Source organism: Pan troglodytes, chromosome 11 (genome assembly GCF_028858775.2).
Source record: "Pan troglodytes isolate AG18354 chromosome 11, NHGRI_mPanTro3-v2.0_pri, whole genome shotgun sequence".
Taxonomy (NCBI): domain Eukaryota; kingdom Metazoa; phylum Chordata; class Mammalia; order Primates; family Hominidae; genus Pan; species Pan troglodytes.
Genome location: NC_072409.2, coordinates 8,927,671 through 8,997,912, shown reverse-complemented (window position 1 = coordinate 8,997,912; position 70,242 = coordinate 8,927,671). Strand labels below are relative to the sequence as shown.

General features: G+C 53.9%; 1 protein-coding gene across 10 annotated transcripts; it reads left to right on the top strand.

The window, feature by feature from the left end:
- The first annotated feature begins 30,079 nt into the window (after positions 1–30,079).
- Positions 30,080–55,197, top strand: LOC101059273 (uncharacterized). Of its 10 annotated transcripts, none has more exons than XM_054658452.1 (5): positions 30,799–35,082; positions 43,818–44,554; positions 44,738–45,087; positions 46,322–46,473; positions 47,553–50,720. In XM_054658452.1, the coding sequence occupies exon 1, from the start codon at positions 31,992–31,994 to the stop codon at positions 32,592–32,594; it is 603 nt and encodes a 200-aa protein (XP_054514427.1). In that variant the 5' UTR covers positions 30,799–31,991; the 3' UTR covers positions 32,595–35,082; positions 43,818–44,554; positions 44,738–45,087; positions 46,322–46,473; positions 47,553–50,720. The 10 variants fall into 10 exon arrangements, 8 of the variants coding, with proteins under 8 accessions (XP_054514427.1, XP_063643567.1, XP_054514428.1 ...); XM_063787497.1 differs by having other exon boundaries at positions 47,393–50,720; XR_008537186.2 differs by adding an exon at positions 30,080–30,791 and having other exon boundaries at positions 34,906–35,082; positions 44,738–50,720.
- Positions 55,198–70,242: the final 15,045 nt, after the last annotated feature.

The window sequence follows — 70,242 nt, the reverse complement described above, 5'->3', positions numbered from 1 at the left end:
GAGGCTGAGGTGGGAGGGTTGTGTAAACCTGGGAGGTTGAGGCTGCAGTGAGCCGTGATCACGCCACTGCACTCCAGCCTGGGTGACAGAGCCCGGCCCTGTTTCAAAACAAAACAAAACAAAACAAAAACCACATGTGAGGCCCAGAGCAGGGCTTTGCGGGTGCTCAGGGAGGCAGAGTGGCTCTTGCTATCACCTCGATCCCTTGATCCAAACCACTCCTGCTTGTACAAACAAGTGTCACTTGTCCAAAAGCCTGGGTGCACAAAGGTTTCCCACATAGGGAAGCTTCCAGAGAGTCAAGAACCCTGGGGAACAGGCAGGCTCACAGCCACGGCTGCTGCCTCCAGTGCGGTCGTTCTGTGGCCTGAGAGCGTCACGTGCTCCTCATCCTGGACCATCAGGGGCTGGCGCACCCATCACCAGCTGGGTGACCCTGGACCAGTGGCTTCACCCCCCTGGTCTTGGTGTCCTCACCTGTGAAACACGGGCCTGAGAGTTACCGAGGAGCTATGCAGTTTGTCTCCATATCACCATCTGGCTTGCCCCTAACCCCCCTTTCGCCCACTACCCCCACAGGGGCGAGGTCAGCACCCTCTGCAGCTGGAGCTTTGAATGTGGAAGCCTGGGGGAGGTTCTGGGGCTGACATGGGTGCTCAGCTGGGATGAAAGACAGAACGCCTGGGGGGAGCCCCTCTCCCTCTCCCAGACTTTGCTCCCAACCAGTCCTGAGCTCCCCTGCTGGAGCCTCGAGGCAGGCCGAACTTTGCAGCCCTGTCTGCCCACGGTCCCTCCTGCTGCGACTCCCTGCAGCCTGCATTTCATAGTCAGTAGTGGGGGTGGGGGATCCTTGCTGTGGGCTGGAGAAGTCATGGGGCCCTCCTCACAGTGGAGCCTTAAGAGATTGCCCCTATAGCCCCTGCCCCCGGGGGACCCCGGATGCTTCGCTGATCCAAGGGGCACCCACAGAGTCCATGGAAGATTAGGCAGCCCCAGTGACGAGGTTGTTGGATCTGTGCCACTCAGACCTGAGCTCAGGAGAGGTGCCCGTGCGGAGGGGGTAGGATGGAGGTGCCCCAGGGGCAGCAACAACAGAAGGTCCCAGCTCCCTCCAGCCCTGGGCTACTTCCTCTCCTTCCCCAACGGCTGCAGACTCTGGTTAAAATGGCACCTCCGCCATCTGTCGTCCCTCCCCCACCCCGTGGGCACGGCTGTGACGGGGGGGGGGGGGGGGGCTGGCTGGCCTCGTAAACAGGCGGCTGGCGGGTCCCCAGGGCCGGCGGGTGATAGGGCTTGTGCTGGCACCGAGGCCCAGCCAAGGGCTGGAGCCGGAGAGGCCCCAGGGCGGCCGAGCTGGGGGGGTAGGCAGGATAGCAGGTAGCAGGAAGGTTTCCGCCCCTGAGGGGGCCTGGGTGGTGCCCCAGCTACCTGGCCGCTCCGGGACCTGTGGGGCCCCTTCTCCGAAGTATGCCCACCCCATCCCCAGCACCTCCAGTCCCGGCCCTCTCACATTCGCCTCACCGCGCTTCTGCTGCGCTTAGAGAATCTTAAATCAACACTGGGGTGTGAGAAGCTCCATGGAGCCCCCCCCAACTCCCCCGCCACTGCAGCGTACACCATGCCGTGGGGATCCTTGCTTTACAACCAGGGAAACTGAGGCCAGAGATCAGGGAGGTGGGAAGGCTGGGCGTGGACCAGAACTTTCCTCCACCTGGTTGCCAGCTAGTGGCGGTTGTGGGGTGAGGGGCTGTCCCAGGGGCCAAGCTCGGGGCCCTGACACTGTAAACAAGCCTCCCAGCCTCAGTTTTTCCATCTGGGGAATGGTGGAATCAAGGCGGCTGCGGAGGCAGGAGGGCTGTCCTGTGAGCCAGAGAGCACTGGGGACCTGCCGTTCTCTCACGATCCCCTCACCTCTCCACGAGGGAGGACTCGGGGGAGCATCCCGGGAGGGGCTAGGGGTGGGCGCCAGGGGTGCCTGGGAGGGAATCTGTCCAGGTCAGTTCCCTGGCTACCCCTCCCTCCCCCTACCACTGTGCTGCCGGCCGCCCCCTCCTCTCTCCCGCCTTCTGACTGCCAGCTCCTCCCCGCAAAGCCCCCAGACCCCAGCTGCAGGGATTTACAGCTTTGACCAGCAGCTCAGCCTCCCCCTGCTCCTCCTCCCTCCTCCCCCGCCTGCATCTCCCCCCTCCAGCCTCCCTCCCTCCTCCTCTCCATCTTTCCCCTCCATTCTCCTCCTCCCTCCTCCTCCCCCCTCTCTCCTCCCCTCCCTTCCTCCCTCCGCCCTCCCGCTCCCTCCCTCCCGCTCTCCGGGGGAAGAAAGGTCACCGTGCAGCTGATTACTCAGAGCTCAGTTGCTGTAGCAACCGGCGGGGGAAGTGGGACAGGCTGGCTTTGAGGACGCGCGAGGTCGGCCGCGGGCGGCTGGAGCCGGCGCGGGCCTCTGTGCGCCGCGAGAGGGAGGCCGCCTGCAGCCCGGCTGCTCGGCCGCCGCGGGCCCGGCTCCGGGGGTTCAGTTTTAATGAAGAATCCCTGCTCCCTTCTCGCGCCCCTCCCGCTTTCTGCCCACCTCCCTGGGGTCTGGAAGGAGAGGGTCGCCCCTCCCCGCTTTGGCTGCTAAACTCTTGGCTCTCCCCCCGGCCGCTGCCTGGGTTCTGGTGGCTTCCTTCCTCCTCCTTGTCTGTCGGAGCTCAAGGGACAAGCCCTTTCCCTGGCGCGTGCCCGGTGAAACCCTCGCACCCTTCCCCACCCCCACAAGCCTTTGGCATGGCCTGGGAGACTCCGGGCATCTTCAACCCAGCCAGGGACAAGGGTCCGCGGAGGGTCTGGAGCCCCTCGTGGGCCTGGTGCCCACGGAGTGCCCACCCCTGCCCTCCAGGAGCCCCTGGGCCCCTGGGAAGGCAGCACTCTGTTCAAGGAGGAAGCCAGACCCAGCTACAGGGAGGGACCCTCGGCTGATGCAAAGAGGCCGGAGCCCGCATCCCAGCACCGCCCCCGCCGGCTGTCTGCTGGTTCCTTCTCCAAGGCCAGTGGAGAGAGGATTCCTGAAGCTTGGCAGGGACAGACACAGGTTCTGGAGTGGGCTGGGCCTGAGTTCAAATCCCACACCCCAGTGGGACCCTCATCCACCGCTGATAGGAATGAGAAGTGGTTCGACTACTTTTGGAAAACATGTGGCACTTTTTAAAAAGTTGAACATACTCTTACCACGGATCTGACCATGGCACTCCGAGGCTTTTATCTCCAAGAAATGAAATCTCCACCGGCGCGGTGGCTCACGCCTGTAATCCCAGCACTTTGGGAGGCTGAGGCGGGCGGATCTCTTGAACCCAGGGGTCCAAGACCAGTCTAGGCAACATAGTGAGACCCTGTCTTTACAAAATATTTAAAGACTGGCCGGGCGCGGTGGCTCATGCCTGTAATCCCAGCACTTTGGGAGGCCGAGACGGGCGGATCACGAGGTCAGGAAATCGAGACCATCCTGGCTACCACGGTGAAACCCCGTCTCTACTAAAAATACAAAAAATTAGCTGGGCATGGTGGTGGGTGCCTGTAGTCCCAGCTACTCTGGAGGCTGAGGCAGGAGAATGGCCTGAACCCGGGAGGTGGAGCTTGCAGTGAACAGAGATCATGCCACTGCACTCCAACCTGGGCAAAAGAGCGAGAGTCTAAAAAAAAACTATATATATATATATATATATATATATATATATATATATATATATATATATATATATATATGCCGGGTGTGGTGGCTCACGGCTGTAACCTCAGCACTTTGGGAGGCCAAGGCAGGTGAATCACCTGAGGTCGGGAGTTCAAGACCAGCCTGGCCAACATGGTGAAACGCCATCTCTACAAAAAATACAAAAATTAGCCAGGCATGGTGGTGCATGCCTGTAATCCCAGCTACTTGGGAGGCAGAGACAGGAGAATCGCTTGAATCTGGGAGGCGGAGGTTGCAGTGAACCGAGATCATGCCACTGCACTCCAGCCTGGGCAGCAAGGGCGAAACTCCGTCTCAATTAAAAAAAAAAAAAAAAAAAAAAGAATTAGCCAGGCATGGTGGTGCACGCCTGTAGTCCCAGCTACTCAGGAGGCCGAGGTGAGAGGATCGCTTGAGCCAGGGATCGCTTGAGGCCGCAGTGAGCCAAAATTACGCCACTGCACTCCAGCCTGGGCGACAGAGCGAGACCATGTCTCAAAAAAAAAAAAGAAAGAAAAGAAAAGAAAGAAAAAGAAAACAATGAAACTCACCTCCACACAAAGCCTTGCACATGAATGTTCACAGCAGCTTTATTTGTAAAAGGCGGAAACTGGAGACAGCACAGTGTTGCTCCGTCCCGCAGGCGAAGGGAGCAACAGGTTGTGGCACATCCGTCCCATGGAAGGCGACTCACCAACAGGAACGACCGTGCACACAGCACCACAGCACCATGACCAGGAGAGGAGCCGGAACAACCGTGCACACAGCACCACAGCACCATGACTGGGAGAGGAGCCGGCAGCCACCAGCAAGGCGTGGGGGATTGTGTCGGTGTGAAGTCCCAGAAGATGCATGTGAGTCGGTAATGACAGAAAGCAGCTCTGTGGTTGCCTGCGGATGCTGGGGGCCAGGAAGGACTACAAATTGGCAATGGGAAACTTTTTCTTTCTTTTCTTTTCTTTTTTTTTTTTTTTTTTAAGACAGGGTATCACTGTCGCCCATGCTGGAGTGCAGTAGAGCAGTCATAGCTCACTGTGCCACCTCCATCTCCTGGCTTCAGGTCTCAGCCTCCCAAGTAGCTGGGATCATAGACACATGCCACCATGCTTGGCTAATTTTTGTATGTATGTATGTATGTATGTATGTATGTATGTATGTATTTATTTATTGTAGAGACAGGGTCTCTCTATGTTGCCCAGGCTGGTCTCAAACTCCTGGCCTCAGATGATCCTCCTGCCTTGGCCTCCCAAAGCACTGAGATTACAGGTGTGAGCCACTGTGCCCAGCCAGCATGAGGAAACTTTTGTTGGGACAGGAGGCAGTGGGGTGGGGTGGGGGTGGGGGTGTTCACCGTCTTGATGGTAGTGATGGTTTTAGGGGTGTGCTGCACCTGTGCCAAAGCTCATCAAGCTGTGCGATTTAACTATGTGCAGGTGTCCAGTGTCCATTATGCCTCAATACATTGAAAAAGCAAATTCCTGCTCTACCACGTTGATGTTGGGTGGGTCACCTCGTTTCTCACTCATGACAATGGAAGAAGGATGGTACCAGCCTCCTGGGTTGGTTCTGAGAATTCAGTTACACAGTGTTGGTAAATTGTTCGGCTCCATCCTGGGCAAATCATGGGTGCCTGATCCAGGGCAGATAACAGGAATGTAGGACTGCAGGACTGCAAGACAAAGCCGCTTCAGCTCGGCCTCCACCACTCCTTCGTGGCCTCCCGTCAGAAGGGGAGCCCCTGCTCCGTGCCAGGCCTGGCCACTCCCTGGGTTAATAGGGGGGGAACAAGCCCTAACTCCGTCCTCGTGGGCTGGCTGTGGTGACAGAGACAAACAGTGACAATTACAACCTAGGGAAGAGCGTTCCAGGCACGTGCAAAGGGCCTGTGCTGGTGGGACTACGGCACATTCCCGAATCCACAGGAAGGGCCTTTGTGGCTGAAGTGGGGGCAGCACGCAGGGCACAGACTGGCCCTGCCGTGCAGCTTCTTGTGGGACCTGTTCAGGGGTGAGCGCAGGGCCTTGTGAGGGTGCCAAGCCCCTGAATGCGGCTTGGAGGAGGCTGTGGCATTGGCTCTGTGTTGGTGGAAATTCCAGCTTCCCTCTTCACTGCCATTTACTTCCTGTAAGCCTCAGATTCCCTGTCTGGTGAGTGGGGGTAAGGACCCCCAATGAGATCTGACACAGAGCTCGGTGCTTGGAGGTCTGGGTTATGTCCAACTCCCTTGCGTCTGTCACACTGTGTTATAGTTTTCAGCCTCTGGGTAACTTTCCCAGCCCAACTGTGGGTTCCCGGGGGCAGCGCCTGCAGCCTCTCCTCTCTGAGCCCCTGCACTTGGCACAGAGGCACAGCCCAGGGACCCAGTGACTATCTCAGGAGGTGAACGGAGTCCCCTGTGTAGCAGGAACAAAGCCCCTGCCTCCACAGGGTTCACTGTCTGGTTGGAAGACAAAGAGATGACTTCTTCCATGGTGGGCAGGTGCGGATCCCAGGAGCTCTCCAGAGGTGTTGAGACCTTCATAACCTCCACCCTCAGCTCCTGGCTGGGGCCTTCTCTCAAGTTTAGAGCCAGCGTGGGCTATTTTCTTGGTTTTCTGAGCTGTAATTATGAACAGCTTTGACCAGCTGGTTTTCATCCTTTGCTCATTAGAGAATGAAGCCTCAGTCGGGCATTGTAGCTCACGCCTGTAATCTCAGCACTTTGGGAGGCCGAGGTGGGAAGATCACCTGAGGCCAGGAGTTCGAAACCAGCCTGGCCAACATGGTGAGACCCTGTTTCTACTTAAAAAAAAAAAATTAGCCAGGCATGGTGGCACATCCCTGTAATCCCAACTACTTGGGAGGCTGAGGGAGGAGAATTGCTTGAACCCTGGAGGCAGAGGTTGCAGTGAGCAGAGATCGCACCACCACACTCCAGCCTGGGCAACAGAGCAAGACTCCATCTCAAAAAAAAAAAAAAGAAAAAGAGAGAGAGAATGAAGCCTTGAAGAGGAGGGGATTTTCTGAAGCCCCAGAACCAGCTGCCCTTATTGCCTTACAGACAATCCCATCCCCCACCAGAGCCAGCAAGGTGGGATGGGGTTGAACTAAGATTCCCACAGGGACCAGGCCAGGAGGGGCTTGGCCAGCTCCCACTCCATGCCAGAGAGGGGCATGACTGGGCCAGGTGACATGGCAGGACCAGCCCAGAGCCCACCTTGGGGTCCCATCCCAGCTCATCTCACAGGGCTGGGCCAGGCTGCAGACGCTCTGGATTCGTTCCCTGCAGCTGAGGCTCACACCAGCGCCTCCCAGATTTGTGCCAGGGGAGGAGGATAAAGCGCTAGGTTGAGACCCAGTAGCGTTTGCCAAGAAGGAGGGTTCTGGTCTCGGAGTGGCTGGGGTCTCCATGGCCCCCTTCCAAGCTCCCTTCACCAGCAGAGTGGCCATGCACCCTCCCCTCCCGCCAAAGCCACAGCCCTGACACCACTGAGCCTCTTGGACTCTCTCCAATGACATGGCTGAACCGGCCCACCCACGTGGCCAGCCCCACTCCTGTGATTTCAGAGAGAAGCTTAACAGAGATCTCACCAAATTCCACCCCCTCAGAGGTTGACCCAAATGCCCATGCTCTGTGACCATGGCCATCTCGCTGCCCCTCTCTGAGCCTCCTCTTCTGAAAACTGCCTGCCATCACACTAACCTGCCAGGCACCTTTGAGCAGCTGATTTCACAAATCTTAATTATTATTCAGATGTCTGCTTTACAGAATAACAACTGAGGCCGGAGAGTCTAGGTGGAGCGCCCAAAGCCAGCCAGGTGGTGGGCAGTGACGTGGGCAGCCAGAGGCCTGGGCTAGTGCCTGAATTCCCATCCCAGCCGCACTGTGACTCAGCGGCCTGGGGCGAGTCACCCACCTGCAGAGCCTCGGTTTTCTCCTCTGTAAAGTGGGGGTGATAAGGGCACAGAATGAGCCTGAGCAGGTGCAGCTCTCAGCACAGGGCGTGGGGTTCTGTGGGCAGTGCCCTCCAGGCACCTCCTCCCTTGGTGGTGATGGATCAAGATCTTTCATGGAGCTGTGTTGGGAACATATAGATGAGGAATTCCATTTGCTATGACAATTATTATTCAATGGCTTCCCGAGTCAGGAATGTAGGTCCTGCCCACGCAGGAGCTGTGTCTCTGGTGTGAGCTCCAGGGCCCCTCCTTCTCTGCCCTCCACATGTAGCCGGGAGGTCTGAGCAGGTCTTGTTTTTCAGCAATCCCCCCGCCCTTCCCTGGAGGCTTCTCCGATATCCACAATTCCTTCCTGAGCACCTACTGTGTGCCAGGCATGGAGAGGCACCAGAGGCGAAGACGGGCCCAGTGTGGTCAGGGGTATAATGGGGGCACCAGGGTCTATGGGAGGCTGGAGGCAGCTCCTGACCTTGCCTATTGTTAGGGGGAGGGAGCCCAAAAGGCTTCTAGAAGAGCAGGTCTAACCTGAGACCCAAAGCTTGAATAGGAGTCAGCCAGGCTGAGGGTGTGGGATGCTCTGGCAAGGGGCACACAGTGTGCGCAAAGGCCTGGGGCGAGAAGAACAGGACTCATTAGAACACGGCTTGCAGGCATGTTAGTTTCAATATCCCACGGGGTGGGAGGGGTCATGGGGAGCCATGGAAAGTTTTAGGCAGGAAGTAACATATTCAGAAGCACCTTCCAGAAAGACTGCTCTGGCTATCCTTAGGAAGAAGGATTGCAGGGCAAAGCAGAAGCAGGGAGACCACCAAGGTGGCTGCTGCAGACATCTGGGTGATAATGGGGGTCTGGACCAGGGCGGCAAAAGTCGGGGAAGGGAAGTGATGAAAAAGGTGTAGGCCAGACGCAGTGGCTCACGCCTGTAATCCCAGCATTTTGGGAGGCTGAGGCAGGAGGATTGCTTGAGCCCAGGAGTTCAAGACCAGCCTGGGCAACATAGCAAAACCCTGTCTCTACAAAAAATACAAAAATTAACCAGATATGGTGATGTGGTCCTGTAGTCCCAGCTACCTGGGAGGCTGAGATGGGAGGAACGCTTGAGCCCAGGGGGTTGAGGCTGTAGGGACCTGTGATGGTGCCACTGCACTCACTCCAGCCTGGGTGACAGAGTGAAACCCTGTCTCAAAAAAAAAATAAAAATAAAAATAAAAAGAAGGTATAGAGGGTAGATCTGACAGGACAAGGAAGTGAGGGTCAAAGAGGGTGGGCCATGGGCTGGATGGGGGGCCATCTCTGAGGCAGCCCATAGAAGAGAAGTGGGTAGGGGGACTCTCCATGGCCCTGAGTCCCCACAGCTCTGCTGGGTTCCTCAGTACAGTCCTGCCCCTAGAACTGCCCTTCTTAGGCTGCAGCGGGGAGCTGCACTGGATGGAAACCCACAGGTCTGTGGCAGGTGGAGGCCTCATGGGTAGACAGCTGGCAGTCCTGGGGCCAAGTCCCAGGACATGGGGTCCCTGCCTGCAGCCAGCAGAGGACAGAAGCCTCGGCCTGGACTTCCCACTTCCCGGATGAGGCATCCCAAGCTCCACAGAGGAGGAGGGCCTTGCCCCAGGTGGTGGGGGTTTCTCTCGGCCCCCCATTCTTGTTCCTTAGGTTTCCTCGTCTCTGAGACGGGTAGATGCAGATGGACAGACTCAGCCACCCGCCCCAGAGGGCCTGGCAGCTGAGCAAACACTGCACGGGGCCTTGATCGGTCACAGGAGAATGAGGGGGTGGGGGGTGGCAGCGGTCAGAGCCCACAGGCCCCAGGAGAGTTTGTAGAAGAGAAGCGGAACAGCAGTCCTGGGGGTGCCCAGCCTATGGCTGGTTCCTCACCCCAACCCCCTGCCCTCCTCACCTCCCCTGCTCCTTGGTTCCAAGTGCTGAAAAGTTAAGCTCCCAAAATGTGGGGTCCTCCATGACTCCCTCCCCCCATACTCAGTCATAATCAAGTCCTGCTCCCTCTGCCACCAAATCTGTCCCCCCCTCTCCCCCCAGCCACCCCCAAGTACAGCTGGACCATCTCTCCCAGGACACCAGCCTCCCTGGGCTTCCTGCCTCCTTCTTCCCTCCCACCTCCTCAGTGCAGCCCCAGGGAAGCCTAGGGACCCTTTAAAGATGCACTGGGCTTGCGTCAGGCCCCGCGTGTCCTGGCACCGGCCCCACCCAAGGCTCCACCGAGGTCATCTCCCAGCACTGACCTGCTCCTCCTCGCAGCCCCTGGTCTCCTTCTATTTCCCACAGTTCCGCCCCTTCCTCTCCTCCAGCCTTGCACTTGCCACTCCTGCCACTTAGGTGTCCCCAGCTCTTCCCAGGGCTGCCCCTACCTTCAGATCTCAGCTTGGACGTCACCTCTCCCAGGAAGGATCTGGCCCAGGCCGAATGCTCTGCCTTCCCTCCATCATTGCAGCCTTCAAAACGCTTCTGAAACCTGAACTACTTGGGGCTGCCCTACAGGAAGCTCCCTGAGGGCAGGTGCTGGCCTCTCTTGCTCGCCTGTGTGCATTGTTGTCAGGTGCCTGAGTGAAGGAGCACATAAATTGGCAGCCGCTGCCTTAGGGTCGGAGAAGGCTCTGACTTTGCAGCCAGTGGGTGGTCACAGAATGCAACACCAGTGGCACATGTGCAGGTGTGGGTGTGTGCATGTGTGAACATATGTGTGCATGTGTGTGTGCAGTGTGCATCATGTGTGCAGGTGGGGAGTGCATATGTGTGCAAGTGTGCATGTGTGTCTCGTGTAGGTGTGTGCACAGTGTACAACTGTGTGCAAGTGTGCACAGTGTTTCTGCATGTGTGCAGAGTGTACCTGTGTGTGTGCGTGTGGACAGTGTGCACTGGCGTGACACTGTGTCGAATGTGTGTGCACAGTGTACCTGTGTGTGTGCATGTGGACAGTGTGCACCGGCGTGACACTGTGTCTAGTGTGCACAGTGTACCTGTGTGTGTGTGTGTGGACAGTGTGCACCGGCATGACACTGTGTCGAATGTATGTGCACACGTGCACACATGTCTAGACTGCCTGAGTGCAGCCATGTGTCCTTTCCTGTCACTAAGGAAGAGGAACCAGGGGACAGATCCTGGCATGGGGACAGAGCCACTGGCTGTTGAGATGTGCCAAGCCCTCCAGCCTGGAGGCCAAGGTCCTAGCCCTGGCCCTTCCCTGCTGAGGGACCCTGGCCCTGGCCCTTTCTTCTCTGTGCCTCCACAGACCACAGGTTACATGAAACTCCCGTGAGCAGTGCACCTGAGGAAAACTGCAGCTTCCCAGCCCGTCCAGAGACTCGTTCTGCTGATGGGGAGGGGCCCAGGAATGCCAGGAATGGGCATTTAGCAACCCCTCCCCCTTTCCCATGCAATTGTGACGTGCTCCTGGGAGCTGTGACACTTGGTGACCTGGCCCCTCTGAGCCTGTTTTCCCACCCATCAAGTGGGGATAAAAACAGGACTGCCCCAGGAGGTCACTGTTAGGGTCAGTGAGCTGGGGCTCCAGGAAGGCCTGATACACGGTAGGTGCTTCATCCCTGGGCACTGGGGTTGCTCCTGCTGTGCCCAGGGGTGGTGAGGCTGCCAAAGATGCTGGAAGGGTCTGCAACCAGAGTAGGGTGGGCGGGGCTCTGGGACTTCTGGATGGCAGGGACTCTTTTCCAACACAAGCTGCACCCAGGCGGGGATGCGTAGCTCGGTACCTACAGGGAGGGTGTGAGGTCGCGAGGCCCAGTGCCACTCTCCTCCCCTGAGAACGTGGTCTCAGCCTCGCCGCAGTGTGTGTGAAGCACCCCCTGCTCCTCCCAGGAACTGGAGGTCCTCCCACCCCACGGCTTGCTCCTTGGTCTGAGCATCACAAGAGAGAGAAGATGTGGTTTGGGCAGGGACTCCTGCACAGAAGAAGAAAAGAAACCCAGAGATGTTGCTTCCTCTGACCAAGGTCACACAGCGAGTCCAGGCTGAGGCGAGGCAGGGCTTCTGGTCTCTGCCACTCAGTGGGACCCAAATCCGTGGGGAGATGTGCGGGGAAAGGGGAGCAGTGGAGCTGCATGGTCTGGGGCGGGACAAGTCAGCCACAAGCACCTTGGAGAAAATTGACTTCTCATTCATTTATTCATTCAACAATTATTCATGGGGAGGCTGAGGCGGGCGGGTCACTGGAGGTCAGAAGCTTGAGACCAGCCTGGCCAATGTGGTGAAACCCCATCTCTACTAAAAATACAAAAATTATCCAGGTGTGGCGGTGCGCACCTGTAGTCCCAGCTACTCAGGAGGCTGAGCAGCATGAGAATCGCTTGAACCCGGGAGGCAGAGATTGCAGTGAGGTGAGATTGCGCCACTGCACTCCAGCCTGGCAACAGAGCGAGACTCCATCTCAAACAAAACAAAACAAAACAAAACAAAACAATTGTTCCTAAAGGGCCTCTTGTGAGGCAGTAAAACCCAGGAGGCCGGAAGGCAGACACTAAGGATGGGGTTAGAAATGCAGGCATGGCCAGGACAAGCACTCCCTGCAGGTGGTCCCTGGGTCACAGTTTTGTATTTTGTTTTGTTTTGTTTTGTTTTTTTGTCTCACTCTGTCTCCCAGGCTGGAGTGCAGTGACGCAATCACAGTTTACGGCAGCCTTGACCTCCCCAGGCTTAGGTGATCTTCCTACCTCAGCCTCCCTAGGAGCTGAGTCTACAGGCATGCGCCACCACTCCCAGCTAATTTTTGTATTTTTCATAGAGATGGGGTTTCGCCATGTTGCCCAGGCTGGTTTTAAACTCCTAGGTGAAAGCAATTGGCCCTTGTCAGCCTCCCAAAGTGCTGGGATTACAGGTGTGAGCCACAGTGCCTGGCCTCCCTGGATCACTGGATAAGACACCTAAGTGTTTTCTGTGCCTTAACTTGCTTATCTGTAAAGTGGAGGTAAGAACAGTCCCAGGTGCTGGTGAGGGTTGTGCACATGGCATGGGGCCTGGCACAGAAAGAATGCTGGCTGAAGAGGCTGGTATTGCTGTACTATCAACAACGAGCACACGTTTGCAGGTTTCCACAGTACAAGTCGCAGTGTGTATAGGAAAGGGTATCAGATGCAGAGGAGGGCATTGAGAGAGGAGGGATCGAGTCATCCTAGGGAGGTTGAGGGGCACCTGAGCAGGGTGTTGAGAGCTCTATAGGAGTCCATCACACCAAGAACTAGGAGAAGCTCAGCCACTGGCAATTCCTAAAATGGCTTGAGGGAGCTGGTGCCAGCCTTGCTGGGACTCCAGGAGCCCTGGAGGGTGGGTGGAGAAGCCATTCTAGGAGTCCCTACTGCTGTCCTCTGAAGGACTTCCTGTGGCAGGTGGGCCTCCTGCTGTCTTCTCTGACTGTTTTCCACCCTCTGAGGGAAAGGGGGTGAACCACCCAGCCACCCGACTGGAACTACTGAGGCAGACCCCAGAAAGGGCAGGTCTGCTACCTTGTGTAGCCCAGCGTCCTGATGCCTGGAGGTCCCCCCATTCAGTCACCAGGGGACAGAACAGTGTGGGGGCTGAAGCCAGGCAAACAGGGTTCAAAACCCAGCTGTGGCATCTGCAAGCTGTGGGACTCTGGGCAATCTTCATCTCTCCGTGCCTCCCTGTTCTCATCTGTAAAATGGGAAGAATGATTGCACCTGCTTCATAGGGCCAGAGTGGGGATTCCATGGATTCATTCCTGACATGAAGAGCTCAGCCCAGCATCCCTAGCACATAGTAAGTGCTCAATAAATGGTAGCCCCTTCCCAGCATGGACTGAACTCCTGTCCTGAGCCGGTTGTGGAGGCCCCATACAAGATAAAGAGAAGAGGCTTGTTGTCTTTGGGGATAAGGCTCTATTCATTTTCTGATCAACAATGTGTATTCTTACTGTTGCATCAACAGTATTAAATAAAAAAGAAAAAAATCAAAATGACAATGTGTATTCCATCTCCCGTCAAACTGGGCCCCCTATACTTCTGGCCTCCTCACCCTGCCTCTCTGCTGGGCCCAGAGCCCCCTTCCTGCATCCAGGAAGCTCACTCTAGCAGTGTCCTGGCCACACCGCATCTTCTCACAGTTTTTGAGCTTGGAAGGCCTTAGGGAATATGGGGTCCAGTCCCTCCGCAAGTACCCACGTATGGAACTGGGGCTCAAGAGTAAAGACACTCGCCAGAGGCTGGGACTTGAATTCCAGTGCCCCTGCCCAGGTCCTTTAGATCGCTACTGCTGTGGGAATTTTGAGAGAAGCCCCTTGGCATGGGATGAGCCGCCGTTCCTTGGGCTGGAGTTCCATGAGGGCAGGGTCCATGGCTGTCTTGCTTACTTTGTGGCCCCTGGGCCCAGCATAGAGCCTGGAACCTGTGAATGAATAAGTGAATGAGCGAATGAACAAATGTGGTCAGAATCCATCTGCCTCCCAGAGCAGGATTCCAAGAGAAGCCCACTTTGGGCACAGCCCCTGTAGGGTCACCAGCCCCAGCCCAGCAGACGGGGTTGCCAACGGCTCAGAGGCTTCCAAGAGTCTTCCAACAAAAGGATCAAAGGAAGCAGATGACAGGAGGGCAGGAAATGGCTGCAGGGAGGGGTGGGGGTGCCGAGCCCCCTGCCCAGGCCAGGATGAAAGAGGTTCAGGAAAAGGACACAGATGGACCAGCCGATGGGGGGATGGGGGTGACAGGATGCGGGCAGAGGGCTCAGCTACTTCCCTTTGCACAGAGGATAAACTGATGGCTTCCCCTCAGTCCAGGACCCTCCTATATGCCTGCAACCACCAGCACCTAGTCTTGGGCCCAGCCCCTGGGGGGCACTCGGAAAATGTGGATTCACTGTGTGCATGCATGCATGAATGAATGACTCAGTGGCTCATGCTGAATCCCAGCACTTTGGGAGGATTGCCTGAGGCCAGGATTTCAAGGCCAGGCTGGGCAACATAGCAAGACCCCTGCCTCTACAAAACATTTAAAAAAAAATATTAGCTTGGCTGGGCACAGTGGCTCACGCCTGTAATCCCAGCATTTTCAGAGGCCAAGGCGCATGGATCACCTGAGGTCAGGAGTTCAAGACTAGCCTGACCTACATGGTGAAACCCCATCTCTACTAAATACAAAAAAGTAGCTGGGTATTGTGGCGAATGCCTGTAATCCCAGCTACTTGGGAGGCTGAGGCAGGAGAATTGCTTGAACCTGAGAGGCGGAGGTTGCAGTGAGCCGGATCACACCATTGCACTCCAGCCTGGGCGACAGAGTGAAACTCTGTCTCAAAAAAAAAAAAAAGAAAGAAAGAAAAAGGAGGAAGGGAGGAAGGAAAGAACTTTTATCAGCCATTCCTGGCCTTTCCAGTAGTCAGGCAGTGTGGGTCAGTCCAGTGGATTTTGACATGAAAGGGCAGAGCAAACTCCTGTTGTAGTTTCAGGGAGAACAATAACAGTAACAATTGCCCAAATAAGACTCTTACTACAGCCAGTGGCTATTGAACAACTGCTAGATGCCAGGTGCTCAAAATATCTGTGTGTCATAGCCCCATTATCTCAATGACTCCTTGCCATTCTCTGTGAGGGCCACGCTAGCCCCATTTTACAGATGAGGCAACTGAGGCTAAGAGAAGAAGGATGCTTCTCTAGGTCACCCAGAAAGTAAATGACGGAGGTGGAGAGTCAAATTCATCTAGCCCTGGGTAAACGAATGAATGGCTAAGCGAATGAAGGACCCATTCTGCAGCATTCACCGTGAATCCTCACCACACCACGCCGCCCTTCACCGGGCACGAGTTCTATGGCAACGAATGAAAGAATCACAGTCCCTGCTGTCACGAGATTCCTTGCCTGGAGGGCAGCACTCCAGCCAAATAATGACTTCATCATGATTTTGGAAAGTGTTGGGAAGGAGAAAGCCAGAGTGCGTAGGGCGTGCAGGGGACCCGCCCAGTCTTAGGGGCTCAGAAAAGGCCTAGAGTGTAAACTGCCAGACGGGAGGGCGTTGCCTGCTGGGAGGTGTGCGTGGGAGGCAGAAAGTCAAGGTCTGTGGCATGGATTAGAAAAACAATAGTCATAGTCGTGATTGGAGCAGGCACTGTCCTTTGAGCCATTTCTCCCCACAAGTACCTTGCACGGGTTATTTTATAAATCTTTACAATAAGATGGAGACGTGGTTCCCCATATCATTCCCACTATAAAGGAGACTCACACAGCTGCTAAGAGGAAGAGCCACGGTCTTGGTCTATCTGATCTGGGGTCTCAGCTCCTGATCCTGAACCCAGTGTCTACAGAGCAGAGAGACCCTCCCTCTCAGCTCCTGGGTGAGCTGGCCCTGCTGGGATACTGTGTGCACTGGAGGTCATGCTTCCCCTTCCTGTCACCCACCAGTTCTCCTTGGGCTGTGGGAGCTTCAGGTGCAGAGGGGAAAATTTAGAGAGGGGACATTTCTGAGCCCAAATTGGCTGGCACTGCCTTAGGAAGGGGTGGAACACAGACGCCTGCCTGAGCCTCCAGGCAGAACCCCACCACTCCCCACGGGAGGCAGACGTTGCCATGGTCCCTGGAGGCAGCCGTGGGGTGGGGGTGCAAGGCCCCCAATGTCACTCTTGTCTCTTCCTGGGCTACAAGCCCTGAAGACAAGGCTGCTTTCCTGTTCTTTCTTTGAAAGGAGGGCAGAACTCTGAGGTCTTCGCTACACTGGGCTGTGAGGCCCCGAGGGGACGGGCTGGGAGTTGCTGTTTCTTGGTGCTTCTCCTCATCACCTAGAGGGTGTGGGGCGTGGGGTGGAGACCCCCAAAAAAGCAGCCAGAGCAGTTCCAGGGCTTGGCTTGCAGCCTCCCTTGGGAAAGTGCAGGCACTCACCTGCAACATCAACACCAGCTCCTGTTCGCTGAGCACCCTCCACGCACCTGGCCTGTGCTAGGTGCTTCCCGAAAGATCCCCATGAATCCTGTGGGACACATGCTGTGCTGCTGGCTGTTGCCCAGTACCCATTTTGCCACCTCCCCTTTGGTAACAGAATGGCCCTCTCCCAGGTTGTAATGAGGCACATGACTGCCAGGCTAAGTACTACCTTTCCCAGCCTCCCTTGCAGCTAGGTGTGGTCATATGATCAGCTCTGGCCAATGAAACACAAGCAATGAGCTATGCACCTTCCTGCCAGCCAGTAAAAGAAATTGGTAGCTTCCACCCCTTTGGTTCCCCAAACACACACTCACAGAGAATGGGGAGGGAGAGGGGCAGCCATCTTCAAGCTTGTGGACAGAAGCAATCCTCCAGGGACGAGAGAGATAGAAGGAGCCTGGGCCCTGGACCGGCTCCCAGGGCAGCCTCCTATCCCCTAGACTGAAAGGAGGAAAACCTCTGAAATGAGAGAAATCAGCTCCTGTCTCCTGTAGCCACTGTTACTCAGGTTCTGCTACAGCAGCTGGGCCAGCATCCTAACCCACACCCCGAGCCTTCGAGAAGGAAGACTATGGTTAGCTGGGAAGTGGTAAAGCCAAGACTTGAACCCAACCCAGAGAGGGCTCGGTCCAGAACCTACACTCAAAGCCTCGGGGCTGAGCTGCTGCACATAGCAGGTGCTGTACGCAGGATTTTCAGGTGGACCATGAGCAAATGAGTAAATGGCCCTATGTGCTTTCCCAGGGAGGATCTAACCTGGAAGAACTGATTGTTTCTGGGCCCTAAATGTCACCTGGTTTCCCTGGTAGGAGCTTACTTCTAGCTTCTATGCCCAGGATTCAAAGCTAACCACGGGGCTGGGCAAGGTGGCTCATGCCTGTCGTCCGAGCACTTTGGGAGGCCAAGCCAGATTGCTTGAGTTCAAGACCAGCCTGAGCAACATACTTGAGACCCTGTCTTTTTTTTTTTTGAGACAGAGTTTCACTCTTGTTGCCCAGGGTGGAGTGCAGAGGTGCGATCTCGGCTGCAACCTCAGCCTCCAGGGTTCAAGCGATTATCCTGCCTCAGCCTCTCAAGTAGCTGGGATTACAGGCGCCCGCCACCATGCCCAGCTAATTTTTGTATTTTTAGTAGAGACGGGGTTTCACCATGTTGGTCAGGCTGGCTCGAACTCCTGACGTCAGGTGATCCACCCGCCTCAGCCTCCCAAAGTGCTGGGATTACAGGCATGAATCACCACGCCCGGCTGAGACCGTCTTCACAAAAAATTTTTTTCAGTTAACTAGGTAATTTATTTATTTATTTATTTATTTTATTTTTTGTTTTGGAGACAGGGTCCCGCTCTGTCACCCAGGCTGGAGTGCAGTGGGGCAATCTCGACCCACTGCAACCTCTGCCTCCCAAGTTCAAGCAATTCTTGTGTCTCAGCCTCTCTAGCAGCTGAGATTACAGGCATGTGCCACCATGCCCAGCTAATTTTTGTATTTTCAGTAGAGACGGGGTTGGCCAGGCTGGTCTTGAACTCCTGACCTCAAGTGATCCACCTGCCTCAGCCTCCCAAAGTGTTGGGATTACAGGTGTGAGCCACTGTGCCCGACCATAGCCAGGTAATTTAATAGCAAGGTGGCACACACCTATAGTCCCACCTACTCAGGAGGCTGAGTGGAGGATTGCTTGAGCCCAGGATTTGAGCCTGCAGAGAGCCATGATTGCGCCACTGCACTGCAGCCTGGGTAACAGAGTGAGACCCTGCTCTCAAAAAATAAAAATTAAAAAATTAAAAAATAAATAATAAAAACCAAAGATAGCCATGGTGACAATGTCTTGTGGTTTATAAAATGCTGATTCATGTCCACTGTCACCTTTGATCTTAACCTCTTCCCATGAGTCAGCAGGGGAGGCCCTGTTCTCATCCCCGTTTTACAGGAGAGAAAATTGCGGGTCACGTTGCCTGGTGCACAGTGACCGTTCCGCACACGGTGGGTCTTCTTGTTCCTTTGAATAGTGCTTTCTTAGTATTATGCTACTACTAACAATTTAAAAAAAAATTGGAGGAATGAGATGTGGGAACGCAGAAGAAGTCCACGTGGAGGACTCAGGAGAGCAGCAGCTGCTGGACTTGGCGTTGACCTTGAGGTATCTCTTCCCTTCTCCTATGCCTGTTTTCCTGGTATAGAATAAGGAAGTTGAACAAGATGGTCCTCTCTCCCCATCCCCATTCTGGGATCTTCTGCTTTGTGTCCCTGGGGTTGGGAGGGGCCAGGGTCCCCGGCCATCGGCCAGCGAGGTCAGAAGCAGCTCCTAGCTGGTGGGCAGTGTGCCTCTCCTGGGCCCTCTGCCGGCATCTCCCAGCTCCCTTCCTGAGCCTGCCTCTGAGATGAGACCTGGCATAAGGATGGGGACAGCATCAAGGACCCGGACAGCATCAAGGACCCTCAGTCTTTGCTGAGGATGAGCTGCAGAGACAGGTGATAAGCGACCTCAGGCCCTCCACAGGCTGCGGTTTCCAGAGGCACTGGGGGATGTGAGGTGGAAGCAGAGGCCTGCCTTCCTGTGCCCTGGGGCTTGGCATGTCGGCCCTCTGAGCCTCAGTGTCCTCATCTCTAAAACAAGAGTGATAGCACAAATAAACACCCTTCTCATAGGACTGCCATGTCAATTACACACATTTATACACATAAGCACTTAAAATATAGCCTTTCTTTCCTTTTTCCTCTCCCTCTCCTTTCCTTTCTTTCTTTGTTGTTTTTGTTGTTGTTGTTGTTGTTTTTGAGACAGCTTCTGGCTCTGTCACCCAGGCTGGAGTGCAGTGGCATGATCTCAGCTCACTGAAACCTCTGCGTCTCATGTTCAAGCGATTCTCATGCCTCATCCTCTCGAATAGCTGAGATTATAGGCACGTGCCACCACACTTGGCTAATTTTTATATTTTTAGTAGAGATGGGGTTTCACCATGTTGGCCAGGCTGGTCTCAAACTCCTGACCTCAAGTGATCCACCCACCTCAGCCTCCCAAAGTGCTGGAATGACAGGCGTGAGCCACCATGCCTGGCCTAGAGTACATCCTTTCTCAGTAAGCACGCAGTTAATGCTACAGAGAGTACAGTTATTGATTACCAGTTATTAGAAATATTATTATTAATAACATTATGAAAGGTTACCAGACATTTACAAATGACTGAAAAAGAAAGAAGCGTATTTGAATTTCAAGAAACAATAGTGCACCGGCCACGGTGGCTCAGGTCTGCAATTCCAACACTTAGGGAGGCTGAGTCAGGAGGATCACTTGTGTTCAAGACCTGCCTGGGTAACATGGCAAGACCCCATGAGGGGTCATGAGAGTGAGGCCAGGTGTGGTGGTTCACACCTGTAATCCCGGCACTTTGGGAGGCCAAGGTGGAAGGAAGATTTGAGCCCAAGAGTTTGAGACCAGCCTGGGCAACATGGCAAAACCCTGTCTCTACAAAAAATACAAAAATTAGCCAGTCATGATGGAGTGCACCTGTAGTCTCACTACGGCTACTCAGGAGGCTGAGGTGGGAGGATTGCTTGAGCCTGGGTGGTTGAGGCTGCAGTGAGCTGTGACCACACAACTGCACTCCAGCCTGGGCGACAGAGCAAGACCCTGTCGGAAGAAAGAAAAGAAAAGGAAAGAGAGACAGAGAGGGAGGGAGTGGGGGAGGAAGGGAGAGAGGGAAGGAGGGAAGGAGAGGGTGATGAGAGAGAGAAGGAAGGAAAGAAGGAAGGAAGGAAGGAAGGGGAGAGAGAGAAACAGCAGTTTTGTTGGAAGACCAAGGGCTAGGAGCCTGCTTCTGTCTCCCTGGGGGTCTGTGGTTCCCAGTCTGGCCATCATAACCTGCCCCTTCCCTTTCTTAATTTATCCCCTCAGTCCCACATGGGCTGGTCAGTAATGTTAGATATGGAAATTCCCAGAGTTTCAAAAGACCTCAAAGTGTCTTCAGCCACTTCTTCTCCTGAGGCATGGCTCTGTACTCCTAGACACACCACTCTCTATCCCTGCCTGTCCTTGACTACCTCCCCAGGTGGGGCACTCACTACCTACACAGCTGCCCTGACTATTGGATAGTTCATCTTGAGGCAAAACCGACCTCTCTCGGTAGCCTTCCGTGGTTCTGCCTTCTGGGTCCTCCCAGAACAAGTCCACACCCTCTGCCTCAGGCAGGTCCTCCAGCCTCAGAAGCAGTGGCCACTAAATCAATTTCTCTCCACCTGAAACCTCCCCTGTGCCTTGCCCATCCTGGAGCAGGAAAGAGGCTACGTTTGCACAGAGCACCGGACCCGGGGAAGCGTGATAACACAGCCCTACAGAGAAGCCCAGGGAGCCACGCTGGCCTGCAGCACTGGCCACCAGCTGTGGAGCTTTCTTGCTGCCTAGCACAGAACTGCAGGCAGAGAAAAAGGCAAAGATTTGCCTGAAGCAAATACATCAAATCCTTCCGCAAACACACATTCCCCTGAACACCGACTCCAAAGATACGGAGAAGAGGCCTACTTGATTAGATTTCTTTGGGGCCTGTCGCCTAATTTTGTTGCGCGTCTTAGCATGAGGTCCCTGTAGTGACTCTGTAGCGTGTTTAATTTCTCAAAGCCGCTCACAGGCTGGTGTGTAAACTCTCATCTCCGGATGTTACTGAAGGACCCTTGCGAGTTACAGCCCTCGGATCAGTGGCCTTGGGGGCAGTGGATGGAAGGAGTTAAGGGTGTGAGTTCAGCTCCCATCCCAGCCTCCTCATTCCCCAGCACCGTATCCCTTCCACAAAGTCACTTTGCTTCTCCAGGCCTCAGATTCCCATCTGTAAAATGGGGACAATAATTCTCCCTACTTCTCAGAGCTTTTGCGAGTATCCTGTGAGGTCAATTCTCTAAGGCCTCAGACCCAGTCCCGGGCAGGCAGTAGGTCTTTGATACATGAAATAATTTTTGTTGCTGTTTTTGAGTCTTGCTCTGTCACCCAGGCTGGGGTGCAGTGGCACGATCTCGGCTCACTGCAACCTCCACCTCCCGGGTTCAAGCGATTCTTATGCCTCAGCCTCCTGAGTAGCTGGGATTACAGGCGCCCACCACCACACCCAGCTAATTTTTGTGTTTTTAGTAGAGACGGGGTTTTGCCATGTTGGCCAGACTAGTCTTGAACTCCTGACCTCAAGTGACACACCCACCTCAGCCTCCCAAAGTGCTGGAATTACAGGCATGACCCACTGTGCCTGGCCTGATAAGTGAAATAATTTGATCTCAGCCAGAAGAGCTTGGGGAACTGGTGAAATCAGTCGGATTTAGGGGAGATAACTCCCCCTGGTGAGAAGGCCTTGGTCTAGACACAACCATTTCGTCCTTTCTGGCCGTAGGTCCGTGGTCTCGAACTTTACTGTGGTTAAGATGCACCCAAAAGAGCTTGTAAAATGCCAAGTCCCCGGCCCTGTGCACAGAGAGTCTGATTCAGTAGAATCTGAGGGGGGCCCGGGAATCCGCAGTTTAACAACATCCTGTTCCACGAGGTTGGGAATAGATGTTACTGCTACAGTCACTCTGTCGGCTGTATGTCTGTACTGCGTCAAGAGCGGGGAATACTGAGCCAAATAAAACAGATCCAGCCCCGAACACCAGGGAGCCCACCAGGGAACAGGGGTGCGCTCCCTCCAGGTGGACGGGGGAGCTGGAGTTCTGGAGTGAGCAGGTTACTATTGCAGGAATCAAAAGTTTAGAAGAGACCTGCTTACTAGATCTGTGAGTGTTGTCACAAGACAGAGTCTCTGAGGCTTGAGCCTTGGGACATGGAGGCCCCTGGAGGGAGGGACACAGACTGTTCTGGAAGCAAAGGCTGTTCTGACTGACCCTGCCTGGGCTGGGCACTGGTGGGGACAGGTGAGATGTGGCATGGGGTAGATGATATGGAAGGTGGCATTCCTACTGAGGCAGTTAGTTCAGGGTGCTGCCTGTGGGGTGGGACCTGGGTTTGATCCCAGCTTGTCCTTTCTACCTGTTGTGACCTTGGGCCGGCCTAAGCTTTGTTTCCACCTCTGCAAAGGGATGACAGTTGTGTTGTCCATCTACAGAGGTGAGTTACCGAGGGGCTAATGAAGCTTTAGCTCCTGGGACTGTCATTTACCAAGGCCCTGAGCTTAACCGCCTATTCATAACTTTGCACTATTCTTCTTCAAGTGGGTCCCCAGGATTGTAAAACCTTCAGGCCCCATAAAACCTGGATCTGCCCCATTCACCTAACAGAGTTATTGCAAGTTTTGGTGAAAGAAGACAGGCAAACCCCTAGGCAATCCTGGGTCGCAAACGGAAGCTTCCTTCACTTCTGAGTTTTGGAAGTAGAACGCCTTGACACCCCAGACGAGGGGGACACTTGTCCAGGGAGGGCCAGCTGAGCCCCCTCCCCTGTTCTCACTGCCCCGTAGCCCCCATGGCCTCAGGGCTCCAATCTCCCTAGCCCAGACTAGAAGGAGGTTGGAAGGAGAACCCAGATGGGGAAGTGAAGGGCAGAGTGGGGGGAGGCAGCGGAGGTGGGGAGTAAAAGGACTAGATTGAGCCCCTCTGGCTGCCATATGCACGACCTTCTGCAGGGCCAGGCTGGTGAGAAGCCAGCTAGGGGTGAGCGCCCTGAGCAGTGGCCTTGGGGGTGGTGTGGTTTTAATAACGACCTTCAAATGTGTGGGCCCCGGGGAGAGGCAGATTATATGGGACCCAAAGTCGGGGATGGGGAATACTGGGGGACTGGGCGTGTTCCCCTCTATGTAAAGTTTCCCAAGGACAGGACCTCCCTTCGACCGCGCCCCCACAAACTCTCTGCCCAAGCGCCCCATCTCCCACGTCCTGAAGACCACTGGCAGATGAGGAAGTGGAGGCTCCGAGAGCGCAAGCCGTTGCCTAAGGCCACACAGCAGGGGAGTATAGGATACAAATCCGGATTTGGACCCAGCTGTACCTCGAAATTCCTTCCTGCTCCTAACCCCTCCCTAATACCGCCCTCTGCTGTGGGCGCAGTGGCACGTAGTGGGCTCGCAGTAAGGATGGGGATGAAGGAAGGAAGGAAGGGAAGAAATGCCTAGGCCAGGCTCTTCCCACGCCCCGGTCTCCGCGGCCCGCTCTTTCCAGCTCCGTCGCCCGCCCCCCTCTCCCCTCCCAGTCTAATTGGGAGGTCTCCGAGCCGTCTCTCCCGCTTCCTCAGGTTCCCCCGCGCTCCTCCCGGAGCCCACCCCGAGGCAGCTTTCTCACAACGGGACCCTCCCCGGGCGGCGTGGGGACGCCTCCCGACCCCGAGGCCCGGCGGGAGAGCCGCCACCGCGGCCGGGTGGTCTCCGCGTCGCATGGCCCCTCCCGGCCCCCCCGCCCCCCCCGCCCCCCCGCCCATGGCGGCTACATAATTAATTCGTCCATAAATAACTGATTGGGGTCGCGCACGCGCCCGGTGTCCCTAGGACTGGGATCCCGTTAGGGTTAGGGGCGCGGGGGGTCGGGGGCCGCGCGGCTGTGCGTGCCGGGGCGCACGGTTTTGCTCCGCGGGCCTCTCTCGCTCCCTCGCGCCGGCTTTTTCCCTTTTTCTCTTTCCTTTTTTTCTTTCCTGGAGCGGAGCCCGGCGCCAGGAGTCTGGAACCAGCTTGACAGGCTTTTGAGTTATGGAGGGGGGAGGGGGAGAGGCGGGCGGCGGGGAGGGGGAAGGGAGGGCGCCGCCGCGGCGTGGGGGCGGGGCCGGCTCCCCGGTTTGGAGACTCGCCCCGACTTTGGGGTCCGCCAGCGGCGGCCGGGCGGAGGGCGGGGGGCCGCAATCGTGGGGGGAGTCACCCCGCGGGGCCCGGCGGGCGAAACGGGCCGGGCTTCAGAGCCGCAGTAAATGAGGCCCGGGGCGGGCGGGGGTGGACACGGCCTCGGGGCCACGGCCTCCCCCGCCGAGCAAGGCATTCCTTTCCGCTGAACTGGGCGCCCGGGCCCGGGCCGCGCCCTGCACGCCTCGCGCCCGGCGATCGGGCCCAGGGCGGGGGAGCAGGGAGGCGGCCCCAGCCGGTCGCCGGCGCCCCCAGGCGCTGCTTCCCAGGAGCTCGGCTCCCCGGGATGGAAGGGACTGATACCCAGTTAATGGGCGTGGAGCCTGAGCCCCTGAGGGTCGTCGCTAACGGGGGTCGCTCAGCAGGGCCGGCCTACGCTGCCTGCCCGGGGTGTCTAATCACCTCTCCGATCCTTTGCCCGGATCTGAGCTTCGTCATTCACGCCCCTCCTCCCTGGCGACTTTGGGCCTGGTGACAGTCCCCCGACCCTCGCAGTGCCAGGGGCACAGTAGGCGCCTTAGCCACTGGCAGAATTTCACCGGCGCTCTGCCCGACGCCCCCAGCCCCAGGGCCGGGCGTGGGTGGAAGTGTCTGGAAGGGTGGGTTCACCAGGGCTGGGCACATCAGCGGCCCCGTACAGAGAATCCGGTGCCTGGCGTCTCTGGAGGGGGTACTCAGAGTATCCGAGGAGGAGACTCCTGGATGCTAACAGAGCCCCCAGTTAGGAGCAGTCCTCGAGACAGTTGGTAACAGTGCTGGCCTTGCCCGGGCGCCGAAAGGTTCCGTGAGGCCCAGCAAGTCCTGACTTGGCACAGGGCCCAGCACACGGTAAGCGCTCGGTACTTGGTCACTGTTGCTTGATTTTATCATTTCGGAGGGGCTCATCTACGCCTAGCAAAGCCCCCCTCCCGGTGACCCAAGGGGAGTTCCAGAATGTTGAGCGGCTGAGCGGCCTGGCTCCTCCTCTCGACCCCATCGAGCCAAGTGTCGAAATCATCCCAGACGAAGCTGCTGAGCAGAAATTTCCAGTCTCCCTGGCAAAGCTGGGAAGATTTTGGGTGCGGCTCAGAGACGCAGCTGGGTCGGCTCTGTGGGGCCAGGGCTGGGGAGGGACCCCAAGATGTTCTATGAGACCCAAGCAGCACCCCCAACTTGGGTTGGGGGCGTTGGGGGTGGAGCCTGGCCTCCTGCTGAGCCCCAGAGCTGATACAGCACAGGCAAAAGCCCATTGTCCTCAGTGGTCCACAGAGGCTCAGGGCAGGAGCGAGATCAGGGTTCGGGTGCAGGCGCCACCCCTCGTTTAGCCCCTACCTGGGATCTGAGTGAGCACCCATCCTTGGAATGCAGGATAATAGGGTTGCTGTGAGGATGGAAGGAGACTGTGCCCATGAACACTTGACACAGCTCCCTGCCCTGGGGAAAGCACCCAGGAAATGCGGGCTGTTTGTCTTAGTGATGTTCCATTTAATAGCACTTGTGGTGGCTCCCTGGCCCCGAGGAGCCCACCTTGCCAGTTCTTGGCCACAGGAGTACGAGCCCCTCTGTCAGGACGGTGGGTCTCATTGAGGCCATCGCTATCCTGAGCAACCTAAAGAACTCACATGGAACTTAGCAAACAGGCAGACCCTTGCTTTGTTCTCAGGGCTGTGTGATCCTGGGTGAGCAACTCGGCCTCTCTGAACCTGGTTCTCCTCTGCAAAACAGAGATGATGGCCTGGGACCCTCTCCTACTACAGGGAAGTAGCATTGGAGGGGGAAGAGACAGGGGGAGCGTCCCAGCACTGCCCCAAATTGGACAGGTGACTTTGGACAAGTCTGAATGAGACTGAATAAGACAAAACGGAGTAACATTAGAGCTTGCTGGCTACTCTCTGCCCTGGGCCGGTGCTAGATGTTTTACATGCACTGTTAATCACTGTTACTCGTGGAGGGAGATTTTATTATTAACTTTCTTTTCCAGATGAGGTAACTGAGGCTCAGAGAGGTTGATTCACTTTCTCAAGGACACACAGCTAGGAAATGATAGAGTCACGATTCAAACCATCATTTGTTGGCTTAGAGCCTGAATCCCTAAAGAAAAAGCAGGCAGGGTGTAGTGGCTCACGCCTGTAATCCCAGCAGTTTGGTAGGCTGAGGCTGGAGGCTCACTTGAGCCCAGGAGTTTGAGACCAGCCTGGACAACGTGGCGAAACCTCATCTCTACAAAAATACGAAAATTAGCCCGGCCTGGGGGAGCGCGCCTGTAGTCCCAGCTACTCAGGAGGCTGAGGTGGAAGGATCACCTGAGCCTGGGGAGGTCAAGGCTGCAGTGAACCGTGATCGCGCCCCTGCACTCCATACAGCCTGGACAGCAGGATGAGACTCCACCAAAAAATAAAAATAAAAAAGAGAGAGAGAGAGAGGAAGAAAAAAGGAAAGAAAGAAAGAAGGAAAAAGAGAAAAAGCAACTTTAATTTTTTTAATATAACATTTTAAAGTCCCTACTATGTGCAGGGCATCAAGGTAGGTGGCAACAAAAACGAAGATGCCAGGACCCCAGCCTTTGAGATGCTCATAGCCGAGTGGGGACACAAGACTTGGAGGAGGCGCTCCTGAGAGTTAGATGTGAAAAGCAGCACCCTAGAGGCGTCCACCAGAGCTGAGGGCACCGGGAGAGAGAGAGGTGGGTTTTGGTGTAGGGGATGGGGAGGGAGGAGAGCTGGTGGGGGAGGCACAGAGGCCAGGGGACAGCAAAGGCTGGTCTTGAGAAATCTCAGTGGAGGGCACTGGGCCATTCCCAGAGGTTGGCACAGCAAAGCCAAAGGCATGGTGGCAGGAGAGGAGGCCATGCTCTGAGGAAGGGCCCGCAGCCCAGCGTCAGGGAGGGTAATGGGGAGGGGAAGGAGAATGGTGTTGCCGAGCCTGGGCCAGCCTGCAAAGGCTGGAGGAAGCTACCTTGCTTTATAAAAATGGGGAGCCATCGTGGATGTCATCCTGTGGGAATTTTACAAAGACAGCTCCATAGGCAGGGAAATGTCCTGGAAATGTACACGAAACCTAGAATGACAGCGTCAGGATGTACTGCATGAACTTTTACAGTGCTTCCTTCAAAAAAAATGGTTTTGTGTTTTTTTGTTTGTCTGTGTGTGTGTGTGTGTGTGTGTGTGTGTGTGTATGTGTTTGCCCTGTACAGGTATGACTATTCTAACAAAAGAAGGGAGGACATTTTCAAAAGACAGAGGGGAGCCAGGAGGCAAAGAGACACAGGCAGCAGGAGGGAGCCCAGAGCTGGCGGGCCAGGCTGCCCCTCTCACTGCAGGTCGGGCTGTTTGGGTGATGGGCCATCTGGCAGGTCTACAAGGAGCCCAGCAGGCAGGGCAGTGCGGCCTCTGAGATCCCTCTCTTACCTAGAGCCTGAGCCTTGCCTGACCCATGACAGTTTCAGGCTGTTCCCCCTCCTCCCAGCAGTCTGTCCCTACCAAACTCCTCCCCATGGGTTAGACTGTGGGACACAGACTGATCCTTAAATCCCATTCTGGGCCAAATGGGGACAGTGATTCCAGAGGCCTCCCTACGTCCGTGAGGACACATCACCCTATGAAAGAGCCCCAGCCACCGTGCTAGGTGCTGTACAGGCAGTGTCTCTTGATCTGAATATAAACCTGAAAAAAAAATGTTATTTTCCCAGTTTTGCAGATCAGGAAATAGAGGCCCTCACAGTGAGGAGGGAGGGGGAATTCTCACCCAGGATGGACCCACCCAAGAGTGCGGATGGACCACTAGGCTGTACTGCCTCGGGCCCTTTAGGAGAAAATCCGTCCTCCCAGTCTCCCCAGGTCTCTTGCCTTTGGCCTGCTCTGGTTCCTGTTATAGAATGGGGGCTGCAGGCAGGCACCCCTCTGAGCTAGTCCCCTGTCCTTGGGCCGCCTCTCCTAGGCAAACTCCTATTTAGCCCGTGAAGCCCAATTAAATTATCGCTTCCTCTCCCGAGTCCTCTGGCTGCACCCCTGTCCTCTTCTCTGTGTTCCTGCGGAGCTCCCAAAGGGAGGGGAGAAAAGGCTCAGGGGACATGGCTGGGACACAACTTCCAGCCCAGCCCTGCGTGGGCAGAGAGGAGGGAACAGTCCACCTATTCTAGGCTGGACGTGAGAGGGAGGACGGCCTTGGCTCAACCCGGGGTAAGGCAGGCTGACCAGCCCCTGGGGTTATTTGGCTTGGCAGTCAGAGGAGGACAAGTTGCAGGAGAGAGAATCAAAGATTCAGGCTGCCTAGTGTGGCCACCGCCCCATCAGCCCTAAGATGATCGCAGCCCCTTTCTGGCCACTGAATATGTGGGCACCCCAGACCTCTGTGGCAAGGCTGGGTGAGAGCTGTCTTTTGTGCACAGGTGCCCCTAGTCCCCCACCACTAGTGAGCATTCACACACAGAGGTGAACAGCCCCCTTGTGGGCCTGGAGGCTCCTAGGCCAGGTAGAGATGACCAGAGTAGGGAGCAGAGAATCCCCAGTGCCTAGCACAGCGACTGGCACTGAAGCATTTGTTGGATGAATGAATGAGTGATTGCCTGACCTCAGGCCCAGGGAGGAAGGCCTGGTGTGCAGGGCAGCTCCTGGGAGGCTTCAGGGATGGGGAGAGGACGGAGGGGGACTGGGAGAGCCACAGGAAGGCAGCCTCATCTGATGACTGACTTGGGAGGGAAACAGAATGTGGGCTGTGTTTCTGGGGAAACACCCCCCTGATGCCCGGGCACCCAGGAACTTCCAGGTACCCCCGGATCACCCCAGTGAGGACACTGCACAATTCCCCAGGAGGCATCACAGTGGGGCCGTTAAACCCAGGGACTTGGGATTCAGACACTTCTGGGCTCCAGTCCACCCCTCATTGGCTGGACCAGTTGCCTCAGTTTCCCTGTGTGCACGGGGGACGGCCAGGACCACGTGCTGCACAGGTTTGCTGGGAAGGCCATATGAGAGGTGCCGGCTCAGCACATCCTGTCTGCCATTGTTACAAACAACAGCACGGGAGAGTCGGGGAGCAGAGTCGGCCAAACGCAAGACCCTGGGCTCTGGCTTCCCTGTGCTACTGACCTATGGGGTGGCTTTGGACAAGGCCCAGCCTTTCTCCAGGCCTTAGTTTCCCCATTTGTACAGTCAGGCCCTGCTAACTTGGACAGACTTTGGCCCTTCTCCAAGCCCCACAGAGACATCAGAGACATGTGCACACACGGCCCTGGGATTGCCGACAGACACACAGGCACACATAGGCACGTACACACAGGCATAAAGACACAGGCACAGACTCACACTCGGCCCCTCCCCACTCACACTCGCTCACACTCATGCTCACACTCACACCAACCCCCCTCCCCCAAATCTGCTGCGCACCAACGGTTGGTGCGAGCGGGGTTGGGAACGGGAGGAAAAAAGCCCACGACTCAGCCCGGGAAGAGGGGTGCGGTGGGGGAAGGGCGGGCGAGGGAAATGACAGCCCGCGGTCCCCCTCGAGTCCCGGCTCATGAATATTAATACCGCGGTAATTAAAATGCAGGGACGCAGCAGGATGGATGCGGCTGCCTCCGGAGCGCGGGGGAGCGCGGAGTCTTTGCAGGCGGGTGAAGCCCGCTCCTCGCCGGCGAAAAGCGGGGCCGGGCTCCCGGGCCTGGGTCCGGGGCGGGCGGGAGTGGGGACATTTTTCGTGGTCCCGAGCGTCCCGTCCCGGCGTCCCCGCCCCCGCCCCCGCCCCGCGGCCGCCTCTCCACCCCCTGCCCCGGGCCGCCCGCCAGGCCGCCGTTTCCCGGAGCCGGCCCCCTCCCGCCCTCGCGGCCGGCTGATGTCATCTGCACACAACTTTCCGCTTCCCGGCCCGTCTCGGGGCCCTGAGTCATCGCCGCCCCCGGCCCCGACGCTGGCCTGCGGCATCTGTTTGTGCAGAGCGAGGCCCCGCCGGCCGGGCTTGACGTCAGGCTGGCAGGGCCTGGAACGGCCCTGCGTCGCGGCCCCCTGGGGGCAAGACGACACCGCTGGGGGCCGAGGGCAGGGCACGCCTTCGGAATCCGGCTTCGAAGCCGGCCGCCTGACCTGGGGCAAGTGCTTTCAACTCTCTGAACTTCGGTTTCCTCATCTGCCAGTTGGCAGACGCTCAGCAAATCTTCCTAGACTCACGGGGCGAATTGTACAGTTGGGTAAATCGAGGCCCAGAGATGGCAAAAGGACCGTCCAAGGTCGTACAGCCACCCGGAATTACAATTCCTTTCTGCCGGGTCACACGCTGTCATCCACGTGTTACCTAAGAGAGCTTCCAGCCTGTGCTAAGAAAACTGCCCCACATCATCTGCAGTAGGACGGGGGAGTTGGAGCCCTGGTCAGGCCACTCTGCTACTGACCACAGTTTTCTCATCTCTAAAAAGGCGCAGTAACAATATAATTACCGTATGCAGTCCCCCAGGATACAGGGTCAAAGGAGAGCACAACCATCTCAGTTGGAAGCCCATGGGGCAGGTGAGTCACTGTTGTCACTACTGGGGTCAATTTTTTTTTTTTTTTCTTTTTGAGACGGAGTCTCGCTCTTTCCCCAGGCTGGAGTGCAGTGGCGCGATCTCGGCTCACTGCAAGCTCCGCCTACCGGGTTCACGCCATTCTCCTGCCTCAGCCTCCCGAGTAGCTGGGACTACAGGCACCCGCAGCCACACCCGGCTAATTATTTGTATTTTCAGTAGGGACGGGGTTTCACCGTGTTAGCCAGAATGGTCTCATCTCCTGACCTCATGATCCACCCGCCTCGGCCTCCCAAAGTGCTGGGATTACAGGCGTGAGCCACCGCGCCTGGCTACTGGGGTCACTATTGAAGTTGGCTAATGTCACTGTTGAAGTCAAGTGAGAGGGCCCTCTTGGAGCCAGACCACCTAGGTTCAAATTCTGGCTCCTGCTTCCGGCTCCTTTCCTCTGTCCCCCTTCTCCCCTCGGTGCCCTCCAACCAGTGGGCCTGGGAAAATGTGTTCATGCTGGAAATGCCTGCCCAGCCCTTGCCCAGTCACACAGAGCAAGTGCCCCAGAAATGTCCTGAACCTCAGTTTACTGAGGGGAAACTAAGAACCTTCTGGCTACAGCTCTTGGGCTGAGCAGGGATTAGGCTCGCGTCTGCGATCCCAGGCCCTGCGGCCTCCCAGAGGCTTGGTTGAGAGCTCTGGCTCTCACTCCCCCACCTCCACCCAGCACCTGCCCCGGTCCAGGCTCACCCCCTACCCCTCCACCTGGTCAGTGGTGGCTCGGCCTCCTCTCAGCCCCTCCACCCCTCCTGGCTGTACACACCCTCAAGCTAATGGAACTCAAACTGGTGGAGGAAGGCCTGCCCTGTCCCTCCCAGCCCCTGCCTCTCCCTCCCTACTCCCAGCCTCACTGGACCACTTTCAAGTCCTCCAGTGCTCCAGGCTCCATCTTCATGCCTCCAGGCCTTTGCACGTGCTGGTCCCTCTCCCATTTTCCTGGTTAACTCCTCCACCTCCATCCGAGTTAGGATCTTCCCCTGGAGAGTGTCCCAGTTAGCACCACCCCACAACACACACACACACCGACATACACTCCCCACATCACAGGGACCACATCCCACACAGGCACAGACACACTGCATGACACAGATCACAGGCACAAAGGTGCATGCCCTAGCGTGCATGCGTGCACACATACACACTCCCACTCCATATGCCAATACACTTATCCCCCCACTCCCACATCACACAGACGGTTCCACACACTCCTCACACGCTCTGGCCACACAGTAAACACACACAGACCATAGAGCTCATGTCTAGGCTGCCCTGGTGCCCTCCTCTGGGCTCGTGCCCCCAGCCTCAGCATTTACCCCCCATTGAGGGCAGGGACCCATCCAGCTCCGTTTTCCTCCATTTCAGCTCAGGGCCCTGCACCAAGTCTCTCCCAGTTATTGCTTGGACCCGGACTCTTCCCACAGTCACCACTGTCACAGTCCCACCTCCTTCAAGGTCTCAAACACCCCTCCCCTGTTTCTGGCAGGAGCCGTCCTCACTCCCTCTGTTGCCTCTCCAGACCCAGACTTCACCCTCAGGTCACCCTCACCTGGACTTTGGGGTGCCCCACACCCCGCCCCAGGCCCTGGCCTCTGGAATATTTGGAAACTTGAACTGGGCCAGAGGCTTAAGCTCACATCTGTCTGGAGCCTCAACTTTCTCCTCTGTAAAATGGGCTAACACTGAAAGAACCTTGCAGAATCTCAGCAACGTCACAGTGGACATTGTTAGCACAGCCAGCGGGCTCCTGCTGGGCTGAGTTTGTGGGTAATCCAAGCCTCGGCAGGTACAGTTCCTCCCTCAGGTGAGTGTTCCACCCCCAAGTGAGCATCCTGCTGCCCTTCCTGCAAATCAGGCCCCTGGGACACTTAGTGCTGAGCCTTGGGGGTGGGGTATTTGATCGGGGTTCCTGACAAGTGGCTGGGTTGTCTGTTCCCTCTCTTCAGAGGGAGCCTCCATGGGTGGCCTGGGCTCACATCGGCTCCTCCAGTCCAGCAGAGCACCCCCCTGGCTGCCCAGCTTGTTGAGAGAACTTGCTGAGCAGGACAGTGAGCCCTTCCTGGTGGGGAACCGGAATCAGGAGAAGACAGAGGGGAGGTGGCAGGCCCCAGGATGGAGGGAGGGCAGCTGAGCTGCCTGCCCTCATCCTCCCTGCCCTTCAGGTATTAGGGCCCTTCCCATGGCCCAGTAGGAACCCAGCGGCTCACCTGAGCCCGGACTAAGGATGGGGCATTTTACCCCATATGCAGAGATGAGAAACAGAGGCCCAAGGAGGGAAGGGACTGAACACAGGGTGGAACAGCCCTGGGCTGCGCCTGTGTTTCCATCCGCCTTCCTCCTGCCTGTGCTCGAGTCACGTGCTGGTGTGCAGGGAACAGGAAGACAGCCGCTGCCCTCACAGGCTCAGGGTCTAGCAGAGTCCACAGTGACCACAGGCGAATAAACAAAGGCAGTGAGACAGAGGTGGGCAAGGAGAGGTGCTGGGATGGGGAGCAAGGGGGTACCCATGCTCATGGGTATGAACACATGGACCCATATAACCATATGTATGTCCCAGAGTTTCTTCCAGAACTTTTTTTTTTTTTTCAAGACAGAGTCTTGTTCTGTAGCCCAAGCTGGAGTGCAGTGGCACGATCTCGGCTCATCGCAACCTCCACCTCCTCGGTTCAAGCGATTCTCCTGCCTAAGCCTCCCGAGTAGCTGGGATTACAGGCGCCCTCCACCATGCCCGGCTAATTTTTGTATTTTTAGTAGAGACAGGGTTTCACCATGTTGGCCAGGCTGGTGTCGAACTCCCGACCTCAGGTGATCCGCCCGCCTCGGCCTCCCACAGTGCTGAGATTACAGGGGTGAGCCACTGCACCTGACCCCTTCTAGAACTTCTCTATCAGTTCACTCTCACATCTACACTGAACACCTTTGCCCAAGGCTGGGGGCAGAGTGGTTAAAAGCCAAATCTAGACTCCTTCTTGCTGTGTGACCTCGGCCAGGTCACTGTCCCCCACTGTGCCTCCCCATCATGTCCTCCTCTAAAAAATGGATGCATAGCCCTCAGGGCTGTTGTTGAAGGGTCCCTGAGATGACTGTGGAGCTCTTGGTGTGGGGACCCAAGCTCAACCCTGCCCCAAGTACTTGGCCCCCCTAAACTTCTAGCCTCCGGTCTCTGCCTGAACCCCAGCACCTGGCAGTTCAGCTCAGTTCATTTACGTAGCCCAGCCTGGGTTCCTGTGAGATGAAGGCCGGTCACGATGACAAGACTGCTGGGGACGACTGGGTCCCTGGCCAGGTACTCAGGTCTACAGCCTAACACACGGTGAGCTGTTTCCCAGCCACCCAACTCTTGGGCATCCCTGCAGGACCTCCACGGGGAGTCCTTGGCTCCCTGAAGGATGGATCATCAGAGGAGCTGCCAGGCTGCCAGAGCAGGAAGGGACCTCAGGGATCACCACTGTGGCCAACCCCCAACTGCACACACAGAAAAGCTGCAGCTCAGAGCCGGGCGTGGTGGCTCACACCTGTAATCCCAGCACTTTGGGAGGCCAAGGCAGGCAGATCACCTGAGGTTGGGAGTTCGAGACCAGCCTGGCCAACATGCAGAAACCTTGTCTCTGCTAAAAAATACAAAATTAGCCAGGCGTGTTGGCGCATGCCTGTAATCCCAGCTACTCAGGAGGCTGAGGCAGGAGAATCGCTTGAACCCGGGAGGCAGAGGTTGTGGTGAGCCGAGATCACGCTATTGCACTCCAGCCTTGGCAAAAAGAGCGAAACTCCGTCCCAAAAAAAAAAAAAAAAAACAAAGCTGCAGCTCAGAGAAGTGGAGACACTGGCCCAGGGACCCACAGCAAGGCCTTAGCCCAGCTGGGGCTAGATGGCAAGAGGTGGTTCAGCATTGGAGCTCCATTGCCTGGGTTCAAATCGGGGTCTGTCACTGGCCAGCTGTGAGCCTAAGTCTCTGAATTTCTCTGTGCCTTAGTGTCCTCATTCTGTAGAGTGGAGATAGTAATCATTCCTATTTCAAAGATTGTTGTGAGAAATAAGTGAACTAATACATGTCATATGCTTAAAAGCAGGGCCCAGGACACAGTGAGCATACAATAGACATTAGCTGCTGTGGTGTCTTGATTTCAAGCCCAGTGCAGTTGCATCTGACTTACGAAACTTCAGTGACACCTGCTCTGTGCCAGACACTGAAGATGGAGCAGTGAACAGCACTGACCCAGCCTGTCCTCCTGTTGCCTGCAGGCCAGGTAGGAAACACACTGGAAACTGATAACTCCATGTGCTCATCGCCATGTGGTTTCTGCTGGTCTGGGGAGCCGGGGACAAAGAGCAGAAAACATGGTTCCAGGTAGAGGGGGGTAGCGCGCATGAAGACCGTGAGGCAGAAAGCACACAAAACTGAATTGGAGAGAAGGCCCAAATGGCTAGAGCTCAGAACCCGAGGAGAGGAGAGGGGAGGAAAGGAGAGACCTCCAGAGCCTGGGGATGATATGTAGAGAGCCCGGGAACCAGCGATGGTTAGAGAGGGAAGGAAGCCTGCAGCCTTTCATTTTAGAAAGATCTGGCTGGCTGAGCTGAGGAGGGCAGATAGGAGGTTAGGGTGGCGGAGGGGGGTTGGGGGGGCAGGCAGAGAGTAGGGGCTAGGAGCCCAGGGAGCAGGCGGGAGATGGAGCAGCCGGATAAGGGGGATAAGGGTGGGGGGCAGTGGGGACAGGGTAAAGGGAGCTGACTCATTGAGGTGGGAAGCTCCCCAGGGTCGGCATTTGGTTGGGGCATGGGGAATCTGGCTGGGGCGGGGGTACATGGCTGGAGGTGATGGTTAGGAGCAAGCTCAAGGATGGAGGGAGACCCCGTGTCCAGCTCTGGCCACCCCAGCTGCCGCAGCACCCTGGGGCCCTCAGCCCACAGACTTGAGCCCTGTGCATTAGAGGGCAGCGCTCCTGGACCAGGGAGACATTTCCAGCTGGAGCCATGGGCCCCTTGACCATGATCTGGCACCTGGGGCCCTGGAGTTCCCTGTTCAATGGCCCCGGCCTGCGTCCTGGGTGCATCCTCCTGAGGGTTGTCTGAGCCACCTGTTTGGGCACCCCTAAACCCCAGGAGTGACCAGGAGGTGGCTGTTGGCAGGGGGTGTGGACAGAACACGTGCTTACAGCCTGGAGTGCCTACACCTGAGCATGCACAGCCCCTCAGGGAAAAGGACAAAACCTGGGGCAAAAAGAAAAGAAGAGGCGAGTGTGAAGCCAGAGGCCAGAGGCTGAGAGGCGGGCTCCCCCACCCGCTACAGCTCCTCCTGTGGTCTCCAAGGAGCCTGAGAATTCTAAACACAAACCCAGCCTTCCAGGTGTGTTTGTCCTTATGAAGGTGTATTTGTCAAGGAAGGAGGACAGAACTTTTTTTTTTTTTTTGAGACGGAGTTTCGCTTTTGTTGCCCAGGCTGGAGTGCAGTGGTGTGATCTCGGCTCACTGCAACCTCCACCTCCCTGGTTCAAGCAATTCTCCTGCCTCAGCCTCCCGAGTAGCTGGGATTACAGGCATGCGCCACCATGCCTGGCTAATTTTATATTTTTAGTAGAGACGTGGTTTCTCCATGTTGGTCAGGTTAGTCTCCAACTCCCGACCTCAGGTGATCTGCCCGCCTCAGCCTCCCAAAGTGCTGGGATTACAGGCGTGAGCCACCGCACCCGGCAACAGAACATATTTTATTTAGCAGTTTGTTAGCTTGATTTATAACTTGTAAATACCTAGACATGAGGTATGTGGGTCTCGGCTTGCACTCCTGCCCCAGGCTGACCCCTGGTGCTGCCCAGAGAGAAGCCGCCTCCCTGGGCTGACCCCTAACCAGCAGGCTGACCCCCAGGGAATCCTGCAGGCTTCTTCAGAGCTTCCTACTCCATGCACCCTCGCTGGGCTCAGTCCAGCCCCCTGCCTTTGTCTGAGGGTCCTCCTGCCTCCCTGTTTGAGGATTCAACTCCAGCCCCTCCCTGCCCTCACCCTTCTTCCTGTCCCTTGTCCATGGAGATCCTGGGCTCTGGTTTTATTTGGCCACAGTGGCATGTGTCACGAGCTGACCAGCTGGGTATGAGTCCTGTCCCTCCTTCCGGAGAGACGGAATGCTCCTAGAAGCAGCGCCTCCCAGCAGAAGCAGAATCTTGCCCTGGGGAGGAGTACAGCTCAGAACCCGCAGACTCGGGGTCAAATCCCAGTTCTGTGGCTTTCTTGATGCGTGACCTTGGGAGGCAGCTTTGCTGCCCTGAGCCCTGTTTCCTCCCCGGAAAACCCATAATAATAACTGTACCTCTTCCAGTGAGGAGACAAGGTGGAATAGAACGCAGAGCCCACGTGTGCCTGGCACTTGGCAAGTACACCGGGAAGGAATTGGGAAGGGCAGGAGTTACATCATTCACCTGTTTACAGCTGAGCAAACTAGCGGAGGCTCAGCGAGGTGAAGCCAGTCCCCCAAGGTCACACAGCCGGCCGGCCGGCCGCAGGACAGGGGCCGAAGACGTAGTTGTCTGACCTGTGCTCTAACCACTGTGCTCTCCGGCCTCAAGCCGGCTCCCACACTACCCTTCCCTGTTCTCCGTGGCCCTCCAGCGCCTGAAAGCCGCTTGGGGGCCGCGGAGGCAGGTGGCATGGCCAGGGCAGAGTCCGCGGGGCGGAAAGGGTTAACGGGCTCCGCCGCATTGGGCCGTCCTTCAAGGGGGGGAGCCAGCCAATGAGCGCGCGCCGCGATGAGGTAATGCCGGGACCACGCGGAGTGGGCGGGGCTGACGGGGACCCCGCAGAGCTCAGCGCTTCTTCTCTCCCCACCTACCCCTCACCTTTGACCTTGATGTACACCCCCCCTCCCCCAACCTTACCCCTGCAGAGGCGCCCGAACTGAAAGTCTCGGCTGCAGGGCCGCGGGCCTCCCTTAGTCTGGGACAGGAACTGAGAGACGTCCCGGCCTCAGTCACACCCTCTGGGCCTCAGTTTCCCTTTCTGCAAGAAGCAGAGTGGGTGATCGCTAAAGACCCTACCAGCTGTGGACGTCCTTGGATCCCAGGACGGTTTTCAGCCCTTCCCTGCCCTTGGCCCGAACTTTAACGGTCCCAGCCCCGGCTTCCCCTCAGGCGGTGCCCAGTGCCAGGACCTAGGAGTCCCTCGGGCCACGGGGAGAGAGCCTCACCGGCCCAGCCACGCCCTCCATGTGACCCCGACCCATCCCTTGGGTGTCGCACCTGGCGCGCCCACCGATGCCACTAAGCTCTGCTAGCTGCACCAGCAGCAGGACCTGCCGGCGTGGCGGTCAGAAGTCAACATTCATCCCACCGCCAGGAAAAATCGAGGGCCTACCGCCTGCCGCTCAGGGCCTCGTCCTGAGCCGTGTCCCGGGGCCGCCCGCGCCCGCCACCCCTCCCCCCGGGCCTGCAGGGAGCCCGTCCGCCCCTTTCGCGCAGTCCGGGCACGAAGTGGTTAACGCCTTTCCAGCCGAGCTGGCACCGCGCGGCCGGGCTTATTAGTCAGCTCGCGGGGAGGCGGCGAGGGGAGGGGAGGGGCTCTAGTGGAGAACCGCAGAAAGCTATTCTCAGGGGCTCCCGAGTGTGGGGAGGGCGGCTCAGCAGGAGCTGCTGCTTCCCAGAAAGTTGATTATTTTTAACCCAGGAAGAAGAAAGGAAGGAGGCGAGGGAGAAGGACTCAGAGAAAAGAGGAGAGGAAAAGAGAGGAGAGGAGAGGAGAGAAGTGGGGGCGGGGGAGGTCCGGGAAGGGGAATGGGGAGAGGGGAGGGAACGCGAAAGAGAGCAGGAGAGGAGGGGAGAAGGAGGGGAGGCAGCAGGGTGATGGAGGGAGAGGGAAAGGCAGAGCCCAGTTGGAGCTGGAGAAGCCAGCTGGCAGGGCCTGGGGAGGAGGAATGGATGCGGAGCGGGCACTGCCACCTCTCCCGTACCCCTGGGGCTCTGTGGGGCTCCATCCTGGCCTCCTGGTGCCCCAGCTGAGAGCAGCCCCCCAGCATCATCAACCTAGGCCCGGGCGGGGGCGGCGGGGGGGCGGTGGGGCGGGGCACTGGGCTTGGAGGAGTGGAAGGCGCAAGGCAGCCGCAGCCCTGTTCTGGGGGCTCTCCAGCCAATATGTCCTTGCCCTTTGGTGGCCACTGGGACACAGGGCTTGGGAGCCCTAGGGGAGGGGCAAGGAGGCCTCCCCTGATACTCCAGGGTCTCTCCAGGGAGGGCTTCCTGGAGGAGAGGGTGGGAGGGACTGGGGCTCCCTTTTTCCTGCCTCTTGGTGGAGCCAGGCTGAAAACCAAACCCAGAGAGGGCCCCAGGAGGGTGCTGGGGACACAGTGACAAACAAGACAGCCACAGCCAGGCCCACACAGGGCAGTCCTACAGCAGAGACGGTAGCTGCACAAATCATGATGAATAAGGCATTAAAGAATGACAAGGGGGTAGCGGGCAGGGAGCACCGGTCCCCTGGGCCTGGCCTCTGCAGAGGTCGCAGAAGACCTCCCTGAAGAGGGTGCCTGAGGACCAGGGTGGCTGACGAGGGGAGGAGAGACTGGTGGAGGCAAGAGGGACAGGGGTGGTCTGGATGGGGACCCCCAGCCACAGACCTAAGAGCTTGAGAGGAGATCACTATGGCCAGTGGCAGGGAGGGGGCCATTTGGCCTGAGACCAGCCCTTGTCTTGTGGTGGCTGGAAGCTTAGGAAAGGTTTTATAGAGAAAAGAGACTAGATTGCCAAAGCTTACTCAGAATGGTAGGGACAAGAGTGGACACAGAAGCCGGTTGGGAGTGTGGCACTGAGATCCAGGGGAGATGGTGGCAGCTGGCTGAGACAGTGTGGGAGGTACAGGGGACAGGGCATGGTGTGGCATGGTGTGAGGGTGAAGGAGGCGAAGGAGGGGCTGGGGAGGCTCCTTGGGCCCTGGCATGTGCAGTGGGTGGACGCTGGTGCTGTCCCCGAGGCAGAGGACAGCATGGGGGAGCAGGTTCATGGGAGGCCAGGCATTTGTTTTGAGACATGGTGGGGGCAGCCAGGAACGGTGTGCCAGGGGGAGGAACAGCTTGAGCGAAGGTGCAGAGAGGAGACAGGCAAAGAGAACCACATGTGACATGGTGGGACATGCCGGAATCTTCCAGAGAGGTGGGCCTCTGATGCAAGCAGACGGGTCTGCCCTGGATCTGCAGGCAGTGGACAGCTATGGGCGTGTGGGAGCGGGAGAGGGGAAGGGAGCTTCCAGCTCTAGACACAGTGAGGGTGCCCAGCAGCCAGGGACCCAGGCTGGTGGTGGGGGAGTGTCACTGGGGCAGGTGTCAGGGCCTTAGCTCTGGGACAGCATGTGTGTGTGTTAGAATGACTGTAAAAGTATGAGAGGGAGTGCGAGAGTGTGTGTGTATGAGTGTGTATATGAATGTGAGTGTGTGTATATGTGAGTGTGTGAGTGTATATGTGTGAGTGTGAGTGTATATGTGTGAGTGTGAATGTGTGTGTGAGAGTGTATGTGAGTGTGCGTGTGTGAGTGTATAAGTGAGTGTGAGTGTGTGTGAGACTGTCCCTTGCACTAAGTGCCCTGCCCTCCACTTGAGGCACAACCCATGGGACACCTCCAACCTCTCCAGGACCAGGGAATGACCCAGCCAGGCCAGACTAGGAAATGATGGACGGAGGAGGGCCTGGGCTGCTCCTCTGAAAATCCACCCCCAGCCCTGGTCACTCTGGAACCCCGGAGCAGCATCTGAGCCCCTCCTCAAGGAGCCCAGTGGCTGGAGGGCAGCGTCCAGGGCCACCTGTCTACCTCTTACTCAGGACCTGGTCTGTCCTCTCCCAGGATGGAGCTTGGGGTTCCTGAGCTTGGAGCTGCCTGTAATACCAGGCCCAGTGGCTCAGCCAAGGTCAGGTTCCAGACAGTGGCTGGGGTAGTGGCGGGAGAATGAAAGTCTAGACAATCACAGAGACTCTAGGAGGCCCAGAGAAAGTGGAAGCCAGAGAGGAACCCAAAGTCCCAGAAACTGCAAAGAATGCCAGGGAGAGGAGGAGAGAGAAAAAGGCCACGTAGCAGCCCTGAGCCGGAGAGCATGTGCCACATTTTCTCTGTCTGTGGGTCTGTTGAGTTTGGCCCAAATGGCTCTGAGCTGACTCTGCAGCCACAAAAACTTAGGGCCTTGGAGGTCCCATCCAACGCATGAAGGACTCTCCCTGGGATGGAAGCAAAGAGGGAAAAAGGATTACAGGCACATGCCTATAATCCCAGCTACTTGGGAGGCTGAGGCAGGAGAATCACTTTAACCTGGAAGGCAGAGGTTGCGGTGAGCTGAGATCACGCCATTGCACTCAATCCACCACACCCGGCCAATTTTGTATTTTTGGTAGAGACTTGGTTTCTCCATGTTGGTCAGGCTGGTCTCGAACTCCCGACCTTAGGTGATTCGCCTGCCTCAGCCTCCCAAAGTGCTGGGATTACAGGCATGAGCCACCGCACCCAGCCGATTTTTTGTATTTTTATTAGAGACAGGGTTTCGCTGTGTTGTCCAGGCTGGTCTCAAACTCCTGACATCAGGTGATCCACCCGTCTCAGCCTTCCAAAGTACTGGGATTGCAGGCATGAGCCACCGCGCCTGGCCCAGGCAGTGTTCTTTTTCCTATTTTGCAGATGAGAAGACCAAGGCTGAGAGAAATCTGTAGTCGGCCCAGAGCTATATATACAGCAGGAAGCTGGGGGAATTGGGATTCAAACTTTCAGGCCTGCTGTCTCCCCGGGAATTCTGTTCTCACTGCCTCCATATAAAGAAATACACGTGCAGGAGGCAGCCCAGAGCACCCTCCTCTCCCTCCCAAAAACCCACACAGTGATCCTGGCCAGGCCCCCTGGGCCCAGGAGGAGCCGTGTCCCCATTAGGCATCTCTGAGCTGGGCTTTCACATTGGGGTCCCCCCCACCAGGGCTGGTGGAACACAAAGGGGGGTGGCCAAGGCAGAGAAAGAGCCCGACAGGCCAGGAGCCGGCTTTTCTCCCGGCTTTCTTCCTCCCTTGCTTCTTTGTTAAGCTCCCTTTCAGCTGAACCGGCAGAGCCTGGGTGTTCCGAGCTGACAATAATTGCTGCGTCTAGACAGTGTCTGGTATGAGGCCTCCCTCTCCGCGCCTCGCCGGCCTCCCCGAGGCTCGTATTCCCAGCCCCGCTGGCCCCTGCTCTGCGCCCTCTGTTTCCCACACCCCTGCCCCTATCTGGCTGCCCAGGGTGCCCTGTCCTGCCTCCCTGCTGCTCTAGGCCTCCCTCGAATTTTCAATCCTTGCATCTCTTCCTCCCTCCCCAGCCGCACCCCAGGCGCTGGCCCCATTCCCTCCCACGGCCTGAAATTCAGCGAACAAAGGTGGTTTTGCATCTGGCCGTGGCTGGGAGACCTTCGAAGGAGACTGAGCCAGGCAAACCCTCCCCTCCTGGCTCTTGGCCCCCTTGGAGCCAGAGACTCACATTGCTGGCTTCTGAGCTGAGCTGGGAAGTTCTGGGATTGATGCTTGAAACACCCTTAAGGCTCCTTCCCTCGTCTTCCTATCCGGCCTGGATGGGAACCCAGAGAAATCAACGCAGGAAAGACTTAGGATAGATACAAGGAAGAACTTCCTGGTGACTCTGACCGGCAGACATGAATGGGATGGTTTCAAGAGCTTCAGGGGACAGGAATTCAGTCTTCACAAGGTCTAAGAGTTCCTCCTGCCAGGCTCAGATCTGCAGCTCTGGAAGATTCCCCAGAAGCCAGAGTCTCCTCACTGGTATCAGATGCTCAGGGTGACCCCGAGATAATAACAACCACAGCCAGCATTTGCCCGGCCCTTGCACCAAGTGCTGTGCAAACTCTGCATGCATATCAATTGTTATAATCCTCTCCAGGGCCCTGAGAAACAGAGAAAATGAGCTTATGATTAGTTCCATTTTACAGATGAGGAAACTGAGGCACAGAGGGGTTAAGTAACTGCCCAAAGTCACCCAGCCAGGAGAGGAGAAGCCAAGATTTGAAGCCACAGAGGTTGGCTCCAGAGCCCCAATAACGACCAATGATAGGAACACGAAATGCTTAAAATCATCTACCCGGGACTGGGATGAGCCCTTGGGGTCTGGTGTTTCCTTTGCATCTCACAGGCTGTTAAGATCCAGGGTTATGCCCACTATCTAGATGAAAAGAGAAGAGCTTGGGGCTGCAGGCTGTGACCAGATGGTGACCTAACTCCATGTCAGAAAGGCCGAGCCATCCAGGCTACTGGGCTGCAAGTAAAAGGCTCACTGTGGAGCGGGAGCTCAATACATGTGCGGGACCATTTCCCACTCCTTCCTTCTGGGCTTTCTTGGGCACCTCCTGCCTTGATCAAGCTGGGGGAGACAGAGGCCAATGTGTGGCTCTGTCCTCAGGAGACCATGGCCTAGAGGAGACTGGCAAAGCAGCCAGCTTCAATCTGGAGGAGGAATTGTGATGATGCAAGGGATATGGGACCTCTGGGAGCCAACAGGAGGGACCCTAAATCCAAGAAGGCTTCCTGGAGGAGGTGGAATCAACATGGCTTCCTGACAGATGAGTAAAAGGCGGGCCAAGAGGGGAGGGAAAAGCGCTCCAGGAAGAGGAAATCTACACATAAGAAGGTCTCAAAGTGGGAGAACAGGGTAATCTAGAAGAACTAGAGAAACTTAAGCAGCTGTGTCAGGTCAAACAGTGGGTGGGAATCACGAGGCTGGAGCCCAGCTGATCAGGAAGGCCGTTGAGTGCCAGGTTGAGAGCTGGGACTTATCCCCAGGCAGGGAGGCCTATTGGGAGACTGCTCCGAGAGTCCAGGCAAGTGGGGCTGTGTTGACTGTGAGGATGTGGAATGGAGTGGGGCTGGAGGACTGGAGAGGCCCTCAAGAGTTGTAGAAAGAGGGTCTCCTCTGATGTGGAGCTGGCCTGCAAGTGTGATGCTGTTCCAGACAGAGAGAACAGCATGGACAAAGGCTTTCTTTTTTTTTTTTTTTTCAGACGGAGTCTCACTCTGTCACCAGGCTGGAGTACAGTGGTGTGATCTCGGCTCACTGCAACCTCCGCCTCCCAGGTTCAAGCGATTCTCCTGCCTCAGCCTCCCAAGTAGCTGAGATTACAGACGTGTGTCACCATGCCCTGTTAATTTTTGTTTGTTTTGTTTTTTGTTTTGTTTTGTTTTGTTTTTTGTTTTTTTTTTGAGACGGAGTCTTGCTCTGTCGCCCAGGCTGGAGTGCAGTGGCCCCGATCTCGGCTCACCGCAAGCTCCGCCTCGCGGGTTCATGCCATTCTCCGGCCTCAGCCTCCCGAGTAGCTGGGACTACAGGCATCCGCCACCACACCCAGCTAATTTTTTGTATTTTTTTTAGTAGAGACGGGGTTTCACTGTGTTAGCCAGGATGGTCTCGATCTCCTGACCTCGTGATCCACCCAAGGCCTCGGCCTCCCAAAGTGCTGGGATTACAGGCATGAGCCACCGTGCCCGGTCAATTTTTATATTTTTTGTAGAGACAGGGTTTCACCATGTTGGCCAGGCTGGTGTCGAACTCCCGACCTCAGGTGATTGTCGGCCTTGGCCTCCCAAAGTGCTGGGATTACAGGCGTGAGCCACCGCGCCCAGCCGGTGGGCAGCCAGTTGTGTTCCGGGAGGAGGAGGACACCCTGGAAAGACAGTGGGGCCAGACACTGAACTGCCTTTGGAAGCAAGTAGGAGCAACAGCGAAGGTTTGCTGGCTCAGGTAGGAGGATTAATTGGAACGATTAAGCTGGCAGCTCTGTAAGACGGATTAGAGGGGCAAACTTGGAGGCAGGAAGGCTGGGAGGAGACCACTGCTGAGTGATTTTTCTTCCCCCACAGGTTCCCAGTCCCTGATTTCTGGCCACTCCGCCTTTCTGTGAGTCATTTTGTTTTTGTTTTTCAGAAGCAAGGTCTCGCTGTGTTACCCGGGCTGGAGTGCAGTGGCTACTTACAGGCATGATCATAGCATACTGCAGCCTCGAACTCCTGGACTAAAGCAGTTCTCCTGCCTCAGCCTCCAGAGCAGCTGGGACTGCAGACACGCACCACAGAGCCCAGCCTGAGTCATTTTGATTCTGTAACTGGCTTCCTCTCGGCGGGCAGGCTCACACCCTCCACCCCCAGCTGGAGATGGAAGGAGGATGCTCACCATCCATTCCTCATGCAGGCCATCGATGGAAATGTCAGACAGTGCGAGTCCATGCCTGAACACTTCTGGGGTCCGCTCTGGGACTGACACTGGCAGATCCATCGGTAAGCTCCCGCCTGCCACCTCTGGGCCTGCATTGCGGTGATAGGGCCAAGGGCCTGGGCCTTCAATTCTCCAGACTTGCCAAAATGCTCAGCGCAGGCCTCGTCGGCAACTGCAGACAAGCAGAGGCAGCACCTGGGCTCTGCCTGTGCCTGGCACAGTGAAGCGAGGGTGGGGGCAGGAATGAGGGTCCTCTCCATGCAAGGGGGGAAGATAGAAGAACAAAATTTCACCCTAATGTAGTGTCTTTAGACCGTGCAATGTTGTGCTCCTGTTAGTCTGATATCAGGGGCTTGCAGCCTGGCAAAGGAAAAAAAACAGGCTGAGGCACGTGATAGAAGACAGGCAGGGATGCCACAATCATAACCATGGCAAAGACCAGGATCAGAAAGGCCCACCATCTCTGACCCCAAATCCCTGGGCAGATGGTTCCGGAACTCAGAATTTTCCCAGTTGTAGAAAGATGGGGCCAGGTGCAGTGGCTCATGCCTGTAATCCCAGCATTTTGGGAGTACGAGGTGGGCGGATCACCTGAGGTCAGGAGTTCGAGACCAGCCTGGCCAACATGGTGAAACCCTGTCTCTACTAAAAAAAAAAAAAAAAAAAAAAAAAAAAAAAAATTAGCCGGGCGTGGCGATGCATGCCTGTAATCCCAGCTACTCGGGAGGCTGAGCCAGGAGAATTGCTTGAACCCGGGAGGTGGAGGTTGCAGTGAGCCAAGATCGCGCCACTACACTCCAGTCCGGGCGACAGAGCAAGAGTCCATCCCCCACCACCAAAAAAAAAAAAAAAGAAAGAAAGATGATGTGATACATATCACATATTTCCTAACACCCCCAACCAAACACATTTATGCATATGCCGCAAAGCAGACGAGGAAAGATTCTAAATAGGCTCTGAATCTCAGTTTTCTCATCTCTACAATGGGGCAGTGATGGCATGCACCTCCCAGGGCTGTTCTGAGAATCTGATGCCTCCCATTGCACTGGTGAGCCTGGCACAGGCACAGGTCCCACCCCAGGCCCTTTGAACTGGCTGTTCCTTTGGCCTGGAACATTCCTCCCCAGATACCTCCTGAGAGGGCTCCCTCACTTCCTTCAAGGCACTGCTCAAATGCTACCTGTTCACAGAGGCTTTCCCTGACCACCCCGTCCCTTTCCTCTTCCTGCATAGCCTCTGTCACCTGACATTTTATGTCATAAATTACTCATTTATTAATTTCCTGCTCTCCCACAGTGGCACCCGAGCTCTGTGAGGGCAAGACTTTGTTTGGTTGTGGGCTATGCCCCCAACCCCTCGGACAGTGCCTGCACAGGTGGACATTTTTGTTGGATGAAGGATTTTCTGTTAAATGTGTCTGGCACACACAGAAAAACAAAGCCCAGCAGGTACGATGGTGATTATTATTGTTACTGGTGGTGCTCTATTATTGTTATTAGTGTCTGTTGAAAAAGACCCTGAGCTATACCAGCCCTTGGTTCTCCAGCCTGTGAAATGGGCATCCTGGGCACTGAGGCACTAGCCTTGGGAAGCTGATAGGGGGTCCCTGCAGGAGAGACAAAGAACACTGCCCACCCCCCCGGGGAGCCTGCGCCCCTCACCGGAAAGAGAAGCAGGGGGGAGCAGAGGGAGCTTGCAGCCCCACACGCAGGGCTGCCAGAAGGCCATACATAATTCATTGCCAAATGGGGCTGCGGGCGGCTCTCCGCGGCGTGCGCTGGGGGCTCACTCTGCGCCTGGCACTTCGCTGACTGCGCCTCACACGTTGCCTCATTGCATCTTCATGGATTTGCAGGGTGTGACCCTTCCCCCTGTTTTACCCAGGGGGATCCTGAGGCTCAGAGGATGGGGCCACCGTGCTAGTCACAGGCTCTCTGTGGCCAAGCTGGGCCTCGGGTCAGCAGATTTGGCCCCCAGCGGCCCCCATTCACTGCCTCTCTGCTGAGGGAAAAGACGGGCCTGGGGAGCGGGTGGGAGGCACAAAGGAGACCCCGCTCTGAGACAGGCTGCAGAAGAGGGAGCTGGGTCTCAGCAGGGCTGGGGAAGGCTCTGGCCCCAGCCCTCCGCCCAACCCCCTGCCCTCCTCTCCTGGAGGAGATGCTCCCCAAATTAGCCATCATGAGCACTGGCTCTGGGGGTTGGGCGCTGGGGAGCAGTTTGCTCAGCTGTAAAATGGGAATAACAGAAGCCGTCCCTGGGACTATGAGATCAAGGTGCTCAAGAAAAGTGGTGTCTGCTGAGGGGAAAAGCCAGTCCCAAAAGGTTGCATACTCTCATTCTGTTTATTTGTTTTTGTTTTTGAGACAGGGTCTCGCCCTGTCACCCAGGCTGGAGTACAGTGGCGCAATATGGGCTCACTGCAACCTCCACCTCCTGGGCTCAAGTGATTCTCCCATCTCAGACCCTCAAGGAGCTGGGGCTACAGGCACGTGCCACCGTGTCCGGCTAATTTTTGTATTTTTTGTAGAGACAGGGTTTCACCATGTTGCCCAGGCTGGTCTCAAACTCCTGAGCTCAGGTGATCCGCCTGCCTTGGCCTGCGATAAAATTGCACAGAAGTGAATACACACACGTGAGGATACGGAAAACCGGGGAAACCTGAGCAAGAGCAGTCAGACCCCGGCTGTGATGGCGCCCAGTAGTTCTGCGAGATGTTACCATTGGGGAAACTGAGTGAAGGCAGGTACCTGGGATCCCTCTGTTTTCTTTTTTGTTGTTGTTGTTGTTTTGAGATGAAGTTTCCCTCTTGTTGCCCAGGCTGGTTGATCCACTTGCCTCGGTCTCCCAAAGTGCTGGGATTACAGGCGTGAGCCACTGTGCCCAGCTTCTCTGTTTTATTTCTTCTTCTTCTTCTTTTTTTTTTTTTTTTTTGGAGACGCTCTGTCCCCCAGGCTGGAGTGCAGTGGCACGATATTGGCTCACTGCAAGCTCCGCCTCCTGGGTTCACACCATTCTCCTGCCTCAGCCACCCGAGTAGCTGGGACTACAGGCGCCTGCCACCACGCCCGTCTAATTTTTTGTATTTTTAGTAGAGGCGGGGCTTCACCGTGTTAGCCAGGATGGTCTCGATCTCCTGACCTCGTCATCCGCCCGTCTCGGCCTCCCATAGTGCTGGGATTACAGGCGTGAGCCACCACGTCCGGCCTTTGCTCTTATTTCTTATAACTGTACAGGAATCTACAATGATTGTAACAAAAATTTCAATTAAGGCCACTCTAGGCACATGGCCTGTGGGGTAGCCCTGCTCAACAAGAAGCTGTCAAAAAAATGTTTTTTAATTAAAAAATTTTTTCAATTAAAAAGCGTTATCTTCCTCTGCCCGGAAAGGGTTAAGTGAGTCACTGCAGTTAGCTCCCCTTCCCCCACAACCACCTAGACCAGGCCAGGGACCAGCGGGCAATTGCCTGGCAGCTGGAGTTTTCCTCCACTGTGGACTGTACTTCTTGCATCACTCTGAATGTCTCCAGTCTTTATTCCAGAATGTTCTGGTCCTCTCCCACTTTTCCGAGGACAGGAATTCCCTAGTGGGGCTCCAGTAGAGGCTCTGGAGGAGAACAAGAAAGGCCCTTGTCATCCATTGGCCTCAGGCTGGGAAATCTCGGTTCCAGTCCCAGCCCAGCCTCAATATTAGGTTGTCAGTCTGGAGTCTGAGAGCCATGCCCCCACCCCCTTAGTCCTTCACCTCCAGGAGAGTTGGGGATACTGGAAAGAATGTTGAGTGTCAGAGCCCCTCTCAGTGGCTCACGCCTGAAATCCCAGCCCTTTGGGAGGCTGAGGCAGGTGGATTGCTTGAGGCCAAGAGTTCAAGACCAGCCTGGCCAACGCGACGAAACCCTGACTCTACTAAAAATACAAAAATTAGCTGGGCGTGGTGGCACACACCTGTAATCCCAGCAGCTCGGGAGGCTGAGGCAGGAGAATTGTTTGAACCTGAGAGGTGGAGGTTGCAGTGAGCTGAGATCACAACACTGCACTCAAAAAGTAGTTAATTAATATAGTTTAATTAAAAAAGAATATTGAATGTCAGGCAATCTGGGTAGAACCCGTTGTGTTTCTACAGGATAGAATCTGCTGTGTTCTCTCGGAACTTCCAGATCACCTTCACAGTATGACTCTAGACAATCCCTGTCCACTCTTCAGTTTTAGATGCCCCATTCGAAGAATGAAAGAATTGTCCTAGATGATCCTTTAGGGTCTTCCAGGCTGATGACAAGGGGGACCTGGCCTCTCTGCTGCTGGCCAAAGAGGACTTTACTTCCCATTCCGTGTGGTTGAACAAGAATTGCTGGGCTCCAGTCCTGCCTTTGGCCCTTCCCTACGTGTGACCTTGGGCCCTCTTTGCCTTTCAGAATCAATACAGTGAGAGAGTTAACACAAGCTCAGGTTAGTAAGTCATTCAACAAACATTTACTGAGCGCTTATCAAATACTGCATGCTGGAGTGGACACTGGAGAAAAAGGTGAGGAGAAGGCCGGGCGCAGTGGCTCGTGACTATAATTCCAGCACTTTGAGGGGCAGAGGCAGGTGGATTACCTGAGGTCAGGAGTTTGAGACCAGACTGGCCAACATGGCAAAACCCCGTCTCTACTAAAAATACAAATATTAGCCAGGCATGGTGGTGCATATCTGTAGTCCCAGCTACTCAGGAGGCTGAGCAGGAGAATCACTTGAACTCGGGAGGTGGAGCGTGCAGTGGGCCGAGATTGCACCTCTGCACTCCAGCCTGGGCAACATAGTGAGACTCTGTCTCAAATAAATAAATAAAGTGAGGAGAAAAAAATACCATCTCTGTCTTCACAGAACTTATAGTTTGGGAGGGGAGAATCCCACAAGTAAATTAAAAATCTCAGCTGAGATGATGCAAAGAAGCAAAGGCCGGACGTGGTGGCTCACGCCTGTCATCCCAGCACTTTGGGAGGCCGAGACGGGCAGATCACGAGGTCAGGAGATTGAGACCATCCTGGCTAACACGGTGAAACCCCATCTCTACTAAAAATACAAAAAAATTAGCTGGGCGTGGTGGCGGGCGTCTGTAGTTCCAGCTACTCGGGAGGCTGAGGCAGGAGGATGGCATGAACCCAGGAGCACAGGTTGCAGTGAGCCGAGATGGCGCCACTGCACTCCAGCCTGGGCGACAGAGCAAGACTGTGTCTCAAAAAAAAAAAAAAAGAAGAAGAAGCAAAGTGCCCAGCTGGGATGGTGGTTTCAGAGGCCACAGTGGGAGCTTCCCAGAGAAGGAATGATTGAGCTAAGTCTAAGCAAAAGGGGTGGTCAGGGCAGCAGCTGCTCCAAAACAGGGGCTGGGGGCTTATGTGGAGAGAGAAGACATGGAGAGACCATGCCCAGAAGGAGGCGGCGGCTTCAGTGAACAGTGCAGGGGAGCAGATCCGAGGAGGCCGCCTACCAGGGGAAGGAGTCTCATCTCCATCCTAGACAAAAAAAGGATCTTTTGAGATGCATTAAGCAGGGGAGTCACAGATTGGATTTGTGTTTTGAGAATCTCCTGCTTACCTAGAGAAGAAGGGCATCTCCTGGGCCCTCACTGTTGCCTTAAATGATTTTTATTGTGTATTACTTAAACATGTGCAAGCATAAAATGAGATATAAACTCCTTGTAGCTCTTATACAAGCATCAGACCAAGACAAATTGACCCATCATGTACAAAATCGATTCAAATCAGATTAATTTTATGTGACATGTTATTATGCCTTTTGTCTGAAACCCTGCCACCACCCACAGTGCAATTATGGCCCAACCACTGTGGTGTTCTGAATTTGTGGGACAGAGAAGATTGGCCTTTGAAACACGTGCATGCATGCATTTGCGTGTGCACACACACACACACATCCCAAATGATTTTTTCCCACTACATATGAAGAACTCCTACAAACCAAAAAGAAAAAGGCAGACAATTCAAGAGAAAAATGGGGGAGGGCTTGCATTAAAGTACTTCATAACAAGAGTACTTAGGAGGCCAATAAATACACGAAAAGCTGCTAGCTTCATGACTCATGGGGGTGGCTTGGTCAGTTCAGGATACTGTAACAAAATACCTTAGACTGGGAAATTTATAAACAACGGAATTTATTGCTCACAGTTCTGGAGGCTGGGAAGTCCAAGATCAAGGCAGCAGTAGATCCGGTGCCTGAGCCTGTTCCCTGCTTCAAACATGGCACCTTCTTGCTGCATCCTCACATGGTGGAAGGGGGAAGACAGTCCTCTGGCACCTCTTTTATAAGGGCAGTTATCCAATTCACAAGGATAGAGCCCTCATGACCTAATCACCTTTCAAAGATCCCCATCTTCTAACACCTTCTAACACCATCACCTTGGTGATTAGGTTTTTTGTTTTGTTTTGTTTTGTTTTGTTTTTTTGAGATGGACTCTCACTCTGTTGCCTAGGCTGGAGCGGTGGCATAATCTTGGTTCACTGCAACCTCTGCCTCCCGGGCTCAAGTGATTATCCTGTCTCAGCCTCCCAAGTGGCTGGGATTACAGGCGTGTGCCACCGTGCCCGGCTAATTTTCATATTTTTAGTAGAGACAGGGTTTCACCATGTTGGTCAGGCTGGTCTCGAACTCCTGACCTCATGATCCGCCCACTTCGGCCTCCCAAAGTGCTGGGATTACAGGCATGAGCCACTGCACCCAGCCGATTAAGTCTTAACGTATGAGTTTTTGGGAGAAACTCAAACATTCGGACAATAGCAAGGAGAATACAAAACCACAGTGAGCTACCGCTTCAGACACCAGAGAAGTTTAAGTGAAAAAGACTGGCAATACCAAGTGTTGATGAGGATATGGAGCAACCAGAACTCTCAGACATTGCTGATGGGAATCTAAATTAGTATAACCACCACGAAAGCATCCGTAAGGTTTAATTGTGTTGAACACACCCTGCCCTCTGACCCAGCATTTCCACTCCTGGGCATACAGGCAAAAGAAATGCATCCACGTGTTCATCAAAAGATGTAACCTGTGCCAAGTGAGGTGGTTCATGCCTGTAATCCCAGCACATTGGGAGGCCAAGGAGGGAGGATTGCTTGAGCCCAGAAGTTCGAGAGCAGCCTAGGCAACAAGGCAAAACCTCGTCTCTACTAAAAAGTAGCCAGGCATGATGGTATATGCCTGTAGTCCCAGCTACTCAGGAGGCCAAGGCATGCAGATTGATTGAACCCGGAAGGTGGAGGCTACAGTGAATTGTGATCTCGCCACTGCACTCCAGCCTGGGTGACAGAGCAAGATCTTATCTCAATTAAAAAAAAAAGAAGAAGAAAGAAAGACATAACCTGGAATATTCACACCAACACTATTCAGGACAGCCCTAAACTGGAAAGAATCTGAATATCCTCCGGCTTTAGAACAGATAGAGAAATTATAGACTATTCATTCATACAGGGGATGACTGATCAGCTTTAAGAATAAACAAACCGTACACAACAATATAGATGAATCTACAACCTTAATGTGCAAAATAGTTCACATATATAAAGGACAAAAACAGGCAAAACTACTCCATGGTGTTAGAAGTAGGGGTAGAGGTTACCCTCATGCGGCAGGAGGGTTAGTGATAGGGGATTTGGAAGAGGAGGAGCCCAATGGACTGAACAGCTGAGCTGGAAACAGCAATTTGTTCCTTAAAGTTCTGAACCCAACTGTTATCCAGCATGGAGTCTGTCTGGAGAGGCCAGATGTGGGGCCTCTCACAGGGGAATGAGAAGTGCCTCTCAGGGTCCCACCCATGATCCCCCTTTCCTTGCCCACACAACCACCAACTGGCAAGTAGTAACCCAGGACCTGTAGCCCCCACTGGGTTGACACAGAGCATAATGCAAGCTTTTCCTGCTCCAGGTCCTGGACACCGCTTTGCCCTTTGCCCCACACGTACAGCCCCCTGACCAAAAGCTGGGTACTCTGGCTTGACTAGAGGGAGCTAGACTCCAGGAATAAGTAAGGTGCTGGGCTTCCACGCTAGAGAACAAGAGCTTCTCTGGGGAAAGGGGCTTCCCATGAAGCCCTGGGGCACTGGGAGATTAATGGGCAGACCTCTGGCCTCAGCTTCCAGGGAAGGGGAGGGTGTGGGCCAACATGCGGTGGCTACACTGGCCACAAGCTGATGACCCCAGCCAGCCTCAGGATGTCTCAGCTCTAGGCATGGTTTTTCGTTTTGTTTTGTCTTGTTTTGTTTTTGAGATGGAACCTCACTCTGTCGCCTAGGCTGGAGTGAAGTGGCACCATCTCGTCTCCCTGGAACCTCCACCTCCTGGGTTCAAGCGATTCTCCTGCCTCAGCCTCCTGAGTAGCTGAGATTACATGTGCATGCCACCTTGCCCAGCTAATTTTTGTATTTTTAGTAGAGATAGGGTTTCATCATGTTAGCCAGGCTGGTCTCGAACTCCTGACCTCAAGTGATCTGCCTGCCTCAGCCTCCCAAAGTGCAGGGATTACAGGCATGAGCCACCATGCCTGGCATAGGCATGGTTTTGACAATCTGTCTCTTTGTGCCCTGGCTCCTTCTCCAACTCCTCTTTGGAGGAGGCACAGGAGGAGGGGTCATTTCACTGTTCCTGAAAAGTAGACATATAACCTACATGCAACTGCCAGGTGATAAGGGCCCCATCTGTCTGGCATGACGTTGGAGGTCCACAAAGGCTGATTAGATGAATGCTCAGCTCTGGGCTGTACGCTGTGTGGGTGGCTAACTGGGGCCTCCCCACAGAGCTCACAGACAGGCGTGAAGGAAAGCAGGACTCTTATTAGAATATGTTCAGAGTTTTCACTGAAGAAGCCTCCAGTGTGGGCCAGGCACTGTGCTCAGTGCTTTGATTCACAGTCTCATTTAATTCTCACCATTTACAGACAAGAATTCAGCTAAGATCCTTTTCAATCAAGTCTGGCAATATCTGCCTTTCAATGGCAGTGCCTAGTCCTTTCATATGTAATATACTTATCATTATGGGTGGGTTTAAGTTTTATCATCTTGCTATTTGTTATCTATTTGTCCCCCCTCTTTTGTTCCTCCTTTACTGCCTTCTATTTGGTTGAGACTTAATAAAATATTTTATTCCATCTTCTCTACTTACTTTTTAGCTATGCCTCTTTATATTTTTGGTTGCTGGAGTGTTACAATATGCATTCTTCAATATCCAGTCTACTGTCCAATAATATTACACCACTTCATGTATAACGTAAGAACTTTACAAAAATATAATGCCAGGGCTGGGCGCAGTGGCTCACGCCTGTAATCCCAGCACTTTGGGAGGTCGAGGCGGGCAGCTCACCTGAGGTCAGGAGTTCGAGACCAGCCTGACCAACATGGAGGAACCCCATCTCTACTAAAAATACAAAATTAGCCGGGCATGGTGGCTCATGCCTGTAATCCCAGCTACTCAGGAGGCTGAGGCAGGAGAGTTGCTGGAACCGGGAAGGTGGAGGTTGCAATGAGCCAAGATTGCGCCGTTGCACCCCACACTGGGCAACAAGAGCAAAACTCCGTCTCAATAAATAAATAAATAAATAAACAAATATATATATATATATATATATATATATATATATATATATATATATATGTAATGCCATCACATCTTCTCTGGCCTTTGGTGTTCTTGTGGTCATATACTTTATTTTTGTATGTCTTATAGATCCCAGAATGCATTGTTATTTTTACTTTAAAAGGTGGATTAATTTTTAAAGAATTTAAGAAAAGAAAAACAGTCTTTGGACTGCTGGCCACAAATTCTCTGTTTTATTTATCCCCAAATGGTTTTATTTTTCCATTTTGAGAGAGATTTTCACTGATACCATTCGGAGTTAACAGATTTATTCTTTCATCACTTTTCAGATGCCATTCCATTGTTTGCTGACTTGCATTGATTCTATGAGAAGTCTGCAGTCTTTTGCAGCATTGTTTTCCTATGTATAATTGTCTCCTCCCACCCCACTCACCCCAGCTGCTTTCCACATTCTCTCTCTTTGATTTTCAGCAGTCTGCCCATGATGTGCCTAAATAGGACTTTCTTTGCATTCATCTTGGCTGGGGCTCACTGAACTTTCTGAATCTGTAGATTAATTTTCTTTTTTCAATAAACCTTGGAATATTTTCAGCATAATTTTTTTTCTGTCTTCTTCTCTCTCTTTTCTCCTCTGAAATGCCAATTAAATATATGTTAGACTGCTTTATCCTGCCCCACAACTTACTGAGGCGAAATTTTTCAATCACTTCTCTTTGTGCTTCTGATGGCACTGGTGGCCCATCTGGAGTGGCCGCTGCCATCATACCAGCTGCAGGGGGAGGTGCAGCCAGGGCTGCACATTCCATGGAGCCAGCAGGAACTGCAGATAGGTGGGAGCCCCACCTCTTCTGAGCTAGTGGGGCAGGAGCTCCCTGGATGCAGCCGCAGCCACCCAAGTTATGCCTGTGGACCTGGGCCTCCCACTGCATGAAGCAGGCAGAAGCCCCACCCCACTAGGCACAGCTGCCACCCAAGTTGTGGCTGCAGACCCAGGGCTCCCTGGGCTCCTGCTAGGGGCAGGAGCAGGCAGAAGCCCTGCCCTTCCAGGCGCAGCTGCAGCCACCCACATTACAGCTGCAGACCAAAGCCTCCCAATCCATGGAGCAGGCAGAAGCCTTGTGCACCCTACTCTGCCCCGTGCAGCTGCAGGGCCCAAACATGAGCAGGTCTGTGCTGACACGCCAGCCCCCAGCCACTTCGGCCCCCTCCAGACTTTGGGCACCAACGAGCACAGGAGGGAAGCTGATGGGGGCTGAGGGCAGCTCAGCACTGGCCTGCAGGTGCCCCTTGGCACCTACAGCCTGGGTGCCATGAATGGCAGCAAGAGGCAGACAGCTTTCTGGGCAGAAGGGGGTGGGTCTCTGGTGAGGTCCCACCTTCAGGCCAGGGAAGGCCTGAAGGCTGGGGGCCAGACTGCCAGTCCTGCAGGCTGAAGTGGGAAACTTGTGGTGCCTTTTCTGGGCCTGCCCATGGCCGCCCATGGACCAATTGGCGTGTACTTCCTCCCCTCTGAGGCCCATAAAAGCCCCAGGCTCAGCCAGAGCTGAGCAGAGGTCAGGAAGGCCAGCTGCAGAGAGGAGCTACCCACTCCAGGGCCTCCTCTCTGCTGAGAGCTGCAGAGATGACGAGAGGACCAGCCTGCAGAGAGGAGCTACTCACTCCAGGGCCTCCTCTGAGCTATTCTGTTACTCAGTAAAGCTCCTTTCACCTTGCTGCCCCTCCACTTAATTCTTCCTAGACACAGGACAAGAACTTGGGACCAGCCAAATGGTAAGGCTGAAAGAGCTGTAACACAAGGCTGAAATACATCCATTGTGAGTGAAGAGAAGTAGAGAAGAGCCACAGCCCTTCAGGGAGCCCAGACCTGAGAGCTCCCCAAGCCAGGGCTGTGACCCCCTCTTTGGGGCCCTGCAGTTCCCAGAGTCTCCAAGCTTCTGGGCACCACCATGTTCCCCAGTGGCAGCCTTGAAAGATGCTTGCAGTGTGTCTGATCCAGTCACAGCCTCACAGAGAGCCAGCACTGATGCTGGCACCTGGAGCTGTCCACCCTGCTGCAGCAGCTGGTATGCCTGACTGTGTGCAGTGGCCAGACCCCATGTTTGTTTGCTCACACACCCCTGGCCACTCCACACCTGGCTCGCCCTTGGCAGACATGAGATCCAGGCTGGTAGAGTGAGCTGAGTGCAACCAGGCCAAGTGGGTGGAATGAGCCTAGTGGGCCTGAGCAAATCTCAGGCAAAGGTGCCACAGTCCAGAGGTTTCCAGCTAAAAAAGTGACACCCCAAGGATCCTGCAACACTTTATGTAGATAATTTCTACTGACCTGTCTTTACATTTATTGGCCCTCTTAAAATTGGGTCTAATATGCTATTTTTTTTTTTAGACAAGCTCTCACTTGGTCACCCAGACTAGAGTATAGTGACATGATGACAGCTCACTGCAGGCTCAAACTCCTGAGCTTAAGTGATCCTCCTGCCTCAGTCTCCCAGGTAGCTGGGACTGTGGATACATGCCATCATGCCCAGCTTATTTTCGCATTTTTTGTAGAGATGGGGTTTTGCCATGTTGCCCAGGCTGGTCTTGAACTCCTGGTCTCAATAATCCTCCTGCCTTGGCTTAGTGCTGGGATTATAGATACAAGCCATTGTGCTCAGACAAGTCTAACAGGCTTTAGTCCCATCAAATGAATATTCAATTTCAGACACTGTATTTTTTAGTTTAAAATTTAATCTGATTCTCTCTTTTTAAAAAATAGTTGCTGTATCTCCCCCCCACACACCTTTTTTTTGAGACAGAGTCTCATTCTGTTGCCCAGGGTATGCAGTGGCATGATCCTGGCTCACTGCAACATCCGTCTCCTGTGTTCAAGCGATTCTCTTGCCTCAGCCTCCCTCCTACAACTACAGGTGCATACCACCACTCCTGACTAATTTTTTGTATTTTTAGTAGAGACAGGGCATGTTGGCCAGGCTGGTCTCTAACTCCTGGCCTCAAGTGATCCACCTGCCTCAGCCTCCCAGTGTGTTGAGATTACAGGCATGAGCCACCGTGCGCAACCTTGTTATGGGTTAATTACATCCACCACCTTCAAAAGATATGTTGTATTCCTAACCCCCAATACCTCAGAATGTGACCTCATTTAGAAATGGTGTCATTGCTGATGTAATTACTTAAGATAAGATCATAGTGGAATAAGGTAGGCCCTTAATGAAATATGACTGGTGTCATTTTTTTTTTTTTTTTTTTTGAGACAGGGTCTCACTGTTGCCCAGGCTGGAGTGCAATGGTGCAATCTTGGCCCACTGCAACCTCTGCCTCCCAGGCTCAAGCAATCCTCCCACCTCAGCCTCCTGAGTAACTGGGACTACAGGCATACACCACTGCACCCAGCTATTTTTTGTATTTTTAGTAGAGACAGGGTTTCACCATGTTGCCGGGGCTGGTCTTGAACTCCTGGGCTCAAGTAATCCACCTGCCTCATCATCTCAAAGTGCTGGGGTTACAGGCATGAGCCACCATGTCTGGCCAGACTGGTGTCCTTTTAAGAAAAGACAGGAGGCTAGGCACAGTGGCTCACGTCTATAATCCCAACACTTTGGAAAGCCAAGGCAGACAAAGCACTTGAGGCCAGGAGTTCAAAACCACCCTGGGCAACATGGCAAAACCCTGTCTCTACTAAAAATACAAAAATTAGCTGGGCGTGGTGATGCATGCCTGTAATCCCAGCTACTCCAGAGGCTGAAGCAGGAGAATAGCTTGAACCCAGGAGAGGAAGGTTGCAGTGAACTGAGATCATGCCACTGCACTATAGCCTGGGCAACAAAGAGAGACTCCGTCTCAAAAAAAAGGAAAGAAGACAGAGGCTGGGAGTGGTGGCTTGCCTGTAATCTCAGCACTTTGGGAGGCTGAGGCAGGTGGACCGCTTGAGCCCGGGAGTTCAAGACCAGCCTTGGCAACACGGTGAAACGCTGTCTCTACCAAAAATACAAAATTCAAGCCAGTCTCATAAATAAATAAACAAATAAACAGATTAAAATTTTAAAAGAAATAAGAAGAGAGAGACTCAGGAAGAATGCCTTGTGATGAGGAAGGAAGAGATTGTAGTGACGCATCTATGAGCCAAGGAATGCCAACAACTGCTGGCATCGCTAGAAGCTAGAGAGAGGCATGGAACAGATTCTTCCTGAGAGCCTTCAGGAGAAATCCACCCTGATCATACCTGAATTTCATACTTTTAGCCTCTGTAACTATGAAAGAGAAAATGTCTTTTGTTTTATGCCACTCAGTTTGTGCTACTTTGTTCTAGCGGCCCTGGGAAACGAATACACTCCGGAAATTTCTCTTGTTTTTGTCCACTATGATTGCCTTTGCTTTTCCTTATAGATGAATTTTACTTTGCTACTTTTTTCTTTCTTCTTCTTTCTTTCCTTCTTTCTCTTCTTCTTTTTTTTTTTTCTTTCTTTCTTTCTCTCTCGCTCTCTTTCTCTTTCTTTTCTTTTCTTCATCCAGTGATGCAATTATAGCTCACTGCAGCCTCAAACTCCCGGGCTCAAGCAATCTTCCTGCCCCAGCCTCCCAAGTAGCTAGAGCAACAGGCATGTGCCACCACATTCGGCTAATTTTTTAAATTTTATTTTTATTTTTTTAATTTTGAGATGGAGTCTCACTCTGTCACCCAGGCTGGAGTGCAGTGGCATGATCTCAGCTCACTGCAACCTCCGCCTCCCAAGTTCAAGCAATTCTTCTGCCTCAGCCTCCCGAGTAGCTGGGAATGCAGGCGCATACCACCACACTTGGCTAATTTTTGTATTTTTAGTAGAGACAGGGTTTCACCATATTGGCCAGGCTGGTTTTGAACTCCTGACCTCATGATCTGCCCGCCTCAGCCTCCCAAAGTGCTGGGATTACAGGTGTGAGCCACCGCACCTGGCCTCAGCTAATTTTTTAATTTGTTTGCAGAGATGGGGTCTCACTATGTTGCCCAGGCTTGTCTTGAACTCCTGGCTTCAACCAATCTTTCCACCTTGGCCTCCCAAAATGCTGGGATTATAGGCCTGAGCCACTGTGCCCAGTCTTCTTGTAGATTATAATAAAGAAATGTATTATAATGATTTAAAGTCTGCTTATGAATTCCAAAATCTGCACCTGTTTCTATTTTTTTAAATCTTAATTATGTGTCTCACTTTTCTGTTTCCTTACATATCTAGTAATTTTTTATTTTATGCTGGACATTGTAAATAATACAGTATAGAGATTCTGGATTGTGTTGTCTTTCTCTGAAGAATTTTGCTTATTGCTCTGTTTAGTTGCTGACCATTCACCTTGATTTGGTGGAGTCTCAATTTGAAACTGTGTTGGGGTAGGTTTGTTTTAGTGCTTCTTCCTAAGTCATGATCTCCCAGGATCTCAATGAAAAAGCCTGGAGTGTTTACCAAGCCCCACTAACTTGGTGAGATTTGAACAGGAAAATCCGTCTCCCAAATATCAAGCAGCTACAGGAACCTATGCTCCCCTCTTTTAGTCTTCCATCTGTGTCTTCCCCTAGGCTTCTTGGAGTCATGCCCCATGCCAGAGTCAGCCAAAGATTTAAGGGGAGTTTTCTCCTTCTGTGGCTCTCTTTTCTGGGATATTATTTTTCCCTCTCAATTTCCAGTTGCTCTGGAAGCCCTCAACTCCAACTATGTAGTCTTGAGCCAATAAGACTTCTGTTTTCTGCTTAATTTCTTTTTTTGTTTGTTGTTGTTGTTGTTGTTGTTGTTGTTTTGAGATGGAGTCTCGCTCTGTTGCCCAGGCTGGAGGGCAGTGGCACAATCTCCACTCACCACAACCTCCGCCTCCTGGGCTCAAGCGATTCTCCTGCCTCAGCCTCCCAAGTAGCTGGGATTACAGGCATGCACCACCATGCCTGGCTAATTTTGTATTTTTAGTAGAGATGGGGTTTCTCCATGTTGGTCAGGCTGGTCTCAAACTCCCAACATCAGGTGTTCTGCCCGCCTTGGCCTCCCAAAGTGCTGGGATTACAGGCGTGAGCCACCACACCCAGCTAAACAAATTATTTTATATATTTTTTCAGACTTTATAATTGTTAGCTCCAGAAAGTTAATCTGACACAAGCTACTTCTCCACTACCAGCAAGTCTGCTTTGTAAATCACTACACCATACTACCTAAGACTTAGAACTTAGGGCTCATATTCCGTCTGGTTTTAGACTTGACGTTGGAAGTGATATGACTTAGTGGAAAGTACAGGCCCTTTTGTTGGGGTCTGGAGCCAGCCAACCCTGATATTGAGCCTTTACCGTGACCCTTCACTGTGTGACCCTGGGCAAGCCCCTTTACCTCACTGAGCCTTGGTGGCCTCATCCGTGTAATGGGAATCACCCTGTCTTGCAGGATGAGGAATGGAAGGAACCCCAGTGAAAACCCAGCACATTGTTAAGAGTGAATTACAGACCGGCCGCAGTGGCTCACACCTGTAATCCTGGCACTTTGGGAGGCCAAGGCAGTAGATCATTGAGATCAGGAGTTTGAGACCAGCCTGGCCAACATGGTAAAACCCCATCTCTACTAAAAATACAAAACTTAGCCAGGCATGGTGGTGGGTGCCTGTAATCCCAGCTACTAGGGAGGCTGAAGCAGGAGAATCGCCTGATCCTGGGAGGCGGAGGTTGCAGTGAGCTGAGATTGCACCATTACACTCCAGCTGGGCAACAAGAGCAAAACACTGTCTCAAAAAAAAAAAAAAAAAAAAAATGAATTCCTCAGTTCTTTTCTGAAGTAAAGATCCCCAAATGATGTGACAGTAGCCTAGACCCAACACTGGCTTTGAGTAAGAACCCACCCTCCTCTAGTGACATGCTTTGACATACAAGCTGATGTCCACAAGTCTGGTTTTAGTTTTCACTGTCATGTCAGGGGTGCACCTGCTGAGTTCAAGGACTTGTACCCCCTGGGATGGCCCAGACTGTGCCTCCTGGGCAGCAGAAAGTCACCAGTTAGAGGGCTCATCTCTGAGTGAAATCAATTCCTGATTGAGTGGAAGGGGTCAGCTTGGGTGACACTCAACAGGCTTTCAACAACAACCCAAATAGGAAGAAATCAAAACACCTGGTATTGATGGGGACAGTCCCCCTCTGAAGCGGCAGAGGTCACTGACACAGAGCCAAAACAAGCACCTTGGCAGAGGGGACTCTTGTCTTCAGGCAGAGCTGTAGGAGCCAGTGCTATGTCCTGGACTAGCTTGTGTGGCCTTGGCAAGTCCCCGCACCTCTCTGGGGCTCCTCCCATCACTTGCACAGAGAGCTGATTTGATTTGTTTTGTTTTTGTTTTTGTTTTGTTTTGAGACAGAGTCTCGTTCTGCCACCCAGGCTGGAGTGCAATGGTGCGATCTCTGCTCACTACAACTTCTGCCTCCTGGGTTCAAGCAATTCCCCTGCCTCAGCCTCCTGAGTAGCTGGGACTACACGCTTCTGCCACCGTGCCCAGCTAATTTTTGTATTCTTAGTATAAACGGGGTTTCATCATGTTGGCCAGACTGACCTCAAGTGATCTGCCCGCCTCAGCCTCCCAAAGTGCTGGGATTACAGGTGTGAGCCACCATACCCAGTGGGGAGATGATTTCTAAGGGCCCCCCCAACGTGGGATCAGAAATCAGGAGCCCTGACCCCTGATCATGGTCCTGCCTCCCACATGGTAAGTGGGATTGGGCACCTCAGTGAGTCTCTGCATCAGTGTCTCCATCTGTAACACAGGGGCACATGCCGCACCTCAGAAATAATACGGTGCCCTGAAACCCAGAATAACAAACGCATAGCGCACCCAGCGATCCACAGCCTTGAACCTCACTGGGCAAATTCCACAGTCTTAAGGCAAGTAGGGGAAATGGAGCCAGCTCCCCTTGGGGAAAAAAATGAGAGCTTTCAAAGAGAGACAAATAACTTGCAATTTAAATGCATAAGAGACCAGGCTGTGCCACCACATATGCAGATAGATGCAAATGATATGCAAATAGCTCAAGTAAGCCTGAGTTTGCCAGTGTCCTTTGCCAAGCAGCCAGTTTTGGGATCAGCCAGGTCTGATCTGTGCCAGAAGCTCACATCTGGGGCCCAGAGGCCTTGGGTGAATGTTCAACGGCACCTCCTCCAGGAAGCCTTCCAAGACCCAGCAGTTCTTGGCCCCCTCTCCACTCCCCAGGGCTTGGAGTCTGCCTCTGAATCATCTGCAGGATGATTCCTTCTCTGCCTCCATGAGCTCCCAAAGGTAGGGACTCCCTCTTGTTCACCACCACACCTGCAACTGGTACAAAGCCTGGCAGTAAGTAGGCACCAGGGCTGTGGGCCAAGTGGACACGGGAAGGCGGGATGAGTGGATGAGTTCATTTCTTTCTTGCTTGCTTATGGCTTTTTTTTTTTTTTTTTTTTTGAAACAGAGTCTTACTCTGTTGCCCAGGCTGGAGTACAGTGGTGCAATCCTGGCTCACTGCAACCTCCACCTCCCAGGTGCAAGTGATTCTCCTGCCTCAGCCTCCTGAGTAGCTGGGATTACAGGTGTGCCCCCACCACGCCCGGCTGATTTTTTTATTTTTAGTAAAGACGGGGTTTCACCGTGTTGGCCAGGCTGGTCTCAAACTCCTGACCTCAGGTGATCCGCCTGCCTCGGCCTCCCAAAGTGCTTGGATTACAGGCATGAGCCACCGCACCTGGCTAGGTGGATGAAATCATTTCTAAGTCCTCCTTCATTCAGGACAGGGCTGAGCCCTCTTCAGGGCCTTCAGCTGTCTTGTCACCCAACAATGAGTGACATTCAGCATCAGTCTCTCATTACCAATGAAGATGCAGGGGCTGAAGCTTGCAAGTGACTGATGTAATTAATATATGAAGCAGGAAAACCTCCCTTCGGTTGATATCACGACTTCCTTACCCTCCCTTTCGTTCCACCATCCTTTCTGGGGTGGGCCAGGGCCTGATGCAGACGAGGTGTACAGTAAATATTGGTTGACAAATGAATAAACAGATGAACCCCATGAATGAATGAGTGCATGAATGAACAAACAAGTGAGATTTCTGCTAGCTTGCCAGAAATTGCTTATATTGCCGGAAATTGCCAGAATCATCAGGAGCTGCAGCCCATTCTGTCTACGCCACATCCCTTAAGTTCTGCTATGATTTTTTTTTTTTTTTTTTTTGAGATAAAGTCTCGCTCTGTCACCCAGGCTGGAGTGCAGTGGCACGATCTCAGCTCACTGCAGCCTCTGCCTCCTGGGTTCCAGCCATTCTCCTGTCTCAGCCTCCCAAGTAGCTGGGATTACAGGCACCCACCACAACGCCGGGCTAATTTTTGCATTTTTAGTAGAGACAGGGTTTCACCATGTTGGCCAGGATGGTCTCAAAACTCCTGACCTCAGGTGATCCACCCACCTCAGCCGCTGCTACTGATCTTTATCTATTTGTTGTAGCCATTATGAGTGCTTTTTGGTGTCTGTGAACTTCAAGACTGTGGCGGACACTGTTTGTGCCACATCACATCCCCTCGGCTGCCTCTGATCGGGGCTGCAGCACGGGTTCCACCTCCTGCCGGCCAGGGGGCCTCCTCCCACAGGTCCTTCCTGCCTTGGGGGTGAAGGTTCCTGGAGCAAATTTCTGCAGTGGAGGGCAGGAACCAGCGGATAGATACCCCCACCTGGAATCTTCCAGAAGACGATTCTGGGAGGCATTCTGTTTGCTTCCAGAATTCCCAGAGGCATCCAGCCTCCCCTCCCAGACAGCAGCCATCTCAGACACACACACCTCCATCTCTCCTCCTCCCCTGCCACACTCTCCTTCCTCCTGGCATCACCCCCAAGTCCTTAATGCAGGCTCTGCTTTCAAGGGACCCCAAATTAGGACAGAGGTATAAAAAAAACTCACATGGCAGTGCCCCTCACAAATATGGTATAAATGCAAAGGTGGAAAATAGATTGAGAATGGCTCGTGTTCACAGCCAAAGTGAACCATTTCATTCGGAAGCCAGGGTTGAGTGGTGCTGAACAAGCACTCACTCATTCATTCATTCATTCATTCTTGGCCACCTGCTCTGTGCTAGGTACTGAGGACATCACACAAAGCCCCACCCTCATGGCCCCCACAGCCTGATGGTGAAGACAGAGACTGGGCAAATCATCACGTGGGGAATCGTTTCATGGATGGGTGATCGGCTGAGCACCGTCTTTGAACCTCAGACTACTTGGCTTTTCTGGGGGCCCAACTGTGCCCACTTATGGGTGAGAAAACTGGGGCCTGGAGTGCAGGGAGGGGCCTGTTGTCGTAGGAAGGTCAGACAGGTCAAAAGTGGTGGAGCTGAGGCCTGAACCCACAGCATCTAATCCAGAGCCGGCAGAGGCCCCTTGGCCCTCAGATCTGCCGAGGAGTCACCTGGCCTGAGCGCTAGACAAATGCAAGACACATAAGCCATTTTAAATGTTCCGGTAGCTACATTAAAACCAAATAAAAATAAACTGGGGCCGGGCGCAGTGGCTCACGCCTGTAATCCCAGCACTTTGGGAGGCCAAGACGGGCAGATCACTTGAGGCCGGGAGTTTGAGACCAGCCTGGGCAACATGGAAAAACCCCATCTCTGTTTAAAAATACAAAAATTAGCTGGGCGTGGTGGTGTGTGCCTATAGCCCCAGTTACTTGGAAGACTGAGGCAGGAGAATCACTTGAACCCAGGAGGCAGAGGTTGCAGTGAGCGGAGGTTGCAGTGAGCGGAGGTTGCAGTGAGCAGAGGTTGCAGTGAGCGGAGGTTGCAGTGAGCAGAGGTTGCAGTGAGCGGAGGTTGCAGTGAGCAGAGGTTGCAGTGAGCCGAGATTGCGCCACTTCACTCCTGCCTGAACAACAGAGTGAGACTGTCTCAAAAAAAAAGAAAAAAAGAAAGAAACTGGTAGAATTCTTTCTCATAATATTTGTATTTAACCCAACAGATCCAAAATACTATCACTTTGACAGGTAATTAATATTTAAAATTATTAATGAGATATTTACTTTTTTTTTCCATACTAAGTCTTTGCATTTGTGTGCATTTCACACTCAAGGCACATAGCAGTTCAGGCTAGCCACATTTTGAGTGCCCTGCGTGCAGGACAGTGCAGCCCTGGCCTCCGCTGTGTCACCACCGCTTGCCTTGTGACCTTGAGCAAGTCCCTTCTCATCTCTAAGTCTCCATGAGTTCCTCCCGGTGTGTCTTGGTCAGACAGCTATCACGGAGGGAAAGTGCATTGTAACCTCACTGTGAGCTGGCCACTGTAACCTTCCTTCCAGTCATCTGCCCTGGCCACCAAGGGACCCACACAGACAAAGTTGCTGAACTTGCATCTCTTGCTTTTGAGGGGGCACAGGTTTGGGGAGACAGACATCTGGTTCCCATTGTGGAAACAGATCTCTCTTCCCAAGCTTGGGCTCTAGAACCCCACCCCGGAGAGGGAGAGGGGCGGGGCTGGGGAGGAGCCAGTGACCAAGTCTTCCCCTGCCCCCCCCACTTTTTTTTTTTAGAGCAGTTTTAGGTTCACAGCAAAACTGAGAGCAAGGTGTTGAGACATTTCATATGTCCCTTGCCCCAACCATGCATAGCCTCCCATTATCAATGTCCCTACCAGATGTGTTACAGTTGAGAACCCACACTGACACATCATTATCACCCAACATTCTCTGCCCTTTTTTTAGTGTGTCAAAACAGGTGAGGCTCTCTCACTTCGTCAAAGGTCTGCTCCTTCTCACCCTCCCCCAGGCTGAGCTCTTACGAGGACTAATTAGAGTCCATTTTAACCCAAATGACCTGTCACCTCCCTATTAAAATGCCAGAGGACAGTTCTGCTCCTGCAGTATCTGGGACCATCTGGGACAGGGGAGTGAGGTTAAGGTTGGGTTTAGTAAGGGGCCTGCCACGGCTGCTTTAATGTTGTAAAGTGCAAAGTTGGTGCTTGGAGCTGGTGGAGTGGGAATGCGGCTTGCTCGTTTGCGCATTAGACACACATCTCTCCAGCGCCTTGGATGTTTATGCAGCTACTGTGAGGATGCTGGAGATACAGAGAGGAGAGGAGGCCGGCCTCGCCCCCAGGGAGTGCAAGTCTGGTGCAGCAGAGAAGACAGCAAGCAAACAGCCACAGTGAAGTGCCAGGGCCTGCAGGGGACGCGTGGGCAACGTGTGTGGGTGGACGTTCAGCCTGGGCCAGAGGGTGGGAGCAGGAAGTTCAAAGCAGGGTGGCACGGAGCCTCTGATCAGGTGTGTGGCTGGAGGGCAGAATGCCAGAGAGACTGGCCAGCCGTGAGATGGGACCCGAGGCAGGTTGGGTCCAGGCCAGGGTGGGCCTTGAATACCAGGTTCAAGAGTATGAATATGGTCCTTTGTTCTCTAAGACTCCTGCTCCAAACAGCAGGACTGCTTGGCACAATTGCCAATTAGGTAGAAATGGGGCAATTCCATTCCATTTCCCCAATATTCATGGACCACTATTGATGGTCTGCTGCAGGGAATACAGAGACGCAAAAAGCATTTTTATTTTTATTTTTTATTTTTTTGAGACAGAGTCTTGCTCTGTTGCTCAGGCTAGAGTACAGTGGTGCAATCTCAGCTCACAGCAACCTCTGCCTCCCGGGTTCCAGTGAGTCTCCTGCCTCAGCCTCCTGAGTAGCTGGGACTACAAGCACATGCCACCACGCCCAGCTAATTTTTGTAACAAAAAGCATTTTTAAGGAAACCAAAAAATAGCCAAACAAAACCCTGGACTTCCATTTCCAGCCATATTGCAGGCTAGACAGCAGAAAACCCTCCTGCTACAACATACTACTTGGAAATGGTGGCCAAAATATAACAACTATCCTTTTAAATGCATGGCTGAGCTTGCAAGAAAGGAAAAGAACTCCCCAGGGACAAAAACACAGAAGCAGCTGAAAACTAGAGCAGGAATCGGGCGACAAAAACACAGAAGTAGCTGAAAACTAGAGCAGGAATCAGGCAGCCGATGTTGGTGTGGTGTGAGCAGCATGGGTGAGGTGGAGGGTGTTGGTCTCTGCAGTCTGGGGATTGGAGTTTATAGCCCCTCTGGGGACAATAAATGAGGCTTTGGGCTCCACAAAGCAGGGGATTGTAAATGAGACCCACCCCCAAGCCAGACTCTCCAGAGTTACATTCTCAGTGAAAAGGTAGAGAAGGGTAAAAACCAGTCTCCACTCAGGCAGATCACCTGCCACATCCTGGGCTTGGAGTGGGGAAAGCAGGCTGCTCTGGGAATTTGTAACCATAGGCTTAGCCTCAGGGGGTTTGAGATTTAAATTTAGACTGCTACTTATATGCTCTGGGGACTCCCAAAGCAAAAGCTTAACACAAAAACAGGTCCCTTGGCACGGGGCAGAAACAAATGCAAACGTGCACTAGAGGGCTATGACCTCAACCCAGGCTGCCCAGGGTTCCCACCAACAGATGCCCCTGCAGATGAGCTCACAAAGGTAAATTACAAAACAAAAGTAGCCATAAGTGAGATCCAGCTGCAAAACCAACAGTACAAGTGGACACCCCAAGAACCCCAGATGATAGATCCAGGAGATAGAGACCATAAAATAGCTATGATTAAAATTACTAACGACAGGCCAGGTGCAGTGGCTCATGCTTGTAATCCCAGTACTTTGGGAGGCTGAGGTTGGCAGATCACTCAGGCCCAGGAGTTCAAGACCAGCCTGGCAAACATGGCAAAACCCCATTTCTATGAAAAATACAAAAATTAGCATGGCATGGTGATGCATGCCTGTGGTCCCAGCTACTCAGGAGGCTGAGGTTGGAGGATCACTTGAGCCTGGGAGGTCGAGGCTGCCTGCAGTGAGCCATGATCGTGCCACTGCACTCCAGCCTTGGTGACAGAGCAAGACCTTGTCTAAAAAGAAAAAGAAAAAAAAGACACCCAGCACTTTGGGAGGCAAAGGCAGGTGGATCAGTTGAGGTCAGGAATTCGAGACCAGCCTGGCCAAAATGGCAAAAATCCCATCTCTACTAAAAATACAAAAATTCGCTGGGCATAGTGGTGTGCACCTGTAGTCCCAGCTACTCGGGAGGCTGAGGAAAGAGAATCACTTGAACCTGGGAGGTGGAGGTTGCAGTGAGCCGAGATGGCACCACTGCACTCCAGCCTGGGTGACAGAGCAAGACTCTATCTCAAAAAAAAAAAAAAAAAAAAAAAAAGACATAAAGAAGTTTTGGGAAATATCAAAATGAATTAGATATTATGAAAAAAAAGCAGAGTTTCTGGTTAGAGACAGCAGAATAAACGCAGGTATTTATCCCTGCTACCTCCTGAAATGCCTTTAAAATGGCAGAATAGGCATTTTCAAAATATCACAATGACAAAGAAAATGGGATGTGAGGTAAGAGAAACAAAATTTTCAAATTGGAAAGCAGATGGATGAGTGAGAACCACCTTAGTGGATGAAAAAAAAAAAAAGTCCTAAACTGGCAGTAAGGAGGGCCTAGACACAAAAGAAACCCCCAAAGGCTAGGAACTGAGTACCAGGTGCTTCTGGCAGCAGAGGTAAGGAGCATATTGAACCACAGGGGATTTGTTGAAAGACAGTTTAAAGAGCCATCAGTAATGAAGAGACATTCTCCCAAGGTGACTCTCTCTACCACACCCCAGCAGAAGACAGATGGTTTATTCTGCAGAGCGGCTAAAGCCAAGGGTCTCTGGACTGAGGAAAATTAAGTCCAGCTGGGGACGGGGGCATCTTATTGAAAACAGAGGAATACAGTGAGGGTCTTATGAAGACTCCCAGTTGGCATCCAGGCTTAGTATGAACCTGTAGGCAGGAGATTCAAAGATAATTCCCTGGGGATCTGAGAAGCCCAAGAGCAAAGACCTAAAGACACTGACATTGTGAGCTCACTGATGAAAGAACCCAGCCAGATCACCCAACAGTGAAGTTCCTGGTGGGCAGCAAACTCTGAGCTCTCAGCTTCCTAGCAGCCTCTATACACAGAAGCCAATGGTCACCAAGGCACTTGGGGGAGACAAACAATAACAAATAGATCTTTTTTTAAAGAAAAAAACTTAGGGAAAGAGATAAGAAGAAAATATTTTTAAAAAATTATCATTAGTAGTACCAAAGATGAGCTATAGCACACATTAAACAAGAACAGGATGTTATCAAAAAGGAACATTCTGGCCAGGCGCAGTGGCTCGTACCTGTAATCCCAGCACTTTGGGAGGCTGAGCCAAGCACATCACTTGAAGTCAAGGGTTCTAAACCACCCTGGCCAACATGGTGAAACCCCATCTCTACTAAAAAAAATAAATAAATAAATACAAAAATTAGCCAAGTGTGGTGGCACACACCTGTAATCCCAGCTACTTGGGAGGCTGAAGCAGGAGAATTGCTTGAGCCTGGGAGGCGGAGGTTGCAGTGAGCAGAGATCGTGCCACTGTACTCCAGCTTGGGTGACAAAGCAAGACTGTGTCTCAAAAAAAAAAAAAAAGGAACATTCTGAGAACAAAAAATACCTCATATCTCTTGGATAGCACAAATTAAAAGCTTAGTGGAAGGGTTAGAAGATAAGGATAAAGATGAGGAAATAACTGAGATGGCAGAGCAAAAGGACAAAGCATAGGAGAGTAAAGACATGAAA

What these genes read in the sequence shown, in the direction of transcription:
- LOC101059273 (XM_054658453.1), top strand. Translation starts at nt 31,992, where the DNA reads ATGCCAATACACTTATCCCCCCACTCCCACATCACACAGACGGTTCCA.